Here is a 72089-nt window from a genome sequence, read left to right as displayed (position 1 = left end):
CAGATTGGGTGTCTGGAAGCAGGAAGGAGGAGTCAAATAGGGTATCTGGCAGCAGGGAAGGGATGTGGGGCAGAGGGGGTGTCTGGAAGCAGGAAAGGAGAGAACATATTTAAGAGGGAGCACCAAAATGTACAGTATTCAGGAAAGGGGGACATAGAGGTATAAGGTGGAGAATCCGCAATGTACATTAGCAGAGGTGGAACAAGACATATTGATATAAGGGGGAACAGCACAATGTACAGCAGTCAGGGAGGGGTGATTACATAGAGATATAAGGGGGAGCTGAGCCAGTGGATGAGTTGGAAAGGCAGGGCCTGATTAAGGGTTCCAGTCACCCTTGGCTGATACACACATAGTGCCCCCTTCAACAAATTAAATATCATACTGCATATGCACAACAACCAATTAATGTATTTAAGGTGCTATAGTGACATTGAGCATATAATTTAAGACAGGTATCTGAAACTCATTAATAATATTTAGGTGCATAGAAATACTCCTGAATATGAATATTAAGTAGTATTCTCCAGCATTCAAATGCAGGTAGACTGTTATTCACTCTTGCCTGTTCTTAGAGCTTTGACTACCCGCTGTTCTCTCTTTCTTGTTTTTCCAGCTTACTTGTCAATTGTCTGGCTTCTAGAAAGTTGGGATCTTGGGCAGCATGGTAGCTTAGTGGTTAGCACTTCTGTCTCACAGCACTGGGGTCATGAGTTAATTTCCTGACCATGGTCTTATGCGTGTGGAGTTTGTATATTTTAAACATGTTTGCGTGGATTTGCTCTGGATGCTTTGGTTTCCTTCCACAATCCAAAAACATACTAGTAGGCTAATTGGCTGCTACCCTAGTCTGTCCGTGTAATGGAATTTAGGCTGTAAGCTCTACTGGGGCAGGGACTGATGTGAGTGCGTTCTCTGTACAGTGCTGTGGAATTAGTGGCTCTAAATAAATGATGAAGATGATCTTGCTTTGAAAATATGCAAAAAAAATATTATAATGCAAAATGCTAAACATCTCTGGATGATTAGGCTCTTTAGTTGAAACACAACCCTCCATTATGGCCAGAAAAAACTACCCCATAGCACAAGCATATACAGACAATAAAATATATGAAAAAACACTTTCAAAGAGCTGTAATAATATACTAACCTCTATCACTCCCATCTGACTAGTATTTAGCATTCTAGTGACCACTGCAACCACAGAGCGCTTCCTTGAGCCACTTAATCAGCCCTTTCAGTTACTTAATCAGCCCCTTGAGCAATTTCATCACCCGCAGACATTTTATCAACCTCCCCACCATTTAAACCAACACATGGCACTGCCCTTCCTCTCACTGATCAGGCCCCACTCCTCTCTCTTCTTTTCTAGGCTCCAGCACTGCAGCCAGGGCCGTCTCTTGCATTGGGCACAATGGGCAGGTGCCCGGGGGCCCTGCGGGCTAGGGGGGCCCACCCGTCCGAGGCAGCGCTGTCACCCTCTGGGGCAGCAGGGAGAGCAGTCCTGGTCTCAGGAGACCAGGAGCAGGGAAACCATCTCGCTGCGAGATGCAGCAGCCGCAGCCCGCAGTAATTAATCACCCCGAGCTCCCGGGACTCACAAAATGATCACGCCCACTGCCTGCACAGGTCACGCCAGTCAAAGCTAGGCTGGCTTTTCATTGGCTTAGGGAACTCCCCTAAGGGAAGTATTCGGGGGTCCCGCCCATCGAGCAGCTGTTGTGGCCAGGAACTCTTCTTCACTGCCCATTGTGCGCAGATACCAGGCCAGACTAAGGCTAAAAAGGCAAAAAAAAAAATCCTGACAAAAAAAGCTGGTGATCCGGCTCCCTCCCTGGTCTCCTCCTCCGTGGGGCGCTCGCAGTGAATGTCAGGCGTGACGTCATCACGCCCGACATCCATTGAGGAGCGCAGCACGGAGGAGTTCCCCGCGCAAAAACAGCATTCAGCAGGCAGCAGCTGTGACTCTGAAGAAAAGTGAAGAGGAGAAGAAGTCGATTAAAAGTAGAGATGGTCACTGACCCCCGTGTTTTGGTTTTGGATTCGGTTTTGGATCTGGATTACCGTCGTGTTTTGGTTTTGGTTTTGCAAAACCGCCATTGCGTGTTTTGGTTTTGGTTTTGGTTTTGTTTGGTTTTGTTTTGCTATTTTGTTGGAAAATACATGTTTTTGTGCCTAAAATAACCCAATTTAGTGCTCCAACTGTTTTAGAGATAAGTAATCTAATTGTTGAGGTAATAAATCATCCAAAAAAACTGTTTAATTCTTCGTTGGTAGGCCTTCATTTATTCTACACACAAAACAGATTGTCTTCCTATCCCTCTATGCATATTGGCAATGCAGCCATCGTCTTTGGATGTATATTACACCCTACACTTATAGTTAAATATGTAAAGAAATGGAAAAAGACAGTTTGCTTTCTGTCTCTATAGCTCCCCCTCCACTTTTTTAAAAAAACAAAAAATTCAGCCATTATAGACTGTACAATATTAATTGACATGGAGAAAGCCAGTTTGGTTTCTGTCTCTCTAGGCCCCCCTCCACTTGTATAAAATACTAATAAATTCAGCCGTTATATACTGTACAATATAAATTGAAATGGACAAAGGCAGTTTGGTATCTGTCTGCATCAGATCCTCTCTCCACTAGGAGTAAAATAGAAAACTATTCAGCCGTTATATAATCTAGAATATAAATAGAAATTGAGAAAGGCAATTTGGTATCTGTCTGCATCATAATCATCAACATCATCATTAGCGCCCTCGTCGCCTACACAAATCTCCCCCTCATCCTCTTCTAATTCCAAAGTGGCATCCTCAATTTGGGTATCACCGGCTACACTCGGGCTATTGAGGCACACATCAGCAGAATGCTCACGATTAGACATCCCACTGTTGGATGGACTCTCCACAGGGATTGTTGTCATTTGTGAATCAGAGCAAATATTCTCCTGTAATACCTCACTGTTATCTTGCAGCTCGGCTTTGACGCGTAACAGTAGTTGTGCACCAATTGTAGGCTGGGTAACTTTTTGGGATCTGCCACTAATAGCCAAAGGTGAAGGCCTCATTCTCTTTTTGCCACTGCGTGTGTAGAATGGCATGCTTGCAATTTTTTTTTTATCGTCACTTAACTTTTGCTCAGTTACACTTCTTTTTCGCTTCTTTTTTTTGGGTTTTTGTTTTTTGCACTAATTTGAAAACACTCTGTTGTTTGACATCGCCTTGGCCAGATGACGTACTGGGACCACTAACATCAGGACTGGTGACAGAACCTGGTTGCTCATTCAGATCATATGTGGACTGCTTTGAATCCATTCTGAGCGCAAACCACTGGGGAGTGCTAAAAATTATTTAGTAGATACTGCTGACAGATATGACTTTTGACAGCCAGAAATATTAATGCACAATTAGGGAGGACACCCCAAAAGCACTGAGGAGTGCTAAAAATTATTTAGTAGATACTGTTGACAGATATGACTTTTGACAGCCAGAAATATTAATGCACAATTAGGGAGGACACCCCAAAAGCACTGAGGAGTGCTAAAAATTATTTAGTAGATACTGCTGACAGATATGACTTTTGACAGCCAGAAATATTAATGCACAATTAGGGAGGACACCCCAAAAGCACTGAGGAGTGCTAAAAATTATTTAGTAGATACTGCTGACAGATATGACTTTTGACAGCCAGAAATATTAATGCACAATTAGGGAGGACACCCCAAAAGCACTGAGGAGTGCTAAAAATTATTTAGTAGATACTGCTGACAGATATGACTTTTGACAGCCAGAAATATTTATGCACAATTATGGGGGACACCCCAAAAGCGCTGGGGAGTGCCAAATATGAAGAAAAAATAATAAACCTCTATCCTTCTCTCTGCACTAGCGATTTTGGTTAGAGCAATTGCAAGAACAATATTGTATTCTCTGTCCCTGCTCTAATTAGCCTATGACTACACCCTGCTCTCTCCCTCTGTCAAATGGCGATGGATTGCTGTGGAGGCGTGTATTTATAAAGTTGAAGTATCGCGAGAACCGAGCCCCGAGATCCGACGACGTCACAATGACGTTCGGCCTCGATTTGGATTCGGAACGGGCGGGAGAGTACCGAGCTGCTCAGCTCGGTACTCGGATACCCAAAGTTCGGGTGGGTTCGGTTCTCGGAGAACCGGACCCGCCCATCTCTAATTAAAAGGTAAGTTAAGGGGTTTTTTTTTATTATTATTATTTCAAGGGATGCTGACGGCTGAAAAAAAAATAAAAATATAAAAATCACCTGGTCCTGGAGCATAAAGAATGGAGAGGGCGCAGAAAATAAAATAAATTAATTGATGTCTTAGAAGGTCTTTTTTTAACATGTAACAGTTGGTTGTCTGCTCTGGTTGGGAAAAGGTTAATGGAACAGGCAATAAAAGTTACAAAATCTTATAATGATATCTCTACTGAATGCATTTTTGTGTTTTAACAACGCATTTGGGGACACCTTCTTATTCATATGAATGAACTGCTTCTACTTGCTTCCTATAGTAGATGAAATTAATAGTATTTGTTTTTATGTATGGTGTATAACAAAATCATTTCAATAGGAGTATTTTAAATTCAATAGAATTTAGATTATCTACCTCCTGCCCCACAGGGCACTAACATGAAGCCATGATAGGGTAACAGTAGCAAGAGAAGGCTCATACTGCATGCACAGATGAAGATAGCACCCTATTTGATGGCTTAACAGTTTCACCCCAATAGGACTTGTAATTGAAGCCCTGCACAACAGGGGTGAGACAGGGGTATGTAATTTTAGACATTTTTGGAATAAAAAAAAAGACTAGAGGCTAGATTTACTAAACTGCGGGTTTGAAAAAATGGAGATGTTGCCTATAGCAACCAATCAGATTCTATCTGTCATTTTGTAGAAAGTACTAAATAAATGAAAGCTAGAATCTGATTGGTTGCTATAGGCAACATCACCACTTTTTCAAACCCGCAGTTTAGTAAATATACCCCTAAGTGTTAAGAGATTAACTACCTTTGTTATTGTTTAACTTGAGTGACTTTGTTGTAAAATATCAGCAGATTGTTGTTGCATACATAAAAAAGGAATTATATTTATATTATATTTTATACATTGTATCAGATATATACATCAGAAATAGGCATATCCTATAGGAAGGTTAAACAGAAAAACCAACTTTTCTTCCCTGGTCTCAGAGATAACGACTTCCTATCTCACAATATACACACACAATATCAAAATAAGTGTACGCGCAATTATATAAATAAGTGCCCTGCGCTATTTGCTTTAAATAAATCTTTACCAAAAGTTATTTAATAGTGATCCAGTCACACATAGTTTATAATTTTGTTGGTGTTGTACACTTTGATAATAAATTATTCATAGTTTATAATTTGTTCAATAAAAAAAAATTGTGCAATCATTTCTGTAGTACTGCATTTTTTTTTAATGTTTTAACACTGAATTTGTTGCAGGTAACAATTAATATAAGCTTAATTTTATCGATAATTATTTTTTTTTCCCTGCTAGTGGTTGTATAGGTAGGGGCCCCAGTGCACTGCTTTGCCCGGGGGCCCATAAAGTTAAGATGGCCATGACTGCAGCTATCTTCGTTGAGGACATTCAGCCTGGCAGCAAATACAATTGCTGCTAGCTGCCTGTCAGTGTGGCCGCAGACAGTTCTCAGTCCAGTCTCGTGAGATGTTGTAATGCTTAGCTCGCGAGACCAGATCAAGAACCGCAGGCGCACTGACAGGACCGGCCCGATTAGGACCTGTGACGGCTGATGATTCAAGCCAGCACTGAAATTTTAAAAAAATAAGATTTGGGGGATAATTTTTCTTTTAATTCTGTGCCCCCGAGAATCCAGTGCCCTAGGTTGCAGGCTGATTAGTCTATTGGTTAATCAAGTTCTGGGGACAGGGGAGGGTGCCCCAGGCAGTGGTATTCAACACCGGGCTCCATGTTCTAAATAGACTGTGTATTACTCAAACTGTACAGTGAACCCATTTATACAGATTACTAAACTTTATGTAATTTCAACTAGCCCCCCCCCCCCCCCTCCCACCAATTGATCTTCTTCTTCTTTAAATTAGGGGTGTTTGGGACAGCTATTTAAAATCACCATACTCGGGACCGAACAAATACTATAAGACTAATAATTCAAAAAAACACTAGTGTTTATGAGTTAATCTGTTTTTGCACTTAGATGGCCTTTGTATTCCAACCAAGAATAAGAAAAGCCTTTTATGAATCATCTCTGTTGTGAATGTTGGTAAAAAGAACATAGAAAGATCATTGCTGGTCTATGCTTTATTCAGAGTTTAAAAGAATTACTATCTATTCTTTTCCATAACAAAATTTTGGTTTGGACTTTTGATTGAGACTGAGACTGAACACTAATGAGGTTTTAATGAAAAAAGCTAGAGATAATTATTATAGCTAGAGAGCAATTATCCTTGCATATACCTGCGCTGATATGGCAATGAATGTTTGCACATGTTACATTTTTTTTATTGAATTGTTTTATTTACATTCATCATCATCATCATCAACAGTTATTTATATAGTGCAAGCGAATTCTGTAGCGCTTTGCAATTAGGAACAAACAGCAAGAAAACAATACTGGGTAATACAGACAGAGAGGTAAGAGGGCCCTACTCCAAGCTTACAATCTATGGGACAATGGGAGTTTGATACACAAGGGTAATTGCTACATCATATTGCATGTTTTTCCAGCTAGAATGCAAAGATATTAAGTATTGTGTGGGCTGTGTGATCAGTCACAGAGCAATGTTGATCAGCGGGCTGTTGTCTTGTGTTATGTCTTGTGTTATGTCATGCACTTCCTGCAGCTTGCTGCTTTGTATTGGCAGCTCCTGCCTCCAGGACTATTGGACTTTATTTTTGTGTTCTTTGTATATATATATATATATATATATATATATATATATATATATATATATATATATATAAATGCCTAGTGGCGTGTGTGAAAAACAAAACAACAAGCTGCAGCGCCACCTGCTGGGCAGAGTTATACACTGACCTATATATTTCTTGAAGGAGAAGTGACAGTTGGGAGTGGTTGGTGGTTGCCGGGGGTGATAGTGGGGAGTTTTTAACACCTTAAGTAGCTTGATGAAGGAAGGATGTGGCGATGAAGATGAAGGATGAGGTGATGGAGAAAAATGATGAGGTGGTGTCATGGGGACAAAACCACGTTAAAAAAAAGCGATCGGGAAGTAACGCTCTTCCCCTGAGGAGACCTGGGCTAGGCCCAAATGCATGACAGGAACCTTTTTAACACCTTAAGCAGCTTGATTTGACTAGAATGCATCTATATCTATCTGGCAGTACCTCTGTTCACCAGAGGTGCTGCTATTGTGCCTTTCTTTTGTTATTACTAGGGGTTAACCTGTCTCATCAATTATCTCCTTCACCTGAGTGTTCCCTACGTATACCTGCCTCCCTCTATTTCCTGTGCTGGTCATTGTTGTTTTGTTGCCTTCCCTTTTGGTTGTCTCCTGGCTTTCCTGTGTTTTTGGACTTCATATCTCTACTCCGGAACCTTCTTCATCTCACCATTCCTCCTATATCTGCAGAACTTGCAACCAGTATCCAGTCATCTCTGATATTCCTGTGCAGTTTCAGCATTATTTTTATTATAATTTGTATTATTTGTCTGCAATTTGATTAATAAACACCTCTTTTCTTTATCACATCCTGGGCTCCATAGTTGTTACTTACTTGCGTGACAGTATGACCAGCCAAAAAGACAGCTTTGGGGTCGTGTGAAGATCTTGTTTCAGATTTTCTCTTGAGACTCTTTTGCAATTGTTTTTCATTTGTTTCCTCTTGCAACATGTCTGTCTCACTAACTACTGAACTACCATTGCTACAGACTCTACAAGAAGACATAATATTACTACGATCTCAGCTGGCTCAGTTTTCTGCCTTACTTATGGACCCACTAAGGAGACTGTCAGATTTTGTTACACACAATTCAAATACTGCTGATTTGCCTCAATCAACTTTCTCTGCAGCTGAGTCTGTGCAAACCACACCTCTTAATACTCTGCAGCTGAGTCTGTGCAAACCACACCTCTTAATAGTGCTATTACTAATTTGTAGTTTACCCAGAACTACGGAGTAACGAACTCCAGGTTCATAGGCGGTCCATGCCCCCGCCTGACTGAAGAGGAGTGGTGGAACAGAAAAACGAACAAATTATGCCTCTACTGTGCCAGTAATGTTCACTTCTTACAAGACTGTCCTCTCCGCAGACCACAACAGTCTACAGAACCGTCTTCTGTTTTTTCCCCTCCGCATTCCGGATTTGTTTGCGCTTAACCCTCCAGTTGCCACATTTCAGCCTGTTCTGCTCCCTGGGATAAGGTCCAATCTGACAACCCCAGTTACTTGTCTCAAAATGCCAGTTCTTGCCACCTTTCCTAAGGTGCCAGTTCCTGCCACCTGCCTTGAGGCACCATTTCCAGTCGCCAGTATTAAAGCACCAGTTTCAGCTGCCTGTCTCGAGGCGCCAGTCTCTGTTGACAGTCCAGAGGTGCCAGTTCCAGCCACTTGTCTGGAGGTGCCAGTTTTGACCACCAGTACAGAGGTGACCATTCCAGCTGCCAGTCTAGAGGTGCCAGTCTTTGTCTCCAGCTCCAACATACCAGTCTCTGCCCCCTGTTCCGAGGTGCCAGCCTTTGTCTCCAGTTCCGAGTCTCCAGGCTCTGACCCCAGTTCCGAGGTGCCATCCAGTTCTGAGGTCCCAGCCTCTGCCTCCTGTTCCGAGGTCCCAGCCTCTGTCTCCTGTTCCGAGGTCCCAGCCTCTGCCTCCTGTTCCGAGGTCCCAGCCTCTGCCTCCTGTTCCAAGGTCCCAGCCTTTGCCTCCTGTTCCGAGGTCCCAGCCTCTGCCTCCTCTTCCGAGGTCCCATTCAGTTACGAGGTGTCTTTCAGTTCCAAGTTGCTGGCCTCTGCCTCCAGTTCTGAGTTGCCATTCTGTTCCGGGATACCAGGCCCTCCCCCCAGTTCCAAGGTGCCAGCTTCTGCTTCCAGTCCTGAGTCTCCTGCCACTGTCTCCAGTCCTGAGTCTCCTGCCACTGTCTCCAGTCCTGAGTCTCCTGTCACTGTCTCCAGTCCTGAGTCTCCTGTCACTGTCTCCAGTCCTGAGTCTCTAGCTACTGTCTCAGGTCTTGAGCCTCCAGCGTCTGCCTCTGCCCCTGCCCCTGCTCCCGAGTCTTCAGTTGCTGACTCCAGTCCTGAGCCTTCAGTCACTGCCTCCGGTCCCCAGCCTTCAACCGCTGCCTTCAGTCCCGAGTCTTCAGCCGCTGCCTCTGGTCCCGAGTCTTCAGCCGCTGCCTCCGGTCCCGAGTCTTCAGCTGCTGCCTCCAGTCCTTAGTCTTCAGCCGCAGCCTCTGGTTCAGAATCTTTAGCTGCTGCCTTCAGTTCAGAGTCTTCAGCCGCTACCTCCAGTTCAGAGTCTTCAGCCGCTGTCTCTGTTCCTAAGCTACAGTCTGCTTTAGAGAGGGCGTTGCCCCTACAGCCTGTTTGAGAGACGTTGCCACTTAATTCGGTTCAGCCCGAGTTGCCACTTAAAGCGGTTCAGCCCGAGCTGTCCACTCTGAGGCTTCTCATAGTGCTGTCCGCTCTGAGGCTTCTCACAATGCTGTCCAGTCCGGGCCTCCTGCCAAGGCATCCACCCAGTCCGGGCATCCTGCCAAGTCGTCGACCCAGTATGGGCCTCCTGCCAAGGCATATGCCCAGTCTGGGCCCCTGCCACGTCGTCCGCCCAGTCTGGGCCTCCAGTCCTGCAAGGCGTCCACCCAGTCTGGGCCTCCTGCCAAGTTGTCTGCCCCATCCGGGTCCTCCTCCAATTGTACCCAGTCCGGGCCGTCTCTTGCCGAGGGTCTCCAGTCCCAGCTTTTACCTACTTTTGATGGGAACCTTTCTCAACTTAGTGCCCTTCTGAGGTTTTGTGCTTCCTATTTTTCCTCTGTACCTTGCCTTGTCAACAACTCAAAAAGGGAGTTACTGTTTCTGTTATCAAATTTTAAAGGAGAAGCCTTGGAATGGGCAAACCCTTTATCGAGACTGAGCATCCCATCCTGTCTGATTTACAACTCTTTACTGAAGCAATGATCAGGAAATTTGCTCTATCCCTAGCAGTGCCAAATTGCGGGTAATCAGTACATTCGGTAATGTCTCCTATCACCTCGGTCCAAGAATTACCACTGTGCGCTACCCAAGTGGATCAGGCTCCCAGTCCGAGGAAGTCTCGCAAAAGGAAAGGGTGAAAGAAGACGTTCTGTGGTGCCTTAACTCTCCGCTGGTATGATTTCCATCTCCTTTCCGCCCTTGGATGAGGACTTCTCTACCAGGATCCCGACTCTGGATTATGATTCAGACTTTTTTTTAACCATTTTTGGCGATTCGGCCGTCTGGAATCCACCCTTAAGGGAGGGGGTACTGCTTAATGCTTTTTATTAGCAGCTCCTGCCTCCAGGAATATTGGACTTTATTATTGTGTTCTTTGCATATATATCTGGCAGTACCTCTGTTCACCAGAGGTGCTGCTATTGTGCCATTTGTTATTATTAGGGGTTAACTTGTCTCCCCAATAAGTTCCTGCACCTGGGTGTTCCCTACTTAAACCTGTCTTCCTCTATTTCCTGTGCTGGTCATTGTTGTTTTGCTGCCTTCACCTTTGGTTGTCTCCTGGTTCTCCTGTGTTCTTATACTTCATATCTCTACTCCGGATCCCTCTTCATCTCACCATTCCTCCTGTATATGCAGTACTCATTGCAACCAGTATCCAGTCATCTCTAATATTCTCGTGTAGTTTCAGCATTATTGGTTTGTACTATTTACCTCAATTTTGATTAATAAACACTTAATCACATCATGGGCTCCATAGCTCTTATTTACTTTGAAGCCTGACATGTTATCTGTATAGAAGGTGGTAATAGGGTAACCTAGGGAGATTAAGATGGTGGTTGAGGAATATCGTAAGCTTGTCTGCAGAGATGGATTTTCAGAGAACACTTGCAGCAGAGAGAGCCAGGAGAATTAGAACTTATGAACTTTTAACATGTCAGTTTACTTATTTATATTTTTCTAGGCAAATAATACAAAGTGCTATTATATATTTTGATGAATTTTATATGTATATTTAACTACTCCATAACGCAATTTCTTACATGTTATAACCTTATAACCTTCAGTGTTTTCTTTGGCCTTTGGTCTTTGCTGTGATCAAATCATTCAGAAAAGACTATTCATCAAAACAGGTTATTCAATAATTGAACTTGTTAGTATCTTGAAAAAATGTTATCAGCATGACTTATGACACTACAGTGTATATGATTTTAGTCTATACAGGGCAAGATTATACCCCCCTTTTCTTCCTGCGACACAATTGTCATCATTACATTTGCACATATCATAATTCCACACTGCCAATCTCTTTTGCATATAAACTCAAATTAATAATAGAGCAGACTCACGCTCTCACACATTTCTAATGCACACTGACTCACCCTGCCAATCTTATACAAGCACACATACTTGTTTTTATTGCTTTGTGAGGACCCATGTCTGGAACATGGCACATGCGCATACCCCTTTCCTAATACCCTGTCAACAGGACAATCATGTGCGTTTTTCACTAGAGTTACCATTTGAGATTTACCCAGTTTGGATAAACTTGATCAAGTGCTTCTCCATAGCTTGGATCTCCTTTCTGTCCCAGATTTTTCTCCACGCTTCTTTACAAGCTGAAAAAAAGTAGAGAGGTCCATTATGAATATGCAAAAAACAGAAGGCAAAGCGCTTTTGTATAATAAAAATATTCACTACACAGACCTGTAGAAGTCTTGGCTGTCGACCAAATGCTTAACCACTTGTCTCACTGTCACAGGGAAAATGAAAGTGGTGCAAGGCAGCTGGTCTGGCAAACAAATAGACATTTTCGGTAGCCACTCCACATTTTTTGCGCTTCTCTTCGAGAAGTTCCATTATGCATTGCATGGCTGATGTCAGCAGGATGGGGGCTTTCTCCCTCATTTTCCCAGGATTTCAATCAGCAGAGCTTTGACTCAACCTCGGAAAACGCTAGGGCAACTTTTTCATGGAGATCCGAAATATCTTTTGAAGAGAAGGTAGTCAACAACATCTTGGAAACTTCCCCTTCCTTTCTTCATGTGACGATTATGTAGTATATCTAATGACTGATTGTTATTTTCTGTTGAATTCATGTATGACAATGTATATTGTATGTAACCTTGCAATGTAATCTCAATGTGTGCTTTGCTAGATGACATGAGTCTGAACTGCAAGTGTTAATAATATTTTGAAATTAGCCAGACCAGGGAGAGATAGGCATCTCTGCGGAGTTTGAAGCCCCAAACTTGTAAACCATCTAGCCAAGCAGAACGAGCAGAGGTGAAAACTCAAGGTCCTGTGAACATTCCCGATCTCAGGATATCCCTAGCTCACTTCGAAAGCCCTGTGACATTTGGGAGATCAATCTGCCCTTACTGACAGTTAAACTCTAAAAGTGGGGGGTAAGAGCTATGTGGAAAAAAGGTTTCAAATCTTCAGACAATAACCTGTGCATTTTCAGGAGGGTGTCTATCAAGGCTGAAATGTCCCCTCTTTCTCAATTTGTTCCCTCACACACCAAGTGTTACTTAGTAAGTAGTGACTCTGGATTTATTTCCTATTTTATTTCTGAAACTAATAAGTGGTTTTGGTGAACGTAAGGACACCATAATAAATCCTAAATGGTGGCAGAAAACGTGTATTTCAGATTGCTGTATCTGGAACAGGCTGGGTGTTCATGACACATCGATTGAACAATATCACCTGTGCCAGGGTGACTTTTGCAAGCAATGCCCAGTTGTTAAGCAAAGGTTCAGTGGATAAACTGCATTGGTAAGCTTGCTGCTTCTCATTGAGATACATAGTGCATATTTTACACATCTTACACATCAGTGTAAGGTAAGAGCTGAGGCATGTTCCACTTTGACTCCATAAGAGTTTTCAAGGCAGCTAATGAGATAAACTTGTCTTGCCTCATAGATCTTCCTGAAGTTGCATGCATTTTCAACCACAGCAGTGCAGCCTCCATCATGGCTTGGCACTCCACAATGTTCAATATATTTTTCAAGCCATGCCCAATCTTTAGTGCCAGCAAGAATGTCTTTAATGTTCGATGGGATAGTAAATTCTTCCATCCACTCCAAAGGGGTAGCTCTTCTGGCCTGTAACAGTAGCCTGCACATTTTTCTAAGCTTCTGACAGATGTACTTGTGCTTGCCAACATCTGAAGCGACCCGATTGAAGAGATGCTGCCCCATCTGCATGATGCATCAGTCATTTTTGACTGTCAGTAAGATTTCATCTGGGATCATGTCACTCACAAGCTTCCAAAAGCCATCACTGATGTCTGGGGGACCAGGCTGAGTAATGGCGCACAGAGACTGTACTCTGTTTTTGCCAGGTTTGGGTTTATTGCCCCTTCGGTTTAGCTTACGTATTTTCATATATTGCCACAGATATTTTCTTGCAAACATGCTTTGGATGGCTGCACAGTGCGTGAAGTCTTTGGCATCCATCTTTTTGTCTGGAGTTTGCATGGTATCAGAATGTCACATCCAGGGCTGCCAAGAGGAATTCAGGGCCCGGGTACAACAAACTCATGGGGCCCCCCCATAGTTGAGTAAGCCCTAAAAAATTTTTGCGCCGCCTAACGGCGGCGCAAAAAACACGACGCGGGTTTGGTCATACATTCAGGGGCGTGTCAATGCGCCATTGGGGCGTGGCTAGCCTAACGACGGTGCAAAAATTTTCGGGAATGTGGTCATACATTTGGGGCCGTGGCAATGCACCGTTGGGCGCATAGCTAGCACATCAAAATCACTAGGTCCTGAATTCACCACAGCGTCACATATGTCCAAGCACTCCTGACTTTTAAGACATCCAGCACCACAGTGTAGTATACAAAGAATGCAGTGTGTACACAAACAGTTCAGTCTTGGCCTGCGCCCACTGGGCTCACCAAACATTGGCATTGTCCCTACTAGAATCACAACATTTCACACACTATGCTGCTCTGTCCTACCTGTTCTTCTCACTTTCTCCACCCGAGGCTGCTGGTTTCTTTAGTTGTGGCTTGCCTGGATCTTGGAATGTAGAAGGACCTATTTGGGAAAAAAATGGCTACATTTAGAAAATTTCAGTCAGACGCAGCGTTAAATCAATAGCACCCACGATTAATAATTAGGCCTTCCTCCAGCCCCAACATTAAAATAATAGAATTCACATGTAATAAATAAACCTATTTCCCGTCATGCAAACAGCCTAGCAATACCTATTTCCCGCAACCATCACTGCCATTAAATAATTCATAGTCACATTTAATAAATAGACCTCATCCTCCCCAAACTCACCTCCACATTCAATAGGCCCCAAATCACCCCATCTTAAATTAATAATCCCCACTATTAAATTGCCTCACCATCACCCTACAAACAAAATAGCGCCCATTAATTAGCCACCACCTACCGCACACACACTACATTGCAACAAGCCCCATCACAACTACACTGCGCCCTCCATGCTGCTTTCCCCCCTTTTTATTCACTCTGTGCCTCTTTGCCCCTTTTTTTTATAACTCTGTGCCTCTCTGCCGCTGTTTTCCTCCTCTGTGCCTCTCTGCCCCTGTTTTCCTCCTCTGTGCCTCTCTGCCCCTCTTTTCCTCCTCTGTGCCTCTCTGCCCCTCTTTTCCTCCTCTGTGCCTCTCTTTTCCTCCTCTGTGCCTCTCTTTTCCTCCTCTGTGCCTCTCTTTTCCTCCTCTGTGCCTCTCTTTTCCTCCTCTGTGCCTCTCTTTTCCTCCTCTGTGCCCCCTTTTCCTCCTCTGTGCCTCTCTTTTCCTCCTCTGTGCCCCTCTTTTCCTCCTCTGTGCCCCTCTTTTCCTCCTCTGTGCCCCTCTTTTCCTCCTCTGTGCCTCTCTTTTCCTCCTCTGTGCCCCTCTTTTCCTCCTCTGTGCCTCTCTTTTCCTCCTCTGTGCCTCTCTTTTCCTCCCCTGTGCCTCTCTTTTCCTCCTCTGTGCCTCTCTTTTCCTCCTCTGTGCCTCTCTTTTCCTCCTCTGTGCCTCTCTTTTCCTCCTCTGTGCCTCTCTTTTCCTCCTCTGTCCCTCTCTTTTCCTCCTCTGTGCCTCTCAGTTTCTTTCCTTACCTTTTGTCAGCTTCTTTCTTTTCTTCTCTTCTCTTCTGTCTTCTCTTCTTTCTTCTTCTTTGGTCTTGTCAGGCTGCGGCGCTCCTCACTGACTGACTGCCGGGCGTGACTTGATGACGTCACGCCCGACAGTCAGTGTGAATGGAGAAGACAGGAGAGGAGGGACGCGGCGCCGCGGTCACGTGAGTATTGATTTTTTTTTTTTTTTTTTATTTCTTATAGCTCCCCCCACCAACGCCCCCCCCCCCTCCCCCGCGGGAATTTTTTTTTAAAAAAAATAAAAATACGCAAAATACAAAAAAATAAAATAAAAAAAAAAAATGACAAAAAATAGCAGCAAGGGCCCGGCCCGGGCCCCCTGGCATGGCCGGGCCCGGGTAAAATGTACCCGCTCCCCCCCCCTCTCGGCGGCCCTGGTCACATCCTGTCTCTATTGCTTCAGTGTTGTGGGCAAAGTTGCCTCTATTGTGAAGATGTGCCAATTTCAGCACTGTTCTTTTGAGTGCATAGGGAATTTCATGGCCCAGTCTACTTCAGTCTCATTACGGTGAACATGCTTCATATGCCGAATTATTTTTGAGAGAGACTTTTCACATTGCAGGCACTGCTGCTTTTTGTTGTATGCTCTGGAGCCATGGCTGTTTTTGGATCTCGTTTGGACGGACACTGTCCCAGTGCCTACACTATGTTCCACCGCTGGGCAATGTCGCATAACTGCTGGTGTCTGAACCACTCTCTTCTGAAGTGCCAGCAGCATACTACTCTCCACTGTTCTCCAGGCTATATTCGGAGCCACCAATGAGCTGTGTCATGCTTCACTTTCCCTGCTTCACTTTCAGCAGCATATGGATGCAACTGTGTCTTATTTGGTGTAAAAGGACAGGAAAGCTGCAATCTCCTCCTCTTCCTGCTCATAGTGGGACATATGTATGTATGTATGTATGTATGTATGTATGTATGTTTCATTGACCTCTAGTGGTGGCGTGCACATACTCTCCCCTCCATGTTAGACACACACACACATGACAGATTTTTATGCATAATATATTAGCAAAGTGTCCTCCCTTGACTAGCTAGTGCTGGTTAGCTTTCTAAGGATCTAATTTTTTTGTCCCCACTAAGACTAAGGTCCCACAGTGGAGACGTGTAGAGATCAATATCTCAACAAGTATGGGAATGCAAGTACACATTTCTCATACACACACAGACACAATCGCACATAACTCATATTATTATCATTATTGTAGATTTGTAAGGTGCCACAGTGCTCTGCAACGCCATACAGTAGGGAAAACAGGACATACATAAAACAGTGACATACAAAGTAAACAAAATAAATGCAGACATGAAAACAAATGGTATGGAGGACCCTGCTCATTAGGGAGCTTACATTCTTAGTGGAAGAGGGCACCATGACAACAAGAGTAGCAAATGTGGTTTAGAGTGGAGATTGGGACAACTGTAAGTGTATTAGTGTGAATAATATAATCAGGGATAAGGTAAGCTCTAAAAAAGAGATGGATTTACAAAGAAGTCTAAAGATTTGAAAGCAGTGTGAAAGCTATATTGGGCGTGGTCAGGACTGCCAAGAGGAATTCAGGGCCCCGGTACAACAAATTCATGGGGCCCCCCTTATAGTCGAGCATGCAAAAAATGTTGCAATGCCTAACGGCGGCGCAAATTTTTCCGGGGGTGTGGTCATGCATTTGGGGGCGTGCAAATGCGCCATTGGGGCGTGGCTTACATAAAAATCACAAGGCTCTCAATTCACCGGAGTGTCTCATATGTCCAAGCACTTCTGACTTTCAGGACATATAGCACCACAGTATAGTATAGAAACAATGCAGTGTGTTCACAGAGAGTTCAGTCTTGGCCTGCACCTTACATTAGGCAAAACATTCACCAAAAATTGGTATTGTCCCTACTAGAATCACAACATTTCACACACTGTGCTGCTCTCTCCTACCTGTTCTTCTCACTTTCTCCACCTGTGGCTTTCTCCACCTGTGGCTTTCTTTAGTTGCGGCTTGTCCAGATCCTGGAATGTTGAAGGACCTATTTGGAGAAAAATGGCTACATTTAGAAAATTACAGCCAGCCCCGGCGTTAAATCAATAGCACCCACGATTAATAATTAGGCCTTCCTCCAGCCCCAACATTAAAATAATAGTATTCACATTTAATAATAAAACCTATTTCCTTCCTGCAAACAGCAATACCTATTTCCCGCAATCATCACTGCCATTAAATAACTCATAGTCACATTTAATAAATAGACCTCATTCTCCCTAAACTCACCCCCATATTCAATAGCCCCCAAACCACCCCATCTTAAATTAATAGTCCCCACTATTAAATTGCCTCACCATCACCCTACAAACAAAATAGCGCCCATTAATTAGCCACCACTTACCTCACACACACTACATTGCAACAAGCCCCCTGTGCCATCACACACACAATACTGTGCCCCTTCATCACAACTACACTGTGCCCCCTTATGCTCACACTGCACCCTCCATGCTGCTTTCCCCCCTTCTTTTTTACTCTGTGCCTCTCCCCTTTTTTTTAATTAGTGCTTCTCTCCCCCTTTTTTTTTAATTAGTGCTTCTCTCCCCCTTTTTTTTTTTTAATTAGTGCTTCTCTCCCCCTTTTTTTTTTTAATTAGTGCTTCTCTCCCTTTTTTTTTAATTAGTGCTTCTCTCCCCTTTTTTTTAATTAGTGCCTCTCTCCCCTTTTTTTAATTAGTGCTTCTCTCCCCTTTTTTATTTTAATTAGTGCTTCTCTCCCCTTTTTTTTAATTAGTGCTTCTCTCCCCTTTTTTTTTAATTAGTGCTTCTCTCCCCCTTTTTTTTTTTTTACTCTCAGCCTCTCTCCCCTGTTTTTTTACTCCCTCTTCCCTCTTCTTTATATGTCCCTTTCTGTTTTCCTCCCCTTGCCTCTCCGTTTCTTTACTTACCTTTTGTTAGCTTCTTTCTTTTCTTTTCTTTTCTTTTCTTCTCTTCTCTTCTTTCTTCTGTCTTCTCTTCTTTCTTCTAGTCTTGTCTGGCGCTCCTCACTGACTGACGTGTGTGACTTGATGATGTCAATGTACCTGCCCCCCCACCCTTTCGGCGGCCTTGGGCGTGGTAGAGAATACCATAAATGGGGAGCAGCACGGGAAAAGGCTGTAGTAAGAAGTGGTTACTAGAGATGATACACATATCAAACACACTGATACACTCCCTCTTTTATACACACACTCTGACTAACGCTCTCTTTAAAACACACACACAAACACATTTCTCATTAACACTGTCTTTAATATACACAAACTCCCTTACACTTGGCTTCTACTGTGTTGCCTTCATTTTCTTCCATGGCTCTTCCATGGAAGTAGCAGTGTAGTTAGGGGGCATGTGTTGGGCACTGTTTTCCGCACTGACAGTGTGTGCAGGAGACGGCCATCTGTCTTTCCCCGACAGCCACGTTCCATTACCTAGCAGCGGGATGCTTCCTTGCTTCCTTTTAGGACTCATTGCACGCTTATGTGCAGAGGATATTGTGTCCTGTTGCTAGGCAACAGAATGCTTCTCTCACTCACCTGTCGGCGGTTAGCTGTGTTTCACCACGAAAATCCTTGCACCGTACCAGGACTCTCCTTGCTGCATAAATAGGAGCCTAGGGACCACTAGGATGCCAGAGTATTGGTTCACTACCTGCTGCAGCACTTACTTGTGATTCCTGTTTCCTGCATTATATCGGTTCTGACTCAGCTTGTTCCTTCTACTACTCTTCTGGATTACAATTTTGTGCCTTATTGCTCAGTTTGGTTTGACTCCTGGCTTGCCCTGACTATTCTCTGGATCTTCCTTATGTATTGTTCTGCCTGGCTGGTTCTGACACAGATTTTTTGACTACGCCTGTCTATTCCCGTCTCTATGCTGGTGACTGTCTCGGAGAAAAACGACCTGCGCACCCTCTTGCAGTGAAGTCCAAATTTCCTTGCGGGGGTCCCTGGTGAAAATGGGGGGTGTGCCTCCCTGATCAGTTTTGCTAATATCAGCTAGTGACCTTTCCTGACGGTTCTGTGATAACATGTCTATGCTCTGATTGGCTTAGTGACAGTGTGATGTGAATCAGAGCACAGCAGAGACCCCTGAAGACTTCCTGGGCTAGATTTACTAAGCTGCGGGTTTAAAAAAGTGGGGATGCTGCCTATAGCAACCAATCATTTATTTAGTGCAGTCTACAAAATGACAGCTAGAATCTGATTGGTTGCTATAGGCAACATCCCCACTTTTTCAAACCCGCAGCTTAGTAAATCTAACCCCCTGTCTGAACAGGAAAATCGTCATCAATATTACTGAGCAGTGCAGACTGCTCTTCCACTCCATGACAGACTGTGGGGGAGGAAGGGCGTGAGTGCATGGTTGAGTGACCCTCTGACAGTATACCAGTCCAACTCTTCCTGGGTACTTTTATTATATTTAGAAATAAAAACATATAGTTTATGCAAAAATGTATCACATTTGTCTATTACCCCGTCTTGTGCATTAAGCCGTGTTCCATTAATTTCAGAATTCTGTGTAATAGTAGGCATTAATTCTGTTCCAAAATTTACATAAAACACATGTTTTATTTTCTGATAGAATTTTAAAATATCTGTTTTGTTCAAGGTAATATCAGCACAATGAGTGGGAACCAATGGTACGCCTTTTTCCAGTACTTGTAATTGATATTTACTGGACAAATTAATCACTGTCTTTTTGCAGCCCTGGAAAAAATAGATGTGCTCTCTGATTGTGTGGCAAAGTCTCTCATCTGGGTTATTACTCATCTTGATACACATATTCTTGTTTGCTGATTTATTCTGAAATTCTAATTTTGACGTGTCAAACTTTTTTGTTTCTGTGCTAAAAGTAAGTTCTGTCTTCACCCTTAAAGGTATGTGTCTGACGTACTCTTAATTTATTTCCATTCCTCTTTCCGAATTGACATTTCAATATTGTCAGTTAACTCTGCAATCTGTTTGCAAAGGAATGATTTTTCGTTTGTAGTGTGTATGGCTGAAAGCAACCATATGTGCCACATTTATATAGCACTGCTTCCCATTTTTGCATAAAGGCTGGATGACCTGTTCCTAATGCTGGGAATATGTGTACCTCTATCCCCTTTAGTATCAAATCAGCTTTTCAAAATCTAGAAGTGCAGAGGAGACGGAGGGAGCAAAAGATAAAAGAGGAGGAGTCTGGGGGACGGAGTATGTCCTATAAAATCTGTGTATTTCAGATAGAGGGACGCCATGTAGTATATAATTGACTTTTAATAATAATAATAATAATAATAATAATAATAATAATAGTAATAATAATAATAATAATAATAATAATGTTATAAAACAATTTAAAACATGCAGGAAATTATACAGATAGTAGCTTTTCTAAATTTGTCTGGGTCAACAGTAGAGTGTCCTGGTCTAAAAGGTTTCCTCATCAGCACTCTGTGTGAGCAGGAGGTGTCGTGGTAGACACAAACCACACCACAGAAAACAAATGGATTGCAAACTGAACATCATGTAAAAACCATTGCTACTCTTTTCAATGTCTCCAATTTTGATTAACATGTGTCCTTACGCTATACCTTTTAGGAGGCATATCATGTGTGTCTAATAGGCCCGGTGCAAATGTACTTGATTAAGATGACTTTCACATCTGGTTGCATGTTTATGGTATATTTACTTGTACACATCACTTGATTTGAGTATACATGTATTTTTGTGGATACTTTGCATAACAAACAAGAGATGTAGAGAATACGCAAGAGGCATGATACAAGAGTGGACGAGTAGACAAGATAAGAAGAGAGGGCCCTGCTCATGAGATTAAAGCAAGCACCCTTCATATAGGTATCATACTCAAAAGACATGCAATTTCCCCATATCTAAAAATATGTCCATTTTGTACGGTTTTACAAATTGCTGTCTGATACATTGTACTGTGCGAATGGTTCCCAGGTCTGTGATCTGTTGGTTTTAAAGAATGCTATTTTAGTTTACTCACAAATAAATAAACTGCATAGTGTTACTGTCCTCTTTTCATGCACCCAACCTCCTTCTAGCATATAACTTATTACTACATTTTTTAACATCAAATAAACACGCTGACACCAGATTAAGCTTGGAAAAATGATCTCTGTTTATTATTTATAAATTGTATCAGTGCTGACAAGAGCAGGGCAGTCAGCCAACGTAATTGCAAAGCCAACAAGGTGAAAGGTGAGAACATTTCACCACCGACTCAGGATATAATCATCACCTATTGGCCGGTGCTAAATTCTGGCAACAGAGTGACTACAGTCCTTCTGGACTCGACAGTGACATGCCTTCATAAAGCAGGTCAAGGAGTCCTCCTCACAAACGGACCATGAGTCTGGTTGCTTCAAAGAGGGCAGTGACCCTTGGCCAATCCTCAGAAGCACCATATGCTTATTAGTTGCTGACTGCGATGCTCTAATACCAACTGTGCCTTATTTGTACAAGAAAAGAGAGATATAGTGCAATCACATGCATTTATGACAGTAGCAGGGTGAAAGGGAGGTATCCAGTGCAGGAACAATAGACCCAGCAGCCAGTGGTGCAGGAATATATAGAGAAGCATGGACACTCCAAGTGGATAGTATTGGCTGGGTATGCAGAAGACTTAATCTCAAATGGGTAAGTGTTATCACAGACACACACACACGATTTTAATTGAGTTTAGCTTTTGGCCTGTGTTGTCAAAACACACTTTGATACACCCCTCCATTACTTTCCTACATTATCAATGTCTAAATTATATAATGTACAGTTTATAATATTACGTCTTTAAAATTTTAGGAAATAAAATCTTCCATGGTACTAAGCAAGGAACAGTTTAGCAAAATGCTAGGGACATGTAGAGGTGTGGTATGTATATATTCTTACTTTCAATTCTTCCTGCTATTATTTTATTGCCTGGGACTATTGCATGATTTTCATCATATTGGTTTATCATTGGTTTATCACCATCAATAAAAGGAATAATTTCGGAGCAGCAGGGCAGCTGCTAATTTAAGAAGTTTGCTATTACTTGTCACATTCATATGCCATATTTTTCTGATTAGAACTGCCTGGATTTAAAGCGATCCCATGAAATGTTTAGTTTAGAGGTAAATAACATCATAGCACATCAAACGTAAGCTAATCAACTATTTATTTTGTTATTTTGTACATAGATGCAATCTATAAAATAATTTTTCATCTTAAAATGTGCCAACAGCTGAGTTTGAATGATACACTAATTTCATTATGTTACAGGGTACTTACACTGAAGGGTAATTATAATTATGTACAAAGTGTTTGTACGTCTGTTTTTATCATTTGCAATAAAGATTTTCTGTTGCGATCACTGTGGTCCCAAAGCACAAAAGGTTTTATTCACAAAATATTACAAGGCAGAGTTTGGCACCAACACAAGCTTCTATCAAAAAGCTCTGGTTTCCAAAGCAAGAGGTGAACAATTTATACACAGCACAGTTGTAAAAAGCAGTGACATCACAAAGATACACAGTTACAGTATAAAGGTCTTCATTCATAGGTAGAAGGGTCTTGACCTCCCAAGAACTTGATGTGGCATTGGTGAATTCCTCTGGTCATTGTTCCTTGAAATTGCCATATGTCCTTCTTCAGATTTCCACCACTAGACCTGTATAAACTGTCTTTTTATGATCCCTGTGAACTGGCTATTTGTTGTATGAGAAAGTGATAGCATTTATAAGTAGCGTTTGCAAGGTGCAAATGCTACATAAATAACCAGAAACGTTCTCATGCAATTGCAAAGAAAATGATACTAGATGTTGGAAACATTAGTCTCTTCACCACTTTATATTTTTATATTAAAAGATAGAAAATTTTTGATATATATTTAAATAATAATAATAATAATAATTACGATAATAATTACGTTGTGTATGAATCGCATTGCAACTGATTGTAGTATACAGAAATTATTAATTACCAAGCAATTATTAAACTTTAACATGTTACAGAAAATATTCTATAAAAGGCTTGTTATGTCATTGTTTTTACTATTTATGTTTCCTTTGTGTTTTCAGTAGTTTAGAAGGTTTTGCTGTTGACTGGAGAATAGTATGTTTGTTCCTACTATTGTTATAACACACAATATTACTGGAAGATGTTTCCTGCTTCTAAAGCAAGCACAAGACAAAGTATTTGCAGTTTGTAAAATAATTAAATGAGACAATATTAGATACAACATTTTGCATCCCTTGCAGATGCCATTGTCCACATATGTTTCAGGTGATGGTGTCCAGGTCGAGGTGCAGGGCAGGGTGGGTATCGTAGATACCTGCTTATTAATTCAGGTATTGCACCATCATTAGAGCCCAGTGAGCCTCAGTTACTATGTTAACCCAGTTTATTGTGTCTCTGCACCACTGTCTCGCACATTACTATGCTCCTAATGTCCTACTGTGTACCAAACCTTTGACTAGTTGGCAGACCAGTATTTATATATTTAATTTTTATCATAAAATTACTTTTTATATATCCCTCTCATCATCAGCGTCCCTACTCGCCATTGAGGTTCCACACCTTACCTTCCTGCCACTTTAGCATGTTCCAATCCTCTAGTAAATCTGTCATGTCCCATTTATTTGATGCACCTCTCCATATTAGAGCAGTGCATCTGCTTACTGCTTCATCATCACAGGTAATTGCAGTGGTACTCGAGCAGGGTCGGACTGATGAGCTGGGGAGCCGGGGTATTCCCTGGTAGGCCCCGACGCCAATGGCTCCACCCTCTTCGTTGGTGGGGCGAGGCACTAAAAAACCCAAAAAAGCTTACCTGATCGCAACGCTGGCACCCCTGGTCTCTCCTCCCTTCTCTGTTTGCACTGAATGTCGGGCGTGACGTCATCACGCTCGACATTCAGTGAGGAGCAGCGCAGAGAGGAACTACAAGCATGAATACAGAAGAGAAGAGAAGAGAAGAAAAGAGAAGAAAGAAGCCAATAAAGGTAAGTAAAGGATCGGAGGCAAGGGGGGGAAAGCAGGATGATACAGAGTGTGGAGCAGAATGGCACAGAGTGATGAAGGAGAAGCAGGATGGCAAAGAGTGAGGAAGGGTGGACTGGATGGCACAGAGTGATGTAGGGGAGGGAGCAGTGTGGCACAGGTTGATGAAGGGGGGCCAGGAGAAGGGGGGAGCAAAAGCAGCATGGAGGGCGCAGTGTGATCATAGTGGGACACAGTGTGGTGATGAAGGAGCACAGTAATGTGTGTGTGATGGCACAGGGGGCTTGTGGTAATGTGTGTGTGTGATGGCACAGGGGGCTTGTGGCAATGTAGTGTGTGTGTGTGTGTGTGTGTGTGTGTGTGTGTGTGTGATAGTACAGTGGGCTTGTGGCAATGTAGTGTGTGTGATGCAACAGGGGCTTGTGGCAATGTAGTGTGTGTGTGGTTGTGTGATGGCACATTGGGCTTGTGGCAATGTAGTGTATGTGTGTGTGATGGCATAGGCGGCTTGTGGAAATGTAGTGTGTGTGAGGTAGGTGGTGACTAATTAATGTGTGCTATTTTGTTTCTGGGGTGATGGTGGGGCAATTTAATTTAATAGTGGGGACTATTAATTTAAGATGGGGTGGTTTGAGGGCTATTAATTGAATTTGGGGAGAATGAGATCTATTTATTAAATGTGAACATAAATTATTTAAGGGCAGTGACGGTTGCGGGAAATAGGTATATTTATTAAAAGGAATACTATTAATTTAATGTTGGGGTTGGTTGGCGGGATATAGATCTATTTTTTAAATGGGAATACTATTATTTTAATGTTGGGGCTGGAGGAAGGCCTAAATATTAATTGTGGGTGCTATTGATTTAACACCGGGGCTGGTTGGAATTTTATAAATATACCCATTTTTTTTCCAAACAGGGCCCCCAACATTCCAAGATCCAGACAAGCTGCAACTAAAGAAACCAGCAGCCACAGGTGGTGAAAATGATAAGAACAGGTAGGAGAGAGCAGCACAGTCTGTCAAGTGTTCAGATTCTAGTGGTACAATCACGATTTTTGGTGACTGTTCTGCCCAATCTAAGGGGCAATACTGTGTACTCTTTATATACACACTGCATTCTTTATATACTACACTATGGTGCTAGCTGTCCTTCGTGGGCTTACCACACCCCCTCTAGTGGTTTGGTTACGCCTCTCTAGTGGCTGGCTACATCCTCTCTGGTAGGCCCCTACCATTGTATTCTCCCTGTGTGCCCTTCATGCCCCAGTCCGACACTGTACTTGAACCTAGGGGGTCCACTGTTTGATGAGTCGTTGGGATTTCTCTGGAATTCCCCCTAGGGGTCTGATACCACTTTGATTATGGATGAGCATAAAAGAAGAAGCGGATGTGCTGCTCCTATATGGGCAAAGCACATCTGGCTTCTATATAACAGTTGAGCAACAGTAGTAGGATGGGGACGTGCTAAAGGCGAAAGTATGAAAGGACCCCTGCACCTCAGGAACCATGACTAACAGTACGATTTAGGGCAACACACTGTATTTTCTTAGGTATAAATGTTCACCAAATATTTATGAATTATCTGGAGATGAATGTCCGGAACCCATTAGAACTGTACCCACACATTCAGCAAAGGTACAAAGTGTGGCTTAATTTCTAGTTCTAATAAGTACGCTTAATTGCAAATAAACAATTTCACGATTATTGGCCAGATGAGACAAAGTATGGTAACCCACTTTATTAATTTCTTTAAAAGTGAGGAAAAGTATGGCCAGACAGCTGTACTGTAATTAAACGTTTTAGTGGTGGATATTTTGATCATTAAAATGATATATGTTATGTACAAGCAAGTTAGATTTGCACAATGTTCTTCAATTTTTGTATCCTGTTTAATTTGTTTGCATTGCTATAATGAAATAAAACAGTAATACATGATTACAGATGTGTTTAAATTGCTGTTTGTTATAGGTTGGCTAGTGACTTTTTACAGTATATGACATTATGTTAGACTCTAATGCTTTATGGGTATATTATATTTCCCTTTTATATTCTTTTTGTGTAAATGTATTTTGCGCTATATAATTAGTTTGTTACAAAATGCATTGATGTTGGCACATTATGATCATAGTATAGCTTTGCTTATACTTAGCGGCAGCAATTTTTCTCCTATTGTAAAGGTGTGTACAGGCCAGCTCAACATTGACTGTAACTGTGCAAAAAAGGTAGGTAGTTTTCTAGTACACTATATGGTAAATGTATCAAGCTGAGAGTTTTCCGGCGGATTTGAAAAACCAATCAGATTCTAGCTATCATTTATTTAGTACATTCTACAAAATGACAGCTAGAATCTGATTGGTTGCTATAGGCAACATCTCCACTTTCCAAACCCACCAGAAAACTCTTATTTACCTCTATATGTTTGACCTCCACTTTCACGCACTGTATAACTTTCTTTGCAGATTCCAAACACAGTTACAATAAGATCAGTTGTCCTTGCAAACATCCTCTGAACCAAAACACAGGCTCTGACCTACCATATGGACCCAGTTTATACTTGTTTTATAAGGAAGAAGCCATTTTTTGATTAGCCACAGAGGAATTCATTGAGTGGCATTACTGTCTGATCTTCTGTTATGACATGACCTGTTTGTGGAAGATGAACTAATTTGTATTCACTTGAGAGGCAATGATATTGGACTTTTGAGCTTATCCATTTCATTAAAAGAACTGGCTTTAGTTAAATCATTGTTTCCATCTGCTGTCCTAATTTGGTTAGATGTGATTGCCAAATGACTGTGACTCAGGTTTATGTATTTGGATCAATCCTGTTGAAAATTACATTTTGTTGCATCCCAACCTGTTAGATCTTTGCTTTTTTTGAAACATAGATACTTTGATTTGGAAGGTATAATACTGTATATGGTCCAGATGTTATATAATTTTAAACTGAGCGTAAATTGGCTTGGACATGAGTTAACAGAGGAAAATAGAAAGAGATAGAGTTTATGATAGAGAAAATCAAGGTACTGAAATGTCTGGCATGGTGAAAAAAATTGTATTTTTCATTTAATTGTTCATCACTATAAAGCTTTTTGAATGCCTAAGATGAAACATACAAAAGATTCTCTCTCACCAAAGAGTGGAATGACATTGTATTGTAAAGTTTTGTTAAATTTGATAAAATAGCACTTTGATAAACTGGATGCACCCATTTTACACCATAAGTAGTGGTTACATTGATTTTTGCAATCCACAAGTTAAATGAGTTTGTCCTATGCTAGCCAAGCTCATTTAACTTATTACAGCTAACCCTACTGTAGCATTGTCAAAGTCCCCCTCATGGTGTGCGGTAATGTGCAGTACATTTGAACAACAATCAATATATGATCAATATCACTATTTGGTTACAATTCCCTGGGCATAGCTAGAAATGAGCCACTTCTCCAGTAGTTCTATTTTCATAAAACAGTTTGCTCATATTCTTTTGTTGATAAGAACCATTGAATCGTTTGAATATCTGTGGCACCCACAGCTTATGCTCTAACACAAGGAGGAGAATGAGAGAGTTGTTCAAGCTCTTTTAAGTCTAGTGTTTATTATAGGTGAGAACAATTTCAGGCTACCCCTGAGAGTTGCCTCTATCTTTGTGTAAAGGAAGAAGCTTCGTCTATGGGGGTTGGGTTACTACTGGCTCACTAACGCTTTTAACCATAGTCTTTGATTATGACTGACTGAAATCAGTGGAAGAAAATAGCAGGGACCCTAAGTTAACTGGCCCTGACAATGGAGCGCCATAGATGTATATTCTATGTCTGGGGCACTCAGAAGGTCAACCAGGGAATTTGGAATATTGTATATCTCTTCCTTTTTCACTCAATGTCCTTCTTCTCCATGAAAGATGATAGTTATAATAATAGTCAGGGCTGCCTACCTTCAGAAGTGTCACATAGGTTGGTATATGTTTACTTATCTCTGAGTGAACTTTACAGTTTTCATCCTTCAAATTTGAGAGCTCTGAATCAATGAATTGCAACTATGAAAACAAGTGAATAGTTTCACTCATCTCTAAACCTGACCAATATGCTCTTCAAATCTATATGTAATAATGCACTCCTTATTGTAAATGAAATGACTATTGGAAGAAACAAGTAGTTCTTTAAAAAATATAAAATGAATACTTTTATACAAGATATATATAAGATGACTTGTAATATCCATAATAATTTACAGTATTATCCTGGGTGGCTGGTGGTAGTGTGGTCTTTTTAATTCCTACCTCATAGCACTATTGGGTGGTTGGTGGAAGTGTGGTCTTTTTAATTCTTACCTTATAGTACCATTCGGTCAACTACCCTGCTGCAGCTTTGTGTCTTTACACTAAACTGGATTAAATCAGCAAACAGGTGTAGATATAGCACAGAAGCAGCATATGTAGCAGTATACAGTTACCAGTGTTGAAAATAATGGGCACAGAACCATCTTGATTAATCAAATAATATAAATTAGCAAGATTTATTTTATTAGCAATGACTTGTTTACAGCTTTCCAAATTTCTATTCACTAGTTACAGTAAATTATGTAGCAGTGTAAATCTTATTTTCTCATCACCTATACAAGGCTTTAATAATCCCTTTATTCCACATATCAGCAATAAAGTGTACTGTGTGGGCAATGCAGTTTCTTTGTATTCTTGGCATTTGTATTAGGTCTGAAGGGGTGTTGGTGGGGAGATGGAGATGGAAAAATCAGGCTAAATAGCAACACCCCTATCCTTTCCTTAGATCAAGGTAAGGGTTTAGGTCAGGTACATGGGGAATCAGGCTCTTTCTCTAATACCCCAAGTAGTAATAATTCACAAAGCATAAACTGAACCTTCTACTACTGAGTGCTAAACCCAATCTGGATATGGGAACTTGAGGGAATAGGACAGGCATAGAAACATGGAATCAAATGGGGACAGGTAAGCTCCCAACCTTAGGTGACTTGTTAATATCAACTCAAAACCTTGCATCAGGGGTGCACTAGGCTGGGGTTTATTAATTTCCTTCTCACTCTCACCACACCAAGGAGTAAGGGACATATAGAATTTGTCCTCACCCCACGCCCATTTTATTAAAGCAGGCTTGATATGGTATAAATTGGACCAGGCACTAAAATATTTTACTTATTTTTTAAAAAAGAACAAAGTAACTTTGCAATGGCTTCTTCTACAGTAACTGGATTTGCTGGTGGAACTGCTTACCCCAGTGTGACACTGGAGAGGAGGGGAGAGGGGAAATTTATCAAGCTGTGAGTTTCCAGCGGGTTTGAAAGTGGAGATGTTGCCTATAGCAACCAGTCATATGCCAGTTATTATTTATTTAGTAAATTCTACAAAATGATAGCTAGATTCTGATTGGTTGCTATAGGCAACATCTCCACTTTTCAAACCGGACGGAAACTCGCAGCTCAATAAATTTACCCATGGGAGTAAGATTAACTACAATTGAGCACAGTAACTGCTACTCTGCTAACTGTCTGCGTTTAAATGAAATGCCACCAGTCCCTGTAAGAGTGTTAATCTTATAAATTCAAATCTACTCTAAAAAATTAATTAATTGAGAATCCATGTCATCCACCAAATTACAATAATTAACAAATTCATTGATTCATTTATGCTGAGGATCTGTAATATTAATCTCTATAATGGGTTTAAAATAATTGCAAATCAAAAATGTTCCTGATGTTGAAATTAATATTTTATATTCACAAATAGTTAAAAATAATAATCACTTTACTACAGCAATCAGAGGAAAGGGTATTGGTTTCCTATACGCAGTTTATCCTTTAAAACTTGGCATGTAAATTAGGTTACAACAGAAAGGCTGGCACTCCTATTCTATTTTCCCAAATTGCACAACTCTCATTTAGCTGTACAAAATAATACCTAATAGTTGAAGGAATATTATTAACTGTGTAAAACAAAGAAGACTGTCAAAAACAACTTTAATCTACAATGTTGTGTCCTAAATTGACTTTTCATATAATAACATCACCCTGATATTCAGATGTGTATATTCCCAGCTATTATGGTAAGAAATCTCAAAGGATCAATACACCCCTCATCTCTCCCTATTATAGTGGAAACCAATTCTGGCTGAGGATACATCGTGTGCAAGCTGCACATTTTTTATTTATTTTTATCATACAGTGCACTGTGTATGGAAAGTATATTGTTGCATTTAATGATTCTTTTTGGACTTATGGGATATATCATCCATTTCAATATGTGTTTATGGATGGGTATGTTTACCTGGTAATCATTGGTCCGGACCATATATGGTTTATATGTTTATATTATTTTTTTCATTATTAAACATTTTATTTTATTGAATATTGTATACTCTTTGTTCTTTACATCATCTATTGCGCTAGGAAATACTTCTTTTTTCACCACCATTGGTTTCTCTAGGGGAAGGGACCCCCCCTATAACAGGGGAAGGGACCCCCCCTATAACAAAGTATTTCCATATGAGGCAGCATCCTACATATTTGCATATAGAAAGCTCGGTTTATCCCCATTTTGGACTATTTTTGTGTACATTTACTTTTTAGACTTGATTAATCAATCAATTTACAGATGAACAGATTTATTTCTACATTTGTTCATACTATTAATACTACTGACGTTTGTGTGTACAAATGAGGAGCTGAATGATGCTTATTTACAGCATATCAGCGTAGTATACACAAGTAGGTATCATCAGTAAAACTAAAATTATAAGTGTAGAAATGAGCCTGTGTTATAATGTCTGAATTATTTGTTTTCCAATTTAAAACATGTGTAATTTCTATTACTATTTGTTCAACCTAAAAAATTAGAAAAAATATTAGTTGACTTGGAGTGTAAGGTGTCCACAAAGATATTATGGGGAATGGATGGTAAAGTGGCCAAAGAAAGGTACCCAGAATTCTTGGATTAGAAAAATAGACTTATAATAACTACTTTTCCAATCTTGTTTCCTGCTACATTATATACTTGTGAAGAGGAGTATGACCAGCACTGCAAAATAATTGCTACCCACTTATCGTAAAGAAATGCCACTAAAAACAATAAATAAAACAATAACAAACAAGAAAAACAGTGGTGCTGTTATAAATATCAATGCTGCTTCACAAAAGTTTAAAGTTCAAAAATACCAATACCAAAGTCTCAAGTTCATAAATACCAATATCGATGATGCTTCAATAAATAAAGTCTGAAATTCATGTGTAAGAAGGATTTATTCTTTCCTGTCAATCCGTTTCTATTTCTCCCTCTTAACATGTAATACCACTTTCATACTGCCGCCCCTGCAATATCCCGGGTTTTTGAAGCCGGGTTTTTGCAGGGTCCCGGAGTGTCCCAGCTCAGAAATACCATTCATACTGCACCTCGGACCCGGGAATTTCCCGGGTTGACCCCATTCATACTGCACAAGTCTGTGCCCTGGCAATTTGTAGGAGTCATCACCAGAGCAGTTTTCATTGGCTGAAAAAAGGTGATGTCATTGAAAGGTGACTGGTTTGTTGACGCATAAAGATGATGCAAAAGTGGGTGGTGATTGTTTACCACATTACTTTTCATAATGGCCGATGACTCACTTTTGTGTAGCCCAGAGTTCATGTTTACTAGTGTGTTTTTGCTGTTTTATGCAGCAAATGAGAGTTTGCTGCAGCTGCTGACACTGTGCACTCTTGCACAGTCCCAGTTCAGGAGGAGGAAGGCGAAGTTTATGGCACAACAGAAGAAAACTCGGTGTCTGTATATGCGCAGGAGGAGAGCTTTTCTCAGGGCCAGCATTGCCTCAATTTTGAGATTCAGTGCTGCCAGTAACCGAACCCTGCGTGCCAGAGAGCGTAGCCACGGAGAAGCTTTCTGGTCTACTGTGGAAACGTTTGAGGAACAGCAGTGGATGCAACACTTCAGAATGTCACGTGGAACATTTAACTATGTGCTGGACCTTATTACCCCAGCATTTTCCACGAAGGCCACTAACTTTGGGAAACCTATTCCACCATGTAGGCGCCTTTCTATTGTGTTGTGGTGGTATGCTACCCCTGGAGAATACCGGACAATCTCCTGCTTGTTTGGAGTGGGGATATCCACGGTGTGCACTCTAGTGCATGAAGTCACCACGGCATTGCTGGAAGCCCTGTATCATCGCTTCATCTCCTTACCGCAAGGTCAGCGCCTAGATGATACAATTGCAGGATTCCTAAAGCGTGGGTTTCCACAGTGTGCTGGAGCCATAGACGGGACACACATCCCCATCATTGCCCCCACAGACAACCATGCTGATTACTACAACCGCAAAGGCTGGCATTCCATCATTCTGCAGGCTGTGGTTGACCACAACTATTGGTAAGCATTGTTTATGGTTTTTTTTATGTGACTGTGCCATGTGTAATGCGTATTGTAAAACACTGCTATATGTATTTTTTTATGTCAGTTTCACAGATGTTTTCATCGGGTGGCCTGGACGTTCCCATGACGCCAGAGTTCTAGCAAATTCAGACCTTTACCAAATTGCTGAGGAAAGACAAGATGGCTGGCTGTTCCCTAGAGAGGTAAATATAGGTGAAATGTTGTATGATGTTTCTGTAATTGAAGCTTATATACTATTGTTTGCTATCAATATTGTATGTATTTACTGCCCCTTTTTAAATATAGATGTAACACTTGCAAAATGCATTTTCACCATATAGTACCAAGTGTACTGCGTTATGTGACCAATTTTTTTAACATGGTGACGTGAAACTGCATGTTTTTATTTATAGAAATCTACGTTTGTTGATGGTGTGGAGATACCGGTACACATCATTGGGGATGCTGCTTACCCTTTGAGGCGCTGGCTGATGAAGGGGTTCACTCAGCAACATCACCTGTCTCAGGAACAGATCCGGTTTACACATACTCTCAGCTCGGCTCGGATGGTGGTGGAAAATGCTTTTGGGCGCTTGAAAGGACGTTGGCGCTGTCTATTGAAGCACATTGACATTGACACCAAGCTTGTGCCCCACGTGGTTGCTGCTTGCTGTATTTTACATAACATTTGCGAAATACAAAAAGAGCAATTTCTACCTGAGTGGAATGTGCAGGAATCTGAAATGCCAGTGCTGTCAGTGGACTCCAGTACTTTTGAAGGAGAGCGCACCAATACCTCTGCTGAACTTATTAGGACCACCCTCACTGCCAATTTGACCTCACTTGTTTGAATGTACCACACAAATGTAAAATTAAAAAAAACATGTTTATTTCACATATTGTATTTTGTTTTGTACATATTGCCTCATATGTCTCTTCACAAAAAAATATAAAATGACACAATATAAAAGTGCTTACTTGCATGTAGAAAAAAAAAAAAAATATACATAAGTAGTAAACCGAAGACACAAATGTGCCCAAACAGTAAGTGCAAATTTGCTTTTCACGTTATATGTGAAGCTAACGGTGTGATTCCAGATCACACGTAACATACATGATAGCAATTAACTGTGAAACATTTGACCATAAAACATGATTATTACAATTGCCTATATTGTGGCATTTCTGGTTGTGGAGTGGTTTGGTTACCCAGTGGGTATTCTATGTTGGGGTTACCCATAGGTTGAGCATGTTGTGTATTCTGTACCGGGTTTGGATGGTTAATGTTGCCTAACATGGGTTGCCCCCGCTGGTACATAGGATAATGTCCGTCATAATAGTAAGGACTTGAAGGAGGTGCCTGCACCCGTGAGAGGAGTCTGTCCATGAATCCCATAATACACTCACGATTTTCGCGTAACACCCGTTCTTGCATGTTCATGATTTGCATGAGGAAAGAGTCCTGCAGTTCCCGCTCATTGTCCATGAAACGCTGCAGTTGTGTATTCTCGTGTTCCCTCATGGTGCTGTCCATCTCCCGCAGTTGATCCATCATGACAGTTGTCATTGTTTTAGTTGCTCCATTTTGTTGGGCCTTTTGCGTTTTTTTGGAACGTTGTAAACTGTACGTAGAAAAAAACACAGTAAGACATACATTAGAATATATGATGTGGCAGAACAAAAAAGCAGTGTTGTAAGCTGATATGTGCTTGAGGCCTCCTCCCTCTTGCCCAGTAGTTTTGCACTGCAACATATGCGTGTTAATGTTTTAATACTTTGGAGTGTATTATATTTGTCTTTTTGTTGATATAGTTCTCTTTTTTAAGTTATGTAGATATATTGGTATTTGATTTGCATTTATGTTGATATACTTCTCTTTTTCTGCCAGTTATGTTCAAACATAATTTTTTTTTTTAAAGTTATGTAGATATATTTATTGGTATTTGGCTTCCATTTCGGTTGATATAGTTCTCTGTTTTTGGGACTTTTGTTTATACAGTTCATTTTTTTTTTTCAATTATGTGATATATATGTATGTATATATAGTTGCTTATTATGTGAGATTATTAAAGATACTTACTGTTGGAGCATAAACTGGGACCTGGCGTAGACTTTGACACCGGCACTGGTTCTGGCTGCGTTTCTTGCGAAGTATCTGTAAAGACTTGCGCAGCAGGGAATGGCTGTGAATCGTTCAATTCCTCCCAAGAAATGTTGGTGTCATCTGTTGTGGCAGAGCACTCCAGTTCTGGGGTGTCTTCAATAGAATCTTCTATTATTATCGTTGCGGTCTCGCTTGTCTGTGTGCTCTCTGGTGGTGTTGGTATAGCCGCATCCACATTGCTAGAAGATGACAGTGCAATTGGATTTGTCAGAGGAGAATGTCCAAAGACCATATTGCACTGGTCATAAAAGGGCCAGTCCATTCTTTAAGCGCCACTTTTGCGCCTGTTGTGGTCATGGACTTTAGTGTACTGCTTCTTCAGGGACTTTAATTTGTTCAGGACTTGTTGCTGTGTCCTCTTTATGCCACGTTGTGTGAGTATTTTGGCAATGTTGTAGTACACTGTGGCATCCTTCACAGTCCCAGTCACTTACCTTCTAATTTCTTCCTCCCCTCTGACATTCAGCAGCTCACGCACCTCTTCCTCCATCCAGTGTGTCATAATTGCTGTAAATAAACACTGTTTTTGTAAACTAATAAAAGCAATTTTCTCCCTAAAAAAACGTTTCTGCTTCAGCTTGATGTTGAGTACACCATCCACCATCTCTCCTAAAAAGCTTCTACAATGTTCCACGGGCTTCCAACGATGACATCATCCTCCAGAGACAGGCAGACAGCCAATCAGCCAGGTTGCACCATTCATAGTGCAGGCGATCCAGGTCCGACCCGGGAATTACCCCTCGATAAATCCCTGGTTGAAGACCCGGGTTTTTAGACCCGGGATTTTGGACTTGTACCATTCATACTGCACCAAGACCCGGGTCGTTTGAGCTCGCCCCGGCAAAAAACCCGGGATTTTGGTGCAGTATGAATGGGGTATAGAAGAGAAAAATACACAAACAGTGTAATAATCTTAATAAAAGGAACAGCCAAGTCAACAAAATATAAGATCAAAATAATCCGTGAACAGGCCATGGCCGGCAACTTTTAAATTCTCCAACTAATAGAGTTAAACTGAATTAAACGTCCACCAAATTGATCTGATTAAAACTTCTAGTATATCTCCCTTTGTTTATGCACTAAACGCTGTAGTGTTTTAAATCCAGCATGACAAACAGAAACTCTTAGGAAGCTCAAACTTCTCTTGGACCTCTCTTGTGTGCTATAGGAATATAAACATACTTGCCAACTCTCCCGGAATGTCCGGGAGACTCCCGCATTTTGCGAGAGTCTCCCGGACTCCCGGAGAAGTGTGGCAATCTCCTGAATTCTGCCCACTTCGCTATGAAGTGCCCCACTTCCTAGTGAAGTGGGCAGAATTAGATTCCAAACGCCGCGATTCCCGGAGAAAAGCGGTATTCATACTTGCCGACTTTCTTCAGCTCCCTTCCGGGAGCCAGCCAGTGGAGAGGGCGGGACGGCCAAAATCGTGTCATTTTGGCCCCGCCCCCTGTGACATCATGACGCAAACTCTTCTCCACATAGTGGACTGCAGAGCTGACGCTCATTCTCCTGAACGTTACACCACATAGTGGTCTACAGAGCTGACGCTCACTCTCCTGTATCCACTTCATCTGCCACGTAGTGGTCTGCAGAGATACGCCGATCTTCAACATCTTCATTGCCAACACTTCTAGCATTGTCAGCTTTTCCTACGATACTATTGCCTGTAGTCTTCCCAGGGACTTCCGTACAGTGCTCTAGTAGGGAACGCGACCTGCGAGGTAGACGCAGCTAAGCCCATACCGCTTTGCGGCGGTTCCTGGTGAACATCGTCTCCTCGTTAGACTCCGCGCCCTGTTGGAGTAGTGCCAAACTGTTCGAATCTCTTGGTTTCGCTATATCTACCGAGTCTCCTCGTAAAAACCGTGACAACAAGAATTAATGACCCGCAAAATGCAATGTTTGGGGCGGGTATAAAAAGCAGTGGGGCAGGTGCAGGTGATGATCAGGAAATGTTAACCCCTGCAGGTGAGGTGCAAAGTCTCAAAAGTCCACAAGAGCAGCACATCTGGTAAGACATAGGCTCTCTTTTTCTTCTTCTTAAGCTTGTATTGTCCTGAAAGAACCTAATAGTCTGAGGTGAGCACGTGAAAATCTGTTTCCTCTAAACATGCAAGGACCAATGCCGGGCAAAACTTCTTTATAACTGTACAATTGAAGGCAGTAAGATCCTGCAGCATTGGATCTTTAGAGTCAATGAGGGAATGCGTCCAACTTAGGGCCTCTCCTCTAAAAGAAATCATTATGGAGGCAATTAAGTCCTGCTGAGTGGTGTCAGAAGAAACTGATAATTGACTTGCACATTGATGCATAAATGCCACATACTGAGTAATGTCTCCATCAAAAACAATTGACTGGTCCTAACAGGGATGATTATCAGTAGCTGGTGACACCTCGGGCAGAGCAAACATCGATGGTTCCTCAGACACAGCAGACAATGGTGGCACCACAGGCAGAGCAGACAACCTCAGGCCCGGAGGCCAGGGAAATAGGGTCTTCAGGACTGGAGGCCAGGGAAATACCGTCCTCCGGCCCGGAGGACAAGGAAATAGGCCATAGGACTATAGAACTGGAGTCTCTGACTGGGATGACAGGAGAACTGGGGGTAAATGTATGAATCTCCGGATTCTTCATCTCCGGCGTGTTCAGCCTCTGCAGCGCTTAAATTTAAAGCGGCGCTGCATTGTAAAGGGAAGTTTCCCTTTACAATGCAGCGCCGCTTTAAATTTAAGCGCTGAAGAGGCTGAACACGCCGGAGATGAAGAATCCGGAGATTCATACATTTACCCCCTGGAGTCCCCGTTTGGAACAATAGCTCAAAGGCAAGGACAAAATTAAGTTCACGCCTGATGGCGAGGATCAGAGTCCTTGTAAGCTCAGAAATAGGACCCATAGTATTGAGCTCGGACTGAGCACCTATCTCTGGAGGCTCAGACTGAGCGCATATCTCGGAGGATTCAGGTTATTGCACCAATGAAGGGAAACGGATTCAATGTGGTGAAGGCTACTAAAGCTAAAGTATTTTAATTACCAACATGAAAGACAGAGTACAAATAACACAAGTCTTAACCATAACAGAGAACTTTGGGATGGCCTTCACTAGACACTAAATCTGGGAGGAGCTATAATATTCATGTTTAAAGTTTGCTGCTGAATGCAGAATTTCCTCCTTGAGAGTGAAATAGTGAATCTCCAGATGTCACATGGTCTCTCTGATTGGAGACCTCATGGACTGAGGGCACTATGTGTCATATTGAAGATTATCTGGGTTTCTGGATGATTATCTAAGAGTTCATTAAATGTCTTTGCAGGAGCAGCCACAACACCCGTAGGGTGGCCAATACTTCTCTAATAACTCTCTCCCTCGGCTGTTGCGACAGCCTCTAATGTCTAGTCATCTTGACATCTGCTGGTGTCCATTAATTCCTTTGCCTGTTGGTTGAAGATATACAGAAGTTTGTCAATTTGGCTTTCTGTTGTTTCTTGGAATTTCTCCAAGGAAATCATCCAATCTGTAATTTGTGTAAAATCCGATTGTAGTGATGAGATCTGAGATTGTTCAGTCTCCTGCATTCTGAGCTCTAAGGAGTGAAGGTACTCTTTTTGGTGGTAGATAATGAAGGTCCTGTTTGTTGGTAATATTTTGAGGTAACAGTGTATTTCCCCCAAATCCCTACAATCATTTTGCAATAAGTCAAAAGAGGCTTTATCTGGAGATCAATCTCTTCGCTGTGAGATTGCATTTTATGCTGGTTGGATTTGGCTGTCAATGTAGCAGGAGAAGGCATTGATGCGAAAAGCTGCTTAAACGCTGCTTGGGTGGACAGTTCATTGAGTTTCCCTATGTCTTTCCTAGTGGCTTCTTTCTGATCCTTCTCCATTGAGGATCTCAAAAAGTGTTCCTCTAGTAATGCTTTAGGCAATTGGGGTGCAGCAAATCCTACTGATAACTGTCATCTGCACCTTTCCCCCAGGGTCAGTGCTACACCAAAAATGTTGGTGATCTGAGGCTACCAGGGCATAACTGGCTAGTCACACACAGAAGTGGAACTAGTAATTACTATTCTTGATAACCCAAGGAGCATTCTTATGTAAGTAGTCCTCTTCTAGTTGTGGATTGGATAAACTTTACAGTGTGACAAGCATCTAGGTGTGGATCAAATGAGGTTTAATAGATCCTATTGTTTGTTGAAGCATTGGAATAAGCATGCTGGCTCTCCACGGTGGATAATACATGGTAGGTCTTTGGTAATTGGTCGTGCCTCTATGGCCAGGTCAGAGATTTTTCAATCTGTGCTTTGGTGTTAACTCAAGGAATAAGATTCAGTGAGAAGTCTGGTCCGTCTTATAACATCATAGAAATGGTAATGCTTGACCAAATTTGCTGAGCTGATGGATGTAACTCAACTTATATGTTTTGTAAGGTCAGTAGTGCTCCTAATTTTAGATCACAAATCCCTGGACACTTTATGTGATCCTGATGCTTTCAAACTAACTCTGCCTAGGGATAGGCCTCGAGTCTTTTGAGATTACATTTAAGATTTCTCACCTTAATTCATCCAGGAAGATGGGGTATATATCTCCAATCCTCTCTCCGGCCGTGGGGAATCTGAGTATTATGTCGACTTTCAGCGCAGTTTGACTCAGCTTCGGTCAGATTGGCCTGCAAACTGGGGGAACCTCGCTTTAGCTCCTGCACTTTTTGTGTAGCAGCAGAGGGGGACTGATCAGATATATCTGGACTGCCTGTCGACCTGCAACCAACTGACTCACCACAGTCTAGATTAGAATCTGTATCAGAGAATGAAGTAGCAGGACCAGCAACAAAGAGTGATGGGGTATGTTTACTATTTGTGATGAAATCACTTAAAAACATTTACTAAAAAGTCTAAGAATGGAAGAGCCACAAATAGGTGCCAGACAAAGTCATATTAACAGGTAGTGCAGGAAATCCTTCTAACTGTTTGATTTCTATCTGTTTAAAGATAAACCAATATACATGGACAATTGTGCTCAAAGGGACAATCTTATAATTACAAATATTCAAGCCCAGTTTGAACCCTTCATTCCTTGCATTGTCTCTCAGTTGGCACCAGATCTCCCTCAGGATGAACTTCTAATGCAACAGGGCAGCACAGAAATTAATGGTCAAAGCCTCAAACATCTGCTCTTTCCACTGATCTAGTATTTATATTACACTTTTTAAAAATTAAGGAAAGACTCTTGATAAAAGCTATGAAGCTATGAAAACAGAAAAGTGTTTATTTGAGGATATTCACCTGCAGTTTTACAGTATCTGGGGTAGAGATTTGACGCTAAGGAAATAGTTACAATTTTCAGCAAAAAATTTGTTAAATACAAATGGGACTTGAACTTTATTCTCATTTTCATGCAGGAAGGAAGGTAGATCCCACATAAGGCACTGAATCTCCTGACTAGACTGAACCTTCTATCCAAACAGGAGCCTCATCACCCAAATGGATTCTGCACATGTAGGAGCAGAAGATTCTCTCCCAGAAGGGAATAGTTAGTGGTCCGTAGCTGTGCCAAAATAAGAAGTGTGAATAACTATTTATAGCATTTGAAGCATTGAGGTTAGGAAAAGTTTCCTTATTATGGTTTTAGAGAGCAATTCTTCATTATTTTGTTATTGTAATTAAAATTTTACTATTTAGCACTTTTAGGGTGGAATTGGACTAAGGCTCATAATAGTAGTGTTAGATCTCCAACTAACAATAGGTATTTTTTATCACCTTAAAGTTGTAGGGCCTGATTCACCAAGGAACACATCGCCGATTTTGAGCATAGCATACTGTAATCATCATCATCATCACCATCAGCTATTTATATAGGGCCACTAATTCCGCAGCGCTGTACAGAGAACTCACTCACATCAGTCCCTTCTCCATTGGAGCTTACAGTCTAAATTCCTTAACAAACACAGAGAGAGAGAGACTAAGATCAATTTGTTAGCAGCCAATTAACCTAATAGTATGTTTTTGGAGTGTGGGAGCAAACCGGAGGAAACCCACGCAAACACGGGAAGAACATACAAACTCCACACAGATAAGGCCATGGTCGGGAATCAAACTCATGACCCCAGTGCTGTGAGCCAGACATGCTAACTACTTAACCACCCTGCTGCCACTGGGCATGAACAGAATCAGATCATATGCCAGTAAACGTAGCCATGTCTACTCCGTGTTTGTGCGCAAAGAAAAATTACTGCACCCTACGATTTCGTGGACGGAACAGGGTGGGAAAGGGCGTTTTGCCACAATCAATTTACAATATGGGTGTGTCAAACTCAAGCATACGCAGGGACGTCCAAATCTGTTGCTCCAGCTACAGGGCAAGTACTGATCAGTAGTAATGATAGTCTTGTATACATGTTATAAGATGTGTTTACAGTCAGGAGCAACTGTAAAAATGTATTTCATGATCAGTAGACATTACGAACATCCTCATAAATGTGTTTAATGGCTACAGTATTAACAGGAGATATTAGTTCAGTATTTTTTTCTGTGCGAATTTATAATCCACATAGATATTGAATATATCCTGCAGTGTCTTATGTAGTAGAGCATAGCAGACCTATACCCAAAATCATCAGCACACATCTTGTTGAGCCGTTGCTTGTTGAATTTATGAATACGAATTGTTGATTTGCGCACGTTTGGAAACAAACACACATTGCGCTCAGTATGTGTGCCTTGATGAATCAGACCCATAGTCATTAGTAGAGATGAGCGGTTCGGATTCAGAGAAATCCGTCAGATTCAAATTTTGTGGTACCGATTCAAACTGGATCTATTTCTCATGACAAATTCGAATTTGAAAGAGAAACTTCTCTGGAAAATGATGGATCTTGAGTGCTTTGGACAAAATCATCTATATATAGCCCTCTGTCCTGTTCTCAGCTGCCATTTTATAATTGATAGCATGTGGGGAGGTAATTTGTTACAGTTATGTGCTCATAAAGTGGGTTGCAGAGGATTGGATAGGGTGGCTATATATATCTTGATGTAAGGATTAAGGGAAAATTTACATAGATGTGGTGATTTGTCTAAACAAATGAAAGTACTAACGTTTCATACACCATTGCCCTTACTAGAATTCCCATTGCAAAAGTGAATTCCCAACATGGTCATGCATCTTATGCAGGGCTGCCAAGAGGGATTCAGGGCCCCGTACAGCAACTTCATGGGGCCCCCCGCTGCAGTGGAGCAGTGAAAAAACTTTGCATCGGGGAGTGGTCAAACAATTGGGACCGTGGCTATGCATCATTGGGGCGCATGTCTACCGCGTTAAAAGCGCTAGTCCACCCTCCTACTGAAAAAAACCCTGCATTGCTGCGTAAACCATTGGCATAAAGGTGCAACGCCCGCTTGCTGGAGCATGACATATGTCCCAGCAGTCCTGACTTTCAGGACAGCGGGACAGTGACCTAGAAACATCTCTTTCAGTGTAAGATATGCAGATGTTATAATGAAAAAGACAAATATAAACAAAACAACTTTATTTTATACGTTTCTGATGTAAAGAACAAAGAAATAAAATAAACATCATACATTTTGTTACAGAAAAAAAGAGAAACTTAACTTTGGCATGTTAAAACTTTAAACATAAATATCAAAATAATTTAGGTGAAAATAAATAAATAAATAATAAATCAGTGCTACTGTAAATACCTCGGTCATACAAACATCTCCAACCATGTGTAAGTGTCATATCCCCAGTTACACATTGACATGATGAAGTATGAAAGCAAACCAACATACAATATACATTTTCAAAACTGCCTTAACATCTGACAGGAAAAGTACCATAAAATATATTAGGAGGTAGGTTAGGAACATATTAGTCAAAATACAAAATTATCATCAGTGTTTCATTGAAACAAAACATCTAGAGAGCCTGCTTCATTAAGTAAAGTAAAGCAAAAGAAGCAATACATTTGCATCTTGACAAAACCATGTTGCATTGGAGGAGGAGGTAAATTTTAAATGTGGGGACAGATATATAGTTCAAATAGGGCATGTTGTAGATCAACTTAAAATTTCAGTGTTAAAAAGCTTTGGGTGTGCTACGTGAAAAAACAGCAAGTATTTTCCTTACATGCCAAATAAACTAATTTGCAACCCTTTGCATTGTAACATGGTTTTTCCAAGAGCAATTTTAAAGTGACTTACCCAGAAGTTACAATTTTCTGCCTCTCAGTAAGAATACACTTAATTTTTCATATGTACATTATTCCTGTATTTTACACATTACACCTCTGCAGTAGTAAGATGGTTTTGCATCAAGTTTTTTTAAGTTTTGTAAACATCAAAAAAACTTAAAACTTTCTCAAACAAATTGGTTCATAGCAAAATTACATTTGGCATGACCAATAAACTATACTTCTAACAAAGGTGAACAAGACTCTGAATAAGTTAGGAGCCATCATAAATAAAATACCTTTAATTTTCACAGCTTAAAAGGCTCACACTACAGCAAAATCTGGGTGCTTATGCTGTTGTTCACTCAAAGGTGGTGGTTATTACATTGAAAAGTATAAAGTATATGTAAAGTTTAATAAAGATATAAATGAAAGTAATAAAGATATACATGAAATTATACTTTAATTTATATATTTATTAAACTTTACATATATTACCTTTTGATTTAATAACCACTACCTTTGAGTGCCAGGGAAAATTATAAGGGTTTACAATTATATTGGTAGTGGGAATCACAACCTATCCCTATGGGCTGTCCATTACACAACACCAGGAGACAGCGCTGACAGTCTAAAAAGACCCTTTTAATTCTTAATATAGGTGTCCAGACTTTTTCCAGCACTGAATTATAATATCTGTATCCATTACAGTGGGGCTTTACGAGCTTTACGACTTGCAAATAAGTTGATAATACTTGAGAAATCGCAATTTCTGGCCAAGCTAGTTTCTATTAATAGCAAACCTAAATCATTTAAACGATTCTGAGTCATTGTTGATCTTAAAACATCTTTTATTCTTGAGACACAACTGAAAGAGCGCTCAGCTTGAGTCACTGTTACGGGTATGGTGTAGAACAACCTTACGGCAATAACAATATTCGGAAACAGGCTTTCAAGCTTCAGGTACTTCAGTTTGTTTAGGAGTTTGATAGGTGAAAGAGATTCTTCTCCTAAATTCGAATTATATATTGATTTAAGGTGTATTAGCTCATCACAAATAGCTTGGCTAATATCATCTTCATATCGTTTTTGAAGCTGGTTTGATTTTTCTCTAACTTCTTCATCCTCTACCTCAGGGAAGATCCATAAAATACTGAATAAAGAATTTATGGCTTTTGCTGCATCAAATCGTGTTGTTATATTGCCTATGTGAAGAAGAATGTGAAATACTAATAATAATACTGATCTAAACTCTGCTGGTATACTTACATTTTCAGCAACCAGTCTGGATTCATTTAAGAGAGCTTGCCAATTATTTCTGATTGCTTTTAATTCATCTACCAGACTGGAAAGATTTTCAACTTCTTTATCAATTGGGATCTTTCGCGCTTGCAAAACTGTGCTTCTTTAATTTATAGCTGTAAGGACTTTTAGCCAAAAAGATGCCATCAAACCACAATGAAATGACTCCAAGTAGATGTGATGTTATTGCATTAGATATGCTTAATGTTTGTAGACACTCCCTTATATGTTTAAGCTTGAATCTTTAGTGATGGTCCCTAAGACCATGGGGAATGCTGGGAAGTGGGTGTGGCCAGTGTGCAATGTACCCAGAGTCTGCACCTCAGGGTAATTAGAATAATAATCAGTCACGACAATGTGCGTTTTTCCAATACAATCAAACAAATCTGCGCCTACCTTCTGGTATGGTCTCTCTGGCACTGCATGAGGACTCAGCGGCTCGACTTGTTGCTTTGGTCTGTACGTAAGACACAGTTCACATGTAGCTGTTGTCTGTGCTATGTCCTGGTTCATTCTTGGCCAATACATCACTTCACGCGCCCTCCGTTTACATTTCTCTTCTCCTAAGTGGCCTTCATGTATCTTGCACAGCATAATTTTTCTTAGTCGTGCAGGTATAATAATTCTATTGCCTTTGTAAATAATACCATTGACAACCGTAAGGTCAGTGCGGTACATCCAATAATCATGAATAGACAGTGGGCACGCATTTTTTTCTGCTGGCCATCCTTTCAGAATGATGTCTTGTAACACTTTCATTGTGATGTCTGTCTCTGTTTCTTTTCTTATCTGTTCTTGTCTTGCAAGAGACACAGGTAGAGAAGCTACAATCAAATTAACATATGCGTCGATCTCTTTATCCATCAGACTTTCAGAACCTTCACTTTTGTTCACAGCACGGGAAAGTGTGTCAGCAATGTGCAGACTCTACCTACAACTACTAGTAAAGCCGTAATCAGTTGCATGAAGTCAATCTTTGCAAGGCATGGTGTTCCTATGGAAGTGTTCACTGACAATGGACCTCAGTTTTCCAGCGCTGAATTTAGACAGTTTGCTGAAGAGTGGGAATTTGTCCATGCAACATCGAGTCCCCACTATCCACAGTCAAATGGGTTGGTGGAAAGTTCAGTAAAAACTGTAAAGAGTCTAATGAAAAAAGCACAAGACGGCAAAGAAGATTTCTACAAAAGTCTTTTAATCTACCGCAGTACACCTCTACAGAATGGACTCTCTCCTGCACAAATGCTGATGGGAAGGAGGATTAGAGCAAATCTTCCGATAAGTGATGAACTGCTTAATACGCATAACTCAGCATTGGTGAGACTGAGTAAGGTACGTCAACAGGAGAAACAGAAACTGTACCATGATAGGCGAGCAAAAAGCTTATCTGATCTAAGATCAGGTGACCAAGTCCGTCTCCGAGATCATGAGAAAGGCATTTGGATGCAGAAAGGTATTGTGCAAGCACAAGTAGCACCAAGATCTTATATTGTACGTACAAATCGTGGAACAGAAGTAAGAAGAAATCGGGTCGATTTAAGATCTCAACCCAACCATAGTGATGGCAACACGACTGAAGAATACCCTTCATCTGACATGTATGATGGACTTGATAATGGTGAACAAACCATGATGGAAGAAAGGTCCAACATGGTTGACGATACACAGACTTTGTGTGAAAGACCCATAAGAGAAATACGCAGACCTGAGAGACTCATTGAAACGTGTTAGATGATGTTCTTAATGTTATATCGTTAAATTGTTATACTGAAGGATACAGGGCTTATCTTTAAAGAAAAGAAGATGTGATGTTATTGCATTAGATATGCTTAATGTTTGTAGACACTCCCTTATATGTTTAAGCTTGAATCTTTAGTGATGGTCCCTAAGACCATGGGGAATGCTGGGAAGTGGGTGTGGCCAGTGTGCAATGTACCCAGAGTCTGCAAATGGCTGAATAAAGAGCTCAGCAGTGCCCACCCATGCTTCAGTGTCCTGATGAACTGATTTACAAGTATATTAACAAAACAGTAGATGCTTACAGAATCTAGATCGGTTAGAATTTCTGATGTTGGGTTTAGTTCCAACACTGACTCAATTGCCTTTTGGATCCCAGGAAGTCTTTCATCAAAAGGTTTGACAAGCTCTACCCTTGCAGACAAACATGTATTTGACATGGAGTGGATTAAAGCACCGATGTTTTCTTTTAAAATTTCCAAACTCTGAGGACTGTCACTAAATATATTATACAGCTTTTGGACAATGCCAAAAAATGTCACAACCTCAGGACAACATTCTGCTGCATGGACACCACACAGATTCAAACTAACAGGCACTAGGAGAAAAATAGCCAACAGACATGTAAAATTTGAGATTGGACACCTTTGTATGCTCCACTGATGTTAGAACCATTGTCATAACCTTGTCCACGACAATCATTTATTGGAAGTGTTTTTGAAGTGTCTCCAGAATTAAATCTGCAATAGCTTCCCCTGTTTTTTTATTGCAGTTGACAAATTCCAAAAATCGTTCTAAAACTTGATATTCATTGTTTACGACAAGAACATAACGCAAAATGAATGTAGTTTGCTCCATGTGTGCTGAGTCTGGTGTTGCATCTACAATGATAGAAACATACTTTGCAGCTTCTCTTTCCTTTAAAATGCAGTTAAACACATATTCAGCACAACAGGATATAAATTAATTTTGAATTTCTGCTGACAAGTAATTTACTTGTAATCTTTTTTTCTCCATTTGCTCCTGTTTCACTTTTTTCAAATGCTCTGCAAGCAAAGGGTCGTAGTGGCTTACAGCTTCTAACATTCCTAGAAAATTGCCATTTCTTGGATGTCCGATTAGGTTGCTTGATCCTCTAAATGCCAGTCCACGTTCTGCAAGTAACAGAACTACATCAAGATATCTTTGCAATAAGGCTATCCAAACTTCTGTTTTCTTTCTGGATTTTGTGCCATAATAAACTATCAACTGTAATGTTTTTTCAAGATTGGATTCCAAATTTCGCCACTCTACATAACATGACCGATGGTTATTACTATTTTCATGGTCAGGTATTTTATTGTACAGTTTTTTATAACCTTTAGAAGGTCCCCAACTGATTTCTGTTGTCAAAACTGAACAATGTGTTACTGGGAGTTTACTGAATAAAAAACAGGGAAAGCAGAACAAAGCTTGCTTACTTTTACTCCAAACTAACCAGTCACAAGGGAATGTTTCTTTGTTTTTTAAGTGACAGTTTAATATATAAAAAGGAAATTGGCTGCCATCCTTATCAGGTGGGAAAAATGTTGGGTATGGTTCTGGTACTTGTCGTATGGCATCTTCTATTTGGGTCACTGGGAAATCTGGTTGGAGAAAGCCTATAACACATTTCAATAGCTGCCTGTTGCTATCTAATTCGATATCAGATGCCCTCTTTGAGTAAGATGTGTAACAAACCTCAGTGACATCAACTTTACGTGCAGAAGATAAGTGTGAGGAACTTGTATGTGGTTCTGAAATCATTGTAGTGTCTGTGCCAGAAGCACATGTTAGCATACTACTTGAACCACTTACATTATTATCATCATCATCATCATCTAGAACAATAACAGTTAGATTTTCATTAACTTCATCAATTTCAAGTCCACTTGTTATTATTGAAGATCCAGCCCCCTCCTTCTGATCTTCATGCTCAGACAAATAGAGGAAACAGTAAATCCTACACTTTCAAGAGTTCTCCAACCTTCAGCAGTCTTTTTCTCTCTTGCTTTTTTCTCTTTATGTTTCTGTGCGCCAGATTTATGATGATACAAATCCATGGCAAAGCTTCTCCTAAAATGAATATATTTAAATATATATATATTATGGGTATGTAGGAGGGATTGCTGCTTAGTTTCTGTCTGCCTCGTCAAGACTTGGACGCACCTCGCTAGCAACCTGAAAGCTCAATGGCGTCTTAACTAATTGCAGGTCTGGATCAGATCTCTAAGTATACCTCTAAGCAAAGCAAATACCTTATCCTTTATAATTATATAAAACAGCTTCCCTTGTTTGTGTTTGAGATCAAGCGGCTCCAGGCTTCACCAGTTCCCCCTGGAGTCACTGAGCTGTGCTCATCGTTGTAGTGGTGGATCTCAATTCTACCCGGACAAAAAAAAAAGCATTTTTTGCATATATAAGCACATAAATACACATAGACACAGTTGGGCCTGATTCCTCTGCGTGCTGTTTCTTGCGTGAATAAAGGTCTGTGCATGCGCCAGAACTGAACTTACACCAGTAAACGCAATCGCATGCAATTCATGCCTGAATGCAACTAACACAACTACCTGCAACTTGAAGAGCAGAAGGGGTGTACGGAGGTAGGAAATATACAGTAAGGGCGTATCAAGGAAATGCCTATGCAGGTGCTGTAAATTCAATTTCAGGACATCTTGTAGGTACATGTGTTTTAGCAGTATCATTTGCTCCAGCTATAGGGAAGGTGTAAGTCAAACATGAAAAGTGTGATGAGAGGGTAAGATTGGAGAGGATGAGGAGGAGTGAAGCTGGCAGGAAGGAGATGAGTAAGATGGAAGGCAGAAACACAGCAGTGGATGGAAAGGACATTAAGGAAGGTGAGAGGACTGTTAGAGGGAGAGGTAGAGAGTAAGAGAGGTTAGTAAATAAAATTAACAGGGCTAAAGAACAAGACTGTTGGTGGACTGTGTTGCTCTATCCAACCTGTTATTACAGCTTTCACAGTCTGCTACTGGTTTCCTGTTCGGTCCCTGGAATGTTGGGGTCTGTTTGGAAAATGTATGGTACATGAAATATGGAAAAGCAGAGCAATAACTGAACACAGTACATAACACAGATCATGCAGTATATGGTACATGAATCCAATCTTCAAAAGGGCAGCACATTGCCCTTAATTTTAAGAATAAAAACAAAACAAAACAAAACAAAAAAAAAAACTACCTGAAAATGGAAAAATTTAAATTGATATTTTCTGTACACTACAATCAGCTGCAATGCAATCTATAAGCAACATAAATATTTTCATACAACCTTTTATTAAGCATAACATTTACTAATCATTGCGAAAAGGATGATTTGTGAGGTGAGTCACACACACAGGTGTCTAAGGAGGCACTTATGTATGGCATATTAACTGGAGGCGCTTATGAGTGGCATAATGTGAATTGGGGGAACTTATGTGACATAAAATGAACCGGGGACATTACTGTGGCATAATAGGAATTGTGGGACTGGGCGCCGCGGCTGACACAAACGCAACCCCCTCTCACCCCCAGGGCACATGAAAAAAAATGTTGGGAAAAAAAAGTGTTTAAAAAAAAAAAGAAAATAGTCGGCAGTGCAGCCACAGGCCCCCTGGCACTCTCAGGCCCGGGTAAATAGTACCCGCCCTCCCCCCCTCTCGGGAGCCCTGATCTTATGTAACTTCACATGCACTACTTTTTTGCTCTTATTTTAGGTTTGTCATCTCCAAAACAGCCACATCAGTGCATGAAAAGAACACTGAGGCTGAACAACCTGTTCATTCACAGAATCCTGAGGAGAGTCAAAGGGTGTTCATGAGTGCTTTATTTGCAGCTGACATTTTTAGATTCTGACACTGTGATTATAGAGCAGCGTCCTTCAAAATTGTATATATAAATTTGTGAACAACAGATAAGTCCATGGTCTTTCTTCCACCATTTCATTTTTTTGGCACAGCCCACCTTGTTCAATCATCTATTTTAAAATGACCATCCTATCAGCCAGTGCTTTGCCTGTATGTTTTAAAGGTGTCCTTTACTTTACTAAACTGCCATCCTATCTACCCCGACTGTGCCACTTTTTTCATAGGTATCATATTTTTTAAAACTGCCATGTTTTTGTGCCACTGCTCTGCCACTATTTTCAGCCAGCCAGCTCACTACCACCTCTGATCAATATTGGTGAAATATTGACAGTTGTGAGGTGGTCACTAGAAAATAGACTCTGACTGTATATGAATGTTAATGCTATAAATACTAAAGTAGGAACAAAAACAGCTTAAAATTACATGCTTTTACCTGTTTTTCAACATTTTAATGAAATCCAGATCCAAAGCGAAAACAAAAGCACGAAGATGGTTTTAGCACCAAAACCAAAACTCAGGGGTCTGCACACATCTCTGGTTACTACTGCTTACTGATTTTCTTTTCTCAGGATTCTTATAAGCATTACTGTGAATACAATCCAAGTAAAAAAAACTACTTTATCATAACCACTTAACAGGCTTGCACTCCATTAGTAAAAAGGTGTAAGGGTATAAATCCTCAATGATACATGACATATCATCATCATCATCATTTATATAGTGCCAACATATTCCGTAGCACTTTACAATTGGGGACAAATACAGTAAACTAATAGACTGGTTAAAACAGACAAAGAGGTGAGAAGGCCTTGCTCGCAAGCTTACAATCTATGGGACAATGGGAGTTTGATACATGAGGTTAAGTCTACATTTTGCATTTCGGCCCAACCGGACTGCAAAGGTAAAAGTGACTCATAAGCTAAATGATCCTGTCACACAACAATGTTGGTCAGGGGGTAATTGTCTTGTGCGAAATTGTGTAACGGGTGGTAATAGGGTAATGTAGTGAGGTTAAGAGGGTGGTTAAGGAATATTATAAGCTTGTCTGAAGAGGTGGGTTTTAGAATATATATATTTAGAATTGTACCTATAAATTAGTCTTTATTATTTGTTATATTGTTCATTGCACTTAGAATCTTATTATTAAAACGAGCCTGCAATTTTTTTTAGAGAATTCAAAAATGTTATCAAAAGCTTTATAATTTCTACAAAACCTACCAAATCTCATCCTATTTTGAATAGAGAAATTAACGCTTTCCTTTTGGGATGTCAACTTCCTGCACTAGGTAAATCCAGAACAAAGCAATTGGCAAGAAAGACAAGATATCTCAAGCAATAAAATGTCAGACATCGGGTAGGGCTCCAAATCACATGGCTTTTTTAAGCTGTCTATTAGAAACATGCAATTTTGTCTATCTCATTTATATAATATTTTCAGTGATTTCCCCAAGGTAAATTTTTTATTGACTCGGGTGTTAGAAACAAAGATTAAAATGATAAAGTTGGTAAAACCCAAACTGTGGCACTAGCTATAAACCTAAATGTTACTAAGCTATTCTTAAAAATATTGGCTAATAAATCAAGGTTTACTTGTGTAGTTCAAAATGATCTGATAGGCTTTGTCCCATGTTGCCAGGCGAGCGACAATACTCTTTATAAAATGTTATATTCATAATCTTTGTCAGGATATAAGGAAAATTATTCTAAAACCATCTCCTTACATATTTCAAAGTCAGATATATTAATCTTGACGCATTATTATTTAAATTGGAGGAATAAGAAAATTAAATATATTGTTAGCATTTTATCTCTGGTTGCTATCGAGATGAATGTTCTCCCCAGAATCCTGTAACAATTTCGCATTACTAAAATATTACAGAAAAAAATCAATGACGAGATAAGGTGGCATTGCTCTCTAAAACCATCATCAGGAAACTTTACATAAATTCTGAGACGAGCAAAGATCAGAAAGGTATATCTAAATTGATTTGGTTGGGTACAGCACCTAGGCTCAGGTTATTTCCATCTTGATTAGAACTAATAATAGATAATAGAGATATAAGTTCTAGTCAACTGATATCTCAGTTTTATCAAGTTATTAAACCACTCATTTGAGAGAATTATAGCATAGTTTTCTGTACCGATAATGTCATTAGACTATTTGGGCCTTAGAAAATCAAGATTGAGCAATGCTTTAGCTGGCTGAAAATTCTGCAATCAAATTCTCTTGTATGCTTTGGAGTAGGTGTATTAAAAAATTTATTTTAACTATGGATTCACCTTTGTCTTCTATCCGGGATAATCTGGATTTTCCAGCAGGATTATCTAGCACTTCCATGTCTGGAGGAACCTGAGAGTCAAGCCTAAAATAGCATATGATTTTACAGGTGAGGCTTCTCAGAGGTCCCTGAACACATAAACTACAAACTGCAGAGGTCTTACTGTTGTTACTATAACCCTAACTTTACCCACTGAACTTAACATTAAAAATAACGACACCAGACAACTGTTAAATTTGGCACAATTTATTAGAATTTAAATTTTAATTTAAATAGGTGATATAGAAGGCAAAATCGTGAGGCGGCCCAACCGACGTCAAAATACCAAACAGTGTATGGCCATCCGGCACTAACCACTGGACCCAGGACAAATCCTTTATGATTGGCCGGTGCTAAATCTGGCGTCAGTGTGACTGCCCACAATGCCCCGCCCCTACAAGGCAGGCCAAGGAGTCCTGTTTAAAGGAACCAAGAGCCAAGGTGCTTCGAACAGGGCAGTGACCTGCGGCCAATCAGCGATAGCACCATGTGACCGGTTGCTGACTAACAAAATGCCTTTCTGCTAAAGCCTGAGGTCTTTAACGACCTAAAGCCCGCCACCGAGTGACCTAACAACATCCTCCAAACCCTTAAATACCTGCTCAATAAAATAACCCAAACCTTCGTATACCAGGAGTTTAAACCCAAATTGAAATCCTGAATGTAAAAAGGAGACTAGTTCTGCATCCAGAGAGAGCCTAAACCAGTCATTTAATTCTTTAAACTGATTGGGGAACTGGCCTTAGGCAGTAGAGGAAGGAGGTGCTCCACGGCCTTTACCGGCATTGGCGGAGGGACATGGGCATTCTTTTTCTGAATGTGGCCCTCTGCATTGGGAACAGACTTGAAAAAGTCCAGATAGGAAGAAACGCATTGGGTCACGCCCACTTCACGTAACGCCACTCTGACATCAACTACGGGGATTCCCTACAAGAGCTACATCTGCACAGCTCTACTCCACCGGAGCCTGCAGTGATCATTTCCGCCCCGCCGCGCGGCCAGTCTGAGAGGCAACAACAGCAAGTATCATATTCCTTAGTATCCTCATACCATCTTTATGGCTACATGACTGGACTTTCTTTTTTACTTTGCTTACCAACCTGAAAGGATTCATATCGGAGGTAGTAACACCACATAGACTTGTACCTGTCACGGGCACTAGGAGTCTTGCCCAGGATTTCACCAGATGATTGGGCTTACCAGAGTAGTGAAGTTCTCACAACGGTCCTCTGGTAGCGGGGTGACTAGCGGAACAGATATCACAGCAGATGGAGAGAGAATGCCAATAAATAATAGGAAAGTCAGTGACTTGCAGCAATCTTTGGTCAATGAATCAGCGTCTAGCTGATATAGTGGAAAGGCAGATTTGAACACGGAGATCAGGATGGATGTGAGTAGATGCAGGGAGGTAGCAGTCAGCAGTCAGGAAGTCAGTGGTCTGCGTACAGCAAGTTGTACCACTGCTTATGGTGAAGAGACTTGTCCAGGTGCAGGTAGGTAGCGGGGAAGTCAGTGGTCTGCGTATAGCAAGTTGTACCACTGCTTATGGTGAGAAGACTTGTCCAGGTGCAGGTAGGTAGCGGGGAAGTCAGTGGTCTGCGTATAGCAAGTTGTACCACTGCTTATGGTGAGAAGACTTGTCCGGGTGCAGGTAGGTAGCGGGGAAGTCAGTGGTCTGCGTATAGCAAGTTGTACCACTGCTTAATAGGTGAGGATGTGTACAAGTGTTGATGAGTGGAAGCATACAAAGATAATAGGATGCAGACACTGAGAGCACAGAGGAACTTGATGCCAATAGGTATGCACCGTATCCAACAAAGTCTATATAACGGTATGTGTGGCGCTGCTTGGTAGAGACTTGCTCAGCACAGATATGCAGGCCAATAATGGATAGTCAATCACAGTTATGCATATAACGACTGAGTAGTACGGTTAATTCCAAACAGGTATGCAGCATAACAATAACAGTCTATAGCGGGTATGGATACCGCTGCTGAGCGTGGAGACTTGTCCTAGCGGATATGCAGAGTAAACATAGAAAGTCAATAACAGATAGGCATACTGCTATTTAGTAGAACAGTCTGTCCACAGAGAGATGCAGGAACTGCAGAGACGCTGGACGGCAGAGAAGAGTGTAGGAACCATAGGTGAGTAAATCCGGTAATCAGAGTCCAGCTGAGGACACAGGCAGGAAACAGAAGACTGCAGGTATGGAAACCAGCGATGAGTAGCACAGGGAATCCACAGGAACTGAAGACACTAGTAGTACACAGGAGATAGTAGCGGGTATGGAAACCAGCGATGAGTAGATCAGGAATCAGCAGGAAACTGAAGACACTAGTAGAACACAGGGAACAAGTTCAAAGACTCACAGGGAATGAGACTCCAAAATCAGGCAATGAGGTAATGCACACAAGTGCCTTAAATAGGGAGTTGCCTGATCAACCAATTTGGATTAAAAGCAACAGTCACAAGAGTTCTTGGGAACTGCGCATGCGCAGTCCATTAGGATGGCGGACGGCCGCGGTTTAGGACAGGTGCCGGCAGGAAGGCTAGGGAGCTACGCACCAGCGTAGAGGCACTCACGGTCCGGTGAGTGACAGTACCTCAATAAGGACAATTTTCTCTACATCACCTCTATGTCTGCTATCATTTTGGAACCCGGTATACCAATATCCCGTTGACATATTTGGCTGGAGGCTATCGTCATTCTACTGTATTACATCTGTGGTTTTTATTGTGCAGAACGCCTATGGATTTTACTCACTGGCATTCATTATGCTGATTTCATTAATGTTGTTTATGATTGTTTTTAACATCAGTGACATGCAGGCAGTTTTTTTAACTTGTGTCTGTATTTTCTGAATTGGAGTAAATTGTTATATATTTGCCATTTTACACACAGGACATCACCATTTATTCATTTATTTATTTATTTATTATTATTTTTTTAAAAAACAGGGACCTATAGTCAATGATTGCCCAGTTAATTCTGTTTTATATTTTTCTTGTTGCTTGAGGGAGGGATACACTCAACTGGTGCAGCTCTTGCAGTACACTTTAGAGAGCGCGATCCTTCCAAACCATATTGGGAACAGACTTGTCTATATTTACAGTTAGCTCCACGGGTGCACAACCCGCTGTTGAAAGCAAAACATCTATTGCATGTTCCCTAAGGCGTGCCTTGCCTCCCCTGTTGTTGAAACCTTGCAGGCTGGGTCCGCCTGGGACGCTGTTACACTGGTCTCCATTGCCGGTTGTGCGGGGTTGAGTTGACCCGTCGTGTGCTCTGCTCTCCCTGCTGCTCCGTTCGACCCGAGGGAAGTCCCAGTTGACCCTGTACTGTGTACCTGTTGTGCTGACAAAACAGAAGCATTAGCCTGATTCCTGACCAATGGGGAACTGCAGGGCTGCGCTATGGGTTGCTGACAGACCGGAGAAAGATGAATGGGAGGAAACTAACTGCTCCGCCAGCCTTGGAGGATTGTACTATTTGAGAATGCATGTTGTGCGACTGGGACACACCCAGCGAGGGGGGTTGCTGTGACATGTTGAGATCCCAAAACCCAGATGACTGAGTAGAACTAGCTGCTGGCGGAAACAAACCGCTGGTGGAAGGAGGATAAGGAGCCGTCCGATGCCCCTTGCCGATTATAATACCCTGAAGGCTGCCAACATGAAAAAGCAGCAGGGGTAAAAGGCCAAGAGTCTGAAAGGCCTGGGCGCAGCACATTACTAGCAGATAAGTAAGAATGGACATAAGCAGAGGGGGAAATAGATTCTGCTGCCAGTAAGAGGGGGGGCTAACAAGACCTGGCTAAATGGGGGGCTGACGTGGAATGTTGGACAAAGCCAGGTAGTCCGGTGTACTCTAGATGGAAAAGAGGGGTTGCCAGCTGCTGGGAGATGAGGCAGGCCTAGGGGCATAAGGAGGGTGCCGACTACCGCCCTGGGTTAAACATGCTGGATCCCTCAAGCCAGATTGTGCCACAGGAAAAGCTAATAATGGCGCTGCAGGGGGGCAGAGGGAACCACCCCCTGGTGTGCTGCAGTGAAGGCACCTCCTGCCATTGAGGAGGCATAACTATTAGCATAATTCGCTTGGGGGGGGGAAATATGGCACCCTGCTGCCTCACCTCCACATAGTCTGCTCCCCATCTGTGACTGTGTCACTCACCGGACTGTGAGTGACATTTCTCCTGTGTTCAGGAACCGTGGCCGTCCGCCATCCTGAGGGTCTGCGCATGTGCAGCCCTTATGAAACCTTCAGTACCTGTTGCTTTTAATTGATTGGATGATCAGGCAACCCTCCCTATTTAAACCACCTGTGATCATTACCTGGTTGCCTGATCTTGGAGTCTCATTCCCCATGAGCCTCTGAAGGTGTTCCTGTGTTTCCTCGTGTATTCAGCTCCAGCTGATTCCTTGTCTACTACGATTGTGGTTTCCAGACCACTTCAACTCTCCTGTGTTCATCGTGTCTGCACTCAGCTGATTCCTATCTGCTACTGCTGCCGGATTCCAGTCCACCTCAACTCTCCTGTGTTCAGCGTGTCTGCTCTCCGCTGCCTCCGTTACTACTGCCGGGTTCCAGACCGTCTCAACTCTCCTGTATTCATCGTGTCAGCTCTCCACTGATTCCTATCTGCTACTGCTGCCGGATTCCAGACCGTCTCTACTCTCCTGTGTTCAGCGTGTCTCCCCTCCGCTGCCTTCACTACTGCTGTCGGATTCCAGACCGCCTCTACTCTGCTGTGTTCAGCGTACCTTCCCTCCCCTGCCTCCGCTACTCTGCCGGATTCCAGACAGCCTCAACTCTCCCGTGTTCATCTTGTTTCCAGTTTTACTTACTACTGCTTCCTGAGTATTGCTCCGTTGATTACCGGTTACCTTCCGTGCGCTGCACCAACCTGATTACCGCTTCCATCCTCCAGTGGTCTCTCCTCCTGCCGGCGTTCAGCCGTTCAGGAATCTCTGCACGTCTCCTTGACAGCCTGCTCTCCTGAACCGCGGTATGCATACTTTCCATTGACTTTGCTATTGTATTGCATATCCGTCTGGACTGTGTTGTGCTCATCTCCGGAGTCTTCTATCTACTGAAGCTATTGTTACAATTGACTTTGTTTCCTATTACCTGGATTGCTATAGTGACTTTGTATACTTCAAGCAGCGCTTGTCAGTTATTATTGTATTGTGGATATCATCGTGGGATCAAGTTCCGTGTGCCCCGTGTATCCTCTGCATTACATTCATCTCCTCGTGCCCCTCCTCACATATATATAGCAGTGGTACAACTTGCTGACGCAGACCACTGACTCCTGTTTCCCATTGGCACCAGTTTCAAGTATCCTCTTACATAGCAGTGGTACAACTTGCTGTACGCAGACCACTGACTCTCCTCATGTTTCCTTGTCCATCTGGTTCCTCGTGTACATACATCTAAGTCATTACCAGTTGCTGCTAGTCATAGACTTTCCTTGAGCATTCTCTCACCATCTGCTGATTCTCCTGTTCCGTTGTCACCCTGCTACCAGAGGACCATAGTACCAGCTATATTACTCTGGTAAGAACATCATTTGGTGATATCCTGGGCAAAGACTCCTAGTGCCCGTGACAGACTGTCCAGCGGCGGAGCCGGTGGGTACGGTTGCCACAGAAGTCATTTTTGGTTCAGAAGCGCTTGCACAGGGGTGAGAAAGAGGAGTCTGACCTCTTCCCCGCCTCCTGCTGCTTGCCCCTCGGTGAGCTCCGGAGATGAGCAGCTCCACTGCCCGCTCCGGAGCTCTGGACCGCTGCGCATGCGCAGTGCTTCTCTGGACACTCGTGCAGCCACAGCGGCTGGAGCTCCCATCGCTCCGACTACTTCTAGCCCCAGAGAGAGCCGGAACGGACGAGCCTCCACACCGGGCGGTAAGGGGCTCCTGGAGAACAGTGCGGGCAGAAGGAGGATCCACCAAAGGGGCAGTAGGGGGGGCATTTTGGCGGGGACAGGGCATGCTGAATGGAGAGGAGGGGTATAGAGAAGGAGGTACAAATAGGGAAAAGGAGAGCAGAGAAAAAACAGGGGACAAATATAGAGAAGGGGGAAACAAGAAAAGCTGACCAAACAGAATAGATAGAAAAGGCAACAAAGACCAGCATAAAGCAACAGTCTGCAGCAGATACTAAGCCTGATCGTTGTCTTCCTGTCTATTTCCAGCATGCCTTGCTTAGGGCTATATACTCCACAGGACGTAACCACCCAGCAAATCCCATTGGCTGGAAACTGAAGAGGAGTTAACCCGAAAGGGTAAGTACCATTCATTAACCCTATCATCTGCGTTTAGGGACATTTAGCTTATAGCTGCACTTGTCATTATCTGAGAAGTGTAATATGTATTTCCTGTCCAAAGCTTTTTGAGTATTTGCAGTTTAGTTCTTTCTTTAATACAATCCCTAATTATGCCATACATGGAGGACAACTATCCTGGCTCTATTCCATCAGTGAGCATGACACTAAAGAAAAACAATAAGCACAGTTAATCCAAACTGACAGATAATGACAAGAGTGCCTGTGCAGCACAAAAGTAAAGCCTCATCTAGATCCAGCAGACGAAGGATGCTCAGTTATGATAAATGGTGAAGGGTCATAATGATTGCCAGCAGCTTACTGTTTTAAGATTTCTTCTGTGGTTGGTTCTTGTTTTGTGTCTCTGCCTTCTGCTGTCTCTGCGGTCTGCTGCCTTCTGTTCAGAAATGCCAATCACCAACAGTATATACAGTATATATCAGCTGGTAGTTGTCCTATGTATGGGCAGGGCCACCTTAACAAGTTTATGGGCCCCCGGGCAATGCAGTGTACCGGGCCCCTAAAAAAAAATATATATATATATATATATATATATATATATAGTGTGTGTGTGTGTGTGTAAAAAAAATATGTATGTATGTAAAAGAAAACGTGATTATATATATAATCACTTTTTTTTTTACATATATATATATATATATATATATATATATATATATATATATATATATATATATATATATAGGGGCCCCCTTAAGTTACCTTAAGTCCGATCCTCTTCTTTTTTCCGCGCCGCTGAGTCTCTTCTGCCCTCTTCCGTGCTGTGGTTGCAGTGAATGCTGGGCGTGACATCACACCCAGCATTCACTGCAAGCACAGCACGGAAGAGGGGACCAGGGAGGGAGTCGGATCACGGCTGATGTGACCGCAAGTTAAGTATTTAAAAAAAAAAAAATTTTTTTTTTAGGATTCGGCTGGGTTCCCCTTGCCTGCAGGGCCCCTGGGCACCTGCCCATCGTGCCCAATGGAAGAGACGGCCCTGTGTATGGGAACATCTTATGAGTAGTCTTCTACAGAGGGCTTCTTGGGTGCTTTTCATGTAAGACTTGATCTAATATAGAATTAGAGGCATGTGTTGAGTTTTCATATCAACTGACCTGTAGAATTTATATTTAATGAATCGTTAGAGACATTAGAGACAAATATGAACTTAAGCACTACTGTAAACACAGGTAGCAGGAACTAGGGTTAATGGATAAAGCAGGTACATTTGCTTAAATTAATAAGGAGCAATAGTACTGCTCAAGGTTTTATCTCTTTAGGAAACTCCAGACTAAGAGGCTGATGTAGAGTGGGATGTACGTCAGTTTGTGTAGCGTAAAATACACAAATTTGCACAGTTGATGGACATACTTGATCATGGATACAGCCAGTGTGCTAATTCTTAGCTTCAGACAGTTGGTTTATACATGTACTATGCTAGTTTCTGGCTCTGGACAGTTGATAACCAAAGGCAGAGAACCAATTCATGTCAGTTGATTATTGCAGGTACAGTGTTAGTTATGGCTCTAGGCAGTATATGTCCTACTCTATAATTGTATATAAGTCACACTACACTGCCAGAATAATTTGTTGCAAGTGTTTATGCAGTGACAGAAATGGCAATACAGCTACTTTTCTTCGTGTTTTAATTAGTGTCTGTGGTCTAGAGGTAAGCTGCAGCAACATTAATTCACTTATACTTACCTATCCTTTAATAAATGAAAAGATATTTTAAGTAAGCTATGTAAAGAATATGTAACATCTTGGCTTTTTTGGTTATTTGAATATTTCTGCTGGAAGTTTAAGACCAGTATCTCATACTGACCTCCAGTTAATCACAGATACCTCGAGGCTCATCCAAATGTCTAATTCTCTCGCAGAGGCATGATTTGATTTAAAATGGAATTACCTATAATAATGACTCTCTGAGCTTACAGTAATTTTCATAATGTTCTTTGCAGCTCTGCTCTACCCATGAAGATGTGACAAGGTAGATGAAGCATACAATATGTGTGTCATAGTTTCCAATAAAAGAAACCAGCAAAGCAAGATGAATCCCATATTTAAGCTTATATACTCACATGTAAACCAGAGAGCAATAAGGAATTGATTTAATAGAAGCAGAAGTACAATACAATACAATAAACACAAGTTAATAAATGACAAAACAATAATCCTGAGACAGAGGGAACAGAGTTTGAAATATGAGCAATGATAGTCCAGGATCAATACAGCGAGGAATGGTATGAATATGAATTGTTAACCTGCCCAGAATATAGGAAACCAGCAAAACAGAAAGAAGAAGAAGCAGAGTAACAAGGCAACCTTAAATGCAAACAAGGAAAGATAATACAGGCGAAATACCACCTTGGTTATTTTATTACCTTTTTTTGACAGACTCTGGATTCCTTTCTGCAGCAGCAATAGTGTCAGTGTGTAAAGAAACAAGTAAAACAAGCACACATACTGATTATTACATAAAGAACTACACTTAGTCACACTTGCAGGAATGCTAGAAAAGAGATAACTTTCTGCAGATCGGAAACTAGGCACAAATTATAAATCTAATTAAATCCAAAACAATAATACTAGAAACAACTGATAAACAATTTATTTTAGATTGTATTAATATATATATATATATATATATATATATATATATATATTTCTAAAACAAAATTTGCATTTATTTGTCATTCATGAAATTATGTATAACTTAGCTTTTTAATTGCTTTCAATAGAATACTACACAATAATGATTGCATTAATTACATCTACATCTATAAGTACAAGTTAAAAATTGTAGTTAATAATGGAGGTCTATGAAGTTTAGTCATTCACTAAAAGCTTGCTACAGTCAGTCAACAGAACAGTTTCAAGACACTAATGAACCTGTGGCAAAGATAAGTTAGTGGTCACAGAGTATTTTGTAACCTGTGTGTATCTAGCAAAATGAAAACATGAGGTATTAGTTCATATTTTGATCAAAACATTTAAGCCTGCATCCCAGAGTCAAGGGCACCTCATTATATGCAGCATGGTAGGGCTGGCAAATTTTAGCTCGAGGGCAATTCTCGACTTAGCAGCCTATTTTAAAGGAAAAAAATGCAGGTGATCCAGTGACCCAGCCCAAAGTAGTGGGACCGGCCCGGGGGCAGACACCCCCCTGCCCTCCAGTCCAGCCTGCCCCTGATATGCAGGTACTACACTGAACTATATGATTTAACCACTATTAAAATTCAATTAAAATCACATGCACTCACCTCCCAGGTACAGGTGCTGGCATCTAACTATGGCTGACTGAAATGGACGCCTAAATGTTTTGATCAAAATATGAACTAATACCTTATGTTTTCATTTTGCTAGATACACACATATATGCAGTGTGTTAGGAACCCCTCCAGCCAGTACAGCAAAACCCTCCAGCCAGTTCCGCAAAACCCGGAGTCTGCTCTGAAGTCTGGTGTTCACTGTTGTCCCTAGTGGTGGGGACAGACTTGGCTGCAGACAAACAGAGGGTCGTGAGATGTGTACTGGCCAAGGAGAACCCAGGAAGAGAGTACTATGGCAGACAGCAGCGTGGGATCCAGGCAAGGGTCAGCCGACAGCAAACAACATATCCAGGGAACAAACCAAGGTCAGGGGCCACAGGCACAGGTTCTGAGTCCAGAGACAGGCGTAAGATCAGGGTCACAAGCAGAGGTTCAAAATCCCGGTTCAAGCAATAGGTCAGGGTCAGAAGCAGAGGATCAAGGTCCAGAAACAGGCAGAGGTCATACACAGTAGTTCAAACCAGAAGGTTTACACCAAACAGCACAGGAGCAGGTTAGCAGACAGGAACTAGAAGCTATAACCGGCAGTGAAGCTCAGACCTCACTGCGTTAAATAGTACTGAGAGCCAATCAGGACAGAGGAGAACAGGGCTGACCATCAGCCTCAGGAGGCTGCTAATTAATTACTAGCTAGAACTGGCATAGGTAATAACATAACCAGGAAACATGTCTAAAAATATAATTTAACCAGTTTAAATCATATGAGAGCTCCCCCTGGAGTTGGAGGATGTCCCTACACCCTCATACATCTATGCAACAAGGATAATCCCAAAGAATAAAAACAGAGCATAGAAACTAGATCATGCCAGGATGAGGCGTACCACCGCGGCTCCTGACAGTACCCCCCTTGAGGAGGGGTTAAGGAACCCCTTAATCTAGGCTTATCTGGAAACTTCTGATGAAAAGCTCTTCTTAACTCATTGGCATGTTCCTGGCAGGTATCCATGATCTTTCTTCAGGGCCATACCCCTTCCAGTGAACCAAATAGTGGAGTTGGCGTTGTACCCATTTTGAATCAAGAATCTTTTCGATCACAAATTCCGTGTGACCATCCACTATCACTGGGGCAGGTTTGCTTGACTGTTTCCTGGGAAACCTCATGGAAGTAAGAGCTGGCTTCAATAAGGATGCATGGAACGTACAGGGTATCCTCAAAGAGTTGGGCAGTTCCAACTGAAAACCAACAGGGTTAATCTTCCTGATGATCTTAAATGAACCAATGTATCTTGGTCCAAACTTAAAGGAAGGCTGGCGGAGCTTGATGTTCTTAGTGGAGAGCCATACTCTGTCCCCTTCCTTGAACTTACAAGGACGTCTGAAGCGATCCTTAAATAACTTGGCTCGAGATGCAGCTTGCTTCAAAGATAAGTTTATCTTTTTCCAAATTCTCAATGTGTCCGATCGCAGTGTGGGTGGGTGGGATGATGTCAGAAAATGAAACAGACTTGGGATGTGATGAATTATTGTAGGCAAATTCCGCCCATGGCAGGTATTCTACCCAGTTGTCATGTAATTCAGAAATGTAGCATCTTAAATACTGTTCCAAAGACTGGTTTACCCTTTCCGTCTGTCCATTAGTTTGTGGGTGATAGGCTGATGAAAAACTTAGTTGAATGTCAAGCAAGGCACAAGATGATTTCCAGAACTGGGCCACAAATTGAGTACCTCTATCTGATACAATATTAGTGGGTATCCCATGTAATCTGAAAACATTTTGAATAAACAGAGGAGCCAAAGACTTAGCAGATGGTAGCTTAGGTAAAGGAACAAAATGAGCTATCTTATTAAAGCGATCGACTATCACCCAAATGCAATTACACCCTTTAGATAAAGGCAAATCCGTAATAAAATCCATGGAGATGTGGGTCCATGGAACACTGGGCATGGGTAAAGGCATCATCTGTCCCATGAGCAAATCTCTGGGTGTTTTCACCCTGGAACAAATCTCGCTGGACTGTACAAAGTCTCTAATGTCTTTCTTCATAGAAGGCCACCAAACAAAACGAGAGAGTAATTTAATAGTCTTGTTGATACCTGGATGTCCAGATATTTTGCTGTCATGGACCTCAGACAAGACAGACTGTCTCAGACCAGCTGGCACAAACAACAAATTGGGAGACATGGAAGCTGGTGCCTGATCCTGAACTGCCTGTAACTGGGTTGCCAAATCCTGAGTTAGCCCTGAAACAATGGTTTGAGAAGGTATGATAGGAGTATTGTAAAGGGGATCCTCAAGTTTCTGTAAAAAACTTCTGAATAAGGCATCCGCCTTCAAATTCTTAGAACCAGGGCGATATGTGATCACAAAGTTAAATTGAGAGAAGAAAAGAGCCCAGCGCGCCTGTCTGGGATTCAACCTCTTAGCAGTCTCAATGTATTGGAGATTTTTGTGATCCGTGTACACCGTGATGTTATGCTTAGCGCCCTCCAGGCAATGTCTCCATTCTTCGAAAGCCCATTTAATGGCCAGCAACTCACGATTTCCTACATCATAATTTATCTCTGCTGCTGAGGATTTTTTAGAGAAGAATGCATATGGGTGTAACTTTTCATCAGAACTGGACACTTGTGACAGAACTGCCCCTACCCCAACCTCAGAAGCATCCACTTCAACAATGAAAGGTAGCTCTGTATCAGGATGTTTGAGGATAGGAGCAGAAACAAAGGCCTTTTTTAGGGTATCAAACACTTTGACAGCTTCTGGCGGCCATACCGCTGGATCAGCTCCTTTCTTAGTTAATTGAGTGATAGGTGCCACAATTACCGAGAAATTGCGAATGAATCTCCTCTAGTAATTCGCAAACCCGAGGAACCTTTGGATGGCTTTTAGGTTACTGGGAAGGCTCCAATCAGTGATGGCTCGGACTTTGGCTGGATCCATCGTAAATCCGTTGGCAGAAATGAACTACCCCAAGATTGCCAATAGTGGAGACTTCAAACTCACATTTCCCTAATTTGGCAAATAGATGATTGTCTCTAAGTTTCTGTAGTACCAAACGGACTTGTTCACGGTGTTGGGGCAAGGTTGAGGAATAGATCAAGATGTCATCTAGATACACAATGACAAATTTACCCAGATAATCGCGTAGTACATCATTGATCAAATCCTGGAACACGGCTGGGGCATTAGAAAGACCAAACGGTATAATACAATACTCGTAATGTCCAGAATGAGTGTTAAAAGCGGTCTTCCATTCATCGCCCTTCCGTATGCGTATCAAATTGTATGCTCCACGTAAATCAATTTTAGAAAATGCAGAAGCACCTCTTAACTGCTCGAACAACTGAGAAATCAGTGGCAGAGGATATTTGTTTTTAATGGTGATCTGATTCAGACCTCTGTAATTAATGCAAGGTCGTAAATCTCCATCTTTCTTTTTGACAAAGAAAAATCCGGCACCCAGGGGTGAACGAGAAGGTCTAATGAACCCTTTTTTCAGGTCCTCAGAAATATAGTTCACCATGGCTTTGGTCTCTCCCACAGAAAGAGAATATAAACGAGTCTTAGGAAATTTACTCCCGGGCTGAATATCAATAGTGCAGTCATACAGGCGATGTGGTGGTAATGTATGTGCAGCTTGCTTGGAGAAAATGTCAGCAAAATCTTGATATTGCAGCGGCAGTGTGAGACCTGATTTGACTGAAGCAGTAGCAACCTTAACAGGTGTTGATAGGCATGTCCCCTGGCAGTTTTTCCCCCATGCCACCAGTTCTCCTGTGGACCAATCAAGGACTGGGTTGTGCTTGATAAGCCATGGGTACCCCAGAACCACAGGGTATGTGGGTGAATGGATAAGGTAGAAAGACAGCATTCCCTTATGGAGTGCTCCCACTGTCAGGGTAAGAGAGCTGGTATTCTCTAGCACGCTTCCGCCCTTAATTAGGTGGCCATCCAAACCACAAATAGATACTGGAACTTTTAATGGTTGGGTAGGAACAGCAAACCGCCGTGCCAGAGAAATATCCTGAAAATTTCCAGCTGCTCCGCTGTCCACAAAAGCTAGGACATTAACACTACCAGAGACCAGGGAATTCTGGGCAGGTAACTGAAGGGAATTTTTATTCTGTACAAGGTAAACACCTAGATGAACTTTTCTAGTATCCCCAGTATTAACTGAGTTGGAGATAGGGAAAAAGTTCTGCGGATGAAATTCCTTTTCCAGTCTTCTTTCATTTATTCGCCGATCAATGCGAATTGCCAAACACATAAAGGACTCCAGAGAATCAGGAGCTGGATATTGCACCAATATGTCCTTTATTAGTTCTGTAAGGCCCAAACAAAACTGACTGCAGAGAGCTGGATTATTCCATTCGCAATCTGAGGCCCACCTGCAAAATCCAGTACAATATTCTTCAGCAGAACGACGTCCCTGTTTTAAAGATCTAAGTTTAGACTCAGCAGTAGCGACTTTGTCAGGATCCTCATACAGGAGACCCAAGGCTTGGAAAAGGGAATCTACAGATAACAATTCTGGACTGTCAGGGCGCAATCCAAATGCCGAGGTTTGTGGATCTCCTTGCAACAGTGATATAACAATACCCACTCGCTGCTATTCCGAACCAGAAGACCATGGATGTAGCTTGAAATATAATTTGTAACTTTCCCTAAAGTTGTGGAAATCCCTTCGGTTGCCAGAAAATCTGTCTGGAAGATGAAGCTTGGGTTCTTGAACTTCAACCTCCTGAGAAGAGGTTATCCTGGAGGCTTGTTCCTGTACAGACAATCTGGTAGAAATGTCTTGAACAATCTGAAATTGAGCCTGCAGTTGATTAGCCAGCTCTTGTGCAAGGGAAGGAGGAGTAGGATCCATGGGAGTAAATCCCAAGTATGTGGCCGGTTATAATGTTAGGAACCCCTCCAGCCAGTACAGCAAAACCCGGAGTCTGCTCTGAAGTCTGGTGTTCACTGTTGCCCCTAGTGGTGGGGACAGACATGGCTGCAGACAAACAGAGGGTTGTGTGATGTGTACTGGCCAAGGAGAACCCAGGAAGAGAGTGCTTTCGCAGACAGCAGCATGGGGTCCAGGCAAGGGTCAGCCGAGAGCAGACAATGTATCCAGGGAACAAACCAAGGTCAGGGGCCACAGGCACAGGTTCTGAGTCCAGAGACAGTCGTAAGATCGGGGTCACAAGCAGAGGTTCAAAATCTCGGTTCAAGCAATAGTTTGGGGTCAGAAGCAGAGGTTCAAGGTCCAGAAACAGGCATTTAATTAATTATTAAAACAATCATTTTTGCTAATAACATTGTTTTATAGAATCAATTAAAATATTTCTTCTTTAAATATACACTGCCCATTTATCCTGGATTTCTCTATATAGGTGAATTTTGTGTATTTGAACTTAGCACATTCTAAATTGTTATGATATTATGCAGTTTTACACCACATTTGAATTGCAATTTTCACTTTTAGTATACCTGCATATATTTTCACATTGCTTGAGACATTCTTGTTACTGTGATTAATTAATTAATTAAAATGTAAATTTATTTTTAAAAACCAATATATGTTTTGTGTGGCTCCTTATTATGAACTAACGAAACTAAAGTACCCCATCTGTTTTAGATTATTTCTTCCAAATGTACTGCTTGGTAATGCAGAACAAGTAATAGTTGTTTTTAAGAATTTTACCGCAGTGTAAACTGCTCTTTTGCAGTCTAAGGCATGTCATTTTTCAGGGTAGGGAAATTATTATATTTCCATTTATTATAATAAATGGAAGTATGAAGATAAATAAGATTAACTTGAATATTTTATGCCTTCCCTTCATTAAATAGGGTATATTTCACCATTTACCAAACAAGTATAAAGTATCCATCTCCAGTAAATGCTTTCTCTTGCCATATTAATATCTTGAAGTGTCAAGGTATCATTGATCTCAGTGTGCCAAGATATCCCAGTATCCCTGTTTGCATGGAACTGTATGTTTGTTGATTTTCCCATACTGTAAAAACTGTTATATATAATTTATATCTATGTTTACCACAATATTTGGGACTTGTGGGTGCTGGAGTTAGCAAGACTGGATGTAGCAGTTGTACATTTTCAATACTTAATTGAATTGAATGTTTCATTTGAATCATAAAAAAGCAAGCAGTTGTGGCTTAATACTTTTTATTATACTTGTTTTTACAGTGAAACAGGGATCATTGTGTGTGCGTTTCTATGGTTTAATTCAATGCTTTATTCACAACAAAACAAATAGAAATGAAAGAAAAGGCAGTGCATCAAAATGTCATCAGAATTAGCAGATGAAGAAGAGCAGTGTCGGACTGGGGCATGAAGGGCCCACCGGGGAAACCAATGACTGGGGCCCACCTCATAACATGTAGCGCTGCAAAAGGGGTGTTGGGGAGCCTGGCGCACATAAGATGTTTACTATAATTTTAGACAAATACAGAGGCAATACTGTGTGCACTACTGTTAGATGCACACAGTTCTGCCTTCACAAGCAGTACAGTGTGAAGTGGGACATACCTCCCAACTGTCCTTGTAGTAGAATCAAATCCTGCCTAAGCAGGACAGTCACCCAAATGTGGGACTGCCCCGCCAGATTCAGGACAGTTGGCAGAGTGTCCTGCTCTCTCCTACCTGTCTTGTTACTCTCACCACCTTTGGCTGCTGGTTTCTTTAGATCAGTTGCTGCTTGTCTGGATCCTTGGAGGCCCTATTGGAAAACAAAAATGGGTACATGAAATGTAGAAAACTTCAACCATCCCCGGCAGTAAATCAACAGCACCCACATTTAATAATGAGGCCTCCCTCCGGCACCACATTAAAGTAATAGTACTCACATTTGATAAATAAACCTAATACCCTCCCTCCAAACAGCCACGCCAATAAATTAATATAATTTTACGTTCAATACATATATCTATTTCCCAAAACCATCCCCAGCATTAAATAATTTATATTCACATTTAATAAAAAGCCCTCCCCCCCAAACTCAGTCCCATATTCAATTAATAGCCCCAAACCACCCCAGCATTAAATTAAAGGTCCCGTCACCTCACCTTAAATTAATAGGACCCACTATTAAATTCAATAGCCGCACCAATAAATTAATGTCAGAACCCACCCCCCTATTAACAGTATATACTGTATAATGTTGTTTACTAGTAGTTTTATCCTCTCCGTGTTACTAAGAGAGCCTGAGCGCAAAAGTGTGCTTACATATTTTGTGTACTTCCTAATCATCTGTTCTGCACCTAATTCTGTCTCTCTGGAAAGTACTGTGGCAAGCTTGTGCTTACTGCTTGATATAATACGAATACTGCAATCAGGATTGACTATTATAAACTGCAAATGTTCCAACTTGAATAGTTCTTTATCCAATATGCATGTTGCTACACTATAGTAAATAACAGAGAACCTCAAAACTGATCAAAACCTCCATGAACCATCTGGAGCCAGATTTTAGATTAGGTACTAAACAGATGATTAGGAAGTAAATGAGATTGATCAGGTACTTTTGATATTCACAGATCAGGGTCATGTCATACACAGACTGTGAGAAAGTTGCCAGTTTCTCAGCAACAGAAGAGCAGTCCTGCATGATGCAGGTAATACAGTAATTATTTTAGGTGTGATATCAGCAATGTTGACATATTGACATATAGAGTTTGCATTTAGGTATTATCACACTACACACCACCCACTTTTCTTCTCTCCATTTTAGATCACTTGCAAGGTAAAGAAAACCTGTAAAAGTGACACCCCGGTTTGTGCTGGAAGGGACAATTATACTGCAGTATCGCGTGCTTCACATAGTGAGGATTTTACCTCCATATCCGCAACTTTATATATGTTTAATTGTTTAGCAATAAGCAACTTTTAATCACTTCTAATAACTTTTAAAATCACTTTTAATAAGTGGTGTGCGCTGGTGTTTTCTTTTTCTGGAAGTATTGTGTACTAACCTGTGATCCGCAAAGTAACCTTCTTCCATCGGGTCTTCTCGGCGGCGGTGGCGCCTGCTCCAGGGGTCGGGTCTTCCAATCCCACAGCGTCGCAACGTCATCGACGGCAGAGACGCTTACAGGTACAGAGAGCCAAGAGCCAAGACATGACTCTCTGCATTGCGCGGAACGAGCTTTACTTCGCTCCGCCCCTCCACTGAAGAAGGCGGAGCTACATGGCATCCAGGCCTACCGGTCAATCCCCCGCCTTCCCGCCAGGCCAGTCCGACCCTGAAGAAGAGTGTGCGTTTTAAGTGTTCTCTATTTAATCCTTAGTGGACTTTGTGTCTGTAATATAATTATACAAAGCAGAAATATCTCATTAAAGGGGTAAGAAAACACCCCTGACTGCGTGGAAATATCTATTGCATCATGGCCAGGGCAATCTACAGCAGCAAGACATACCTGGCTGACGTCGTTTCAGGGTAGGATGGGATTTCATTATGTGAGGTTCACATCCACTCTTGGAATGACCTCTTTGGCCAAGTACAATATGTTGCTGCAGAGTACCCAGAACATGTCCTAATTAATATTGCAATGCATCCAGGGTTTACAAAACCTTTAAACTTCTTCAAAGTATGGAACAACATGCTCTTTTATCTGCTTTCTTCTGCATCTGGATTGAAGAACAAATAAATGCCAAAGTTTAAAGCATACAATAACACAGGTTGCATATCAATCGTCTAAATTATCACCCTTTTTATGAACTTATCTGTGTTTAATTAGGTATCGAAAATGTTTTCCTATTGAGGACACTGAGGACTACCGGGCAGCCAGTTTAGGGGAAGACAGATCTCTCTTCTACCCCAGGAAATGACACGTGTTCCCCTACCCAGGACACAATGTGGTTAAAGTACCAGAGCATCCTGTGTGGAAAATATGGAGGAAGTGGTCAAGGCATTGTTATAGGCTACAGCTGCTCAGTAGTTTAGCTACCAGGGTGCAGCGATTGGCCATCAAGGAAAGCACTAACAATAGCAGGAAGTTACCAGGGTGCCGCAGTTGACCCTCAAGGAAACCCACAGACAACAAGTCCAACACAGCGAAGCTTTGAGGTGGTACATGTAACGGACTTACCTGTCCCCGACATCCTGAAGCCGCACTTCCACATCCAGCGATCACGGGACCACATCCCGGAGGCGGTCACGTGACAGCAATCTAGAGGCGGGGATTTTGAATCTCCGTCAGTACTTAAAGAGCACTCTGACACTCGATGAGTGTCAGAGCAACACTTACCTGTTCCTGGCTCCTGTGCTTCATGGATTGCTGTGCCTTCCAGTCTCTTGTGTCTGCCTGTGTTCTGACCTCAGTCTGTTTGATTATTCTGGCTCTCCAACCCCTGTGCACCGACCCGGCTTGCTGCCTATCCCTCTATTCTTGTGACCCGTGTACCGCCCCCGGCCTGATTGACTCCGAGTTGCCTCCTCATTCTGCCTGCCTCAATTCCTGTGTACCGAACCGGCTTGATTGAATCCGCATCTTCAGCTCCACTCCGCTGCACTACATCTTGGGGCGAACCTGAGGACTGTGACCTGTGACTCCTGGCAGCGAAGCCCACCCCGCCTTGAGGTGGTTCTTGGTGAACACCGGGGAGATCATTAGACTCCGCACCTCAGGTAAGCCAGCGCTAATTAAGATTAGTAGTAGTAATCCAGTAATCTGTTACAATACAGCAGATGGCAGCAGTGACTAAAAGTGTGTCCTCCAGCTCAATGGTTAGCTCCAGTACCATACAAGCTGGTAATTTTCTTCAAAAATAACTATGGCTGATGAGAAAGGATCGCGGAGCCTGAGAATTGGCCTAAAGAACAGTGGACCAGCTTGTTGGCATCTTTTCTGGGCGGAAAATCTCAGCATACTTTGATTTGTGTGCTACAGATTCTCAGGACTATGAAAAATTAAAAATGGATATCATGACTCGTCTGGGAGTTACACTGTTGGTTCGAGTACAACAAGTGCACTGCTAGGTTTACTCCATGGACAAGCTTGCTCACAAATGCACAATCTTATACACCTGACCATGAAATGGTTACAGCCCGAAACATTAACCGTCCCACAGATGGTGGAAAGAGTCATCATGGACCATTATTTGAGGTCTTTACCCGTGATTTTGCACAAGTAGGTGAGACACTGGGACTCTCAGACTGCTGTCAAATTGGTGGAGATATCGGAGCGGTATCTGACAGCATGTTATGCATGTACTAATTTGTGAT

General features: G+C 41.6%; 1 protein-coding gene across 1 annotated transcript; it reads left to right on the top strand.

Annotated features, from left to right (window-relative positions):
- Window positions 1-29236: 29236 nt before the first annotated feature.
- LOC142149570 (uncharacterized) lies at window positions 29237-33535 on the top strand. The gene is made up of 4 exons (XM_075204896.1): window positions 29237-29256; window positions 32341-32679; window positions 32768-32885; window positions 33096-33535. The coding sequence occupies exons 1-4, from the start codon at window positions 29237-29239 to the stop codon at window positions 33531-33533; spliced, it is 915 nt and encodes a 304-aa protein (XP_075060997.1). The 3' UTR covers window positions 33534-33535.
- Window positions 33536-72089: the final 38554 nt, after the last annotated feature.

Source organism: Mixophyes fleayi, chromosome 4 (assembly GCF_038048845.1).
Source record: "Mixophyes fleayi isolate aMixFle1 chromosome 4, aMixFle1.hap1, whole genome shotgun sequence".
Classification (NCBI taxonomy): domain Eukaryota; kingdom Metazoa; phylum Chordata; class Amphibia; order Anura; family Limnodynastidae; genus Mixophyes; species Mixophyes fleayi.
The sequence above is the reverse complement of the archived record's forward strand: the minus strand, read 5'-3'. Positions and strand labels throughout refer to the sequence as shown.

What these genes read in the sequence shown, in the direction of transcription:
- LOC142149570 (XM_075204896.1), top strand. Translation starts at nt 29,237, where the DNA reads ATGGAATCAAATGGGGACAG. An exon ending in GTGGTTGACCACAACTATTG is followed by an intron (nt 32,680 to 32,767) that starts GTAAGCATTGTT and finishes TTTTTATGTCAG; the next exon opens with TTTCACAGATGTTTTCATCG. An exon ending in GCTGGCTGTTCCCTAGAGAG is followed by an intron (nt 32,886 to 33,095) that starts GTAAATATAGGT and finishes TTTTATTTATAG; the next exon opens with AAATCTACGTTTGTTGATGG.